This window comes from Rattus norvegicus, chromosome 5 (assembly GCF_021556685.1).
Source record: "Rattus norvegicus strain SHRSP/BbbUtx chromosome 5, alternate assembly SHRSP_T2T, whole genome shotgun sequence".
NCBI lineage: Eukaryota > Metazoa > Chordata > Mammalia > Rodentia > Muridae > Rattus > Rattus norvegicus.
The window spans coordinates 113,853,585-113,925,673 of record NC_141538.1 but is presented as its reverse complement, the minus strand read 5'-3'; the positions used below and the strand labels follow the sequence as shown (position 1 = coordinate 113,925,673).

Genomic DNA, 72,089 nt, shown 5'->3' with positions numbered 1-72,089 from the left:
CTACATGGCTGCAGAACTCTCTCATTAGTGGATAGATGCATCAGGATTTTGCAAAGAATAGCTAATCCTCCTAAGGATTAGTTATTCTGCCTATTTCTTTTTCATTTGTTAGTTTATTTATTTACATTTCAATTGTTATCCTCCTGCGCAGTTTCCCCTCCACAAGCCCCCTATTCAGTCCTCCCTCCCCTGCCTTTATAAGGGTGCTCAGTCACCCACCCAGTCCCTCCTTCCTCAGCGGCCTAGCGATCCCCTATTTTCTTAAGAAAGTCTTAGTTGAGCTAGTCTTCTATGAAAGGTATACCAGCCAGCTGATGGAACCAGTGGTCTGGAGTTTTAGGTCTCCACCAAAAGCCAACTTCTTGTGACCTGAAAGAACTTCCTCCTTTCTTTCCTTCTTCTTTCATTCTTTCTCTAATACTTTCTCCCTTGTTGTAAGCCAGGACTAAGGGGAAGGAAAGTTTATTAGGCATATATTTCTTTTGGTAAAGCAATTCAAAGAAACTCTTCTCTACAGGAGAACATGAACATAATAAGATAGTAACTCCGTTGCTTACAGTACTCATTTCCTGACATTGTGAAGGGAAAATTTGTTAAGGCTTTGCCACATGAATCATTAACAATATTGTTTTGTTTCATAAATTTAAAATCTACACATACTTGTCATTTACGAAGAAAATATCCAAGTTACATAACAGAATCCCTGCTAAGAATTATAATCAAATTAAAACCAGGAATCTAAGATTCTCTGTTTTGTCTTATGCAGTCAGTTTTGAAGGTCATAAGGCACTTTTTAACTGCACAGGTTGAACTGTCCTAGACATCAAACATTTGTTTAAATAGAGTATGAATCATTGTGGATGGGTGGCTTGTATCTGCAAGCATTTGACTGTTTGGTAACTTACACCTGAATGTTTTCCAACTCTGTACCATAGATGCTGCCACACATTGAAATATCTTACTGTTGCATTCAGATTTAAAGAAACCAGGCAAAAAGTCTCTGATCCGTCAGAGTCCTTCCTTCTGTTTATAACAGTCATTCGGTTGTCACAGCAGCAAAAGGCAGTCTGACAAATGTCATGACATCACAGTGTTCATGTAGGCTCATTGTCTTGTCTTACATTTGAATTTTACGTATTTGTTATGCTTATTGTTCATATATAGACTTCTCATCTTAATTTTAAAGGATGTATACATTATTTTGGAGTTAGAAAAAGTCGAAAGTATTTATGCAGTGAAGATAAATTAGTTGTTACTAGCAAAGTGGAGTCTTACATATTTAAGAGAAAGAAAAATATATTAAGACACTTTAGAGTTTTTGACTTTCAGGCTTTAGTAAGATGTGTTAATAATTAAAAGCATTAAATATTTTTCTTTGGATCATTGTTTCAAGGCCAGAAGGATATGTTGATCTTTGCTAAAAATAAAATGAAATTAAACGCTGTGTCTTCAATCTAAAAAATTTGCTTGGAATGGAATTGGGTCTTAAAAGATATGATAGAATTTTCTCTGTCTGTCTCTGTCTCTCTGTCTCTGTCTCTCTCTCTCTCTCTGTGTGTGTGTGTGTGTGTGTGTGTGCGTGCGTGCGTGTGTGCGTGTGTACATGCTTAATAAGTGTAGAGAGTAGTGGATTTCCTTGAGTCTTCCTCATGTGTTTTTAGTTTTGGCTATTAAGCTTCTACTCACCCCTTCCCCCTTACTCTTCTATCTCTACCTAAATTTTTAATTTTTTTTGTTTCTCCTATCCTAACATTCATTGTATTTGTATTTGACTGTTTTCTGTAATTGAATTTTTTCCCTTGGATTGGAAGGGTATAGGCTTTATATGTTCCTTTTGGTTATATCTTCTGCCAGCATCTCATTTACTCATCCCCCACCCTTGGCTGTGCTTGAAACTTTCTGTTTCCAGAAGCCACCCCTGTACTTTTATTTTACTTGCATTTTACTATTCTGCTTCTCTTAAATTGTCTACCATAATAGCCTGTTTCTGCTTTCCTGAATTCTATACATAGCCAGATTAAAAACCCAAAGTTTTGAAGTTAAGATTTATGTATGAGAAAGAGAATATGGCATTTGTCTTTATGGTTCTGGTGACATCATTTAAAGTAATATTTTCTAGTTCCATAAATTCATCTGCAAATCTCATGGTTTTATTTTTCTTTGTAAAGAAGCAATATTCTATTGTTTATATGAAATACATTTTTATTCATTCACCAGCACCTAGGCATCTGGTTTATTACATCTTTTTTGTAATTGTGGATTAATCATCAGGGAATGTGGTTGTGCAAGTATCTATGCTGTAGGTAAAGAATCCTTTGGATCAATGACCAAGCGTGATGTAATGCACATATGGCCATTCATTTTAGTTTCTTAAGTAGCCTGGAGATTGATGTTCACAATAACTTTACAGGTTTATCCTCTCACCAATGTATGTTAATTTTCTTCTTTTCTACATCTCCAGCAGCATTTTTGTCATTTTAATTCTGATATTGACCATTCTGACAGGAAGAATTAAAGTGGTTTCATTTGCATTTTCCTGATAGCAAAGGACACTGAAGCCCAGCCATTTGTATTTATTGTTTTATGAGCTTCTTCTTCAGTTTTGTAGTCCATTTTTATATTGTGGTGTTTATTTTATTGATGGTTAATATTTTTTTCTATGTTCTGTGAGACTGACACTTTTCCCTTGCATGACTAACTGCAGCTCTTTATAAATTTTAGACACTAATCTACTCTCAGGCAAAGCTTTTGTTCCATTCCATGGGCTGCCTCCTTACTTGACTGTTTCCTCTGCTACACAGAATGTTTTTAGTTTCAAAATACCCCATTTGTAGATTTATGACCTTCCACCCAGCACTTAGAGAGTCATGTTCACACAGTCTGTGCCGAGGCATACTCCCCACCTCACACTCTAGTAGTTTCACAGGATCAGGTTTTGTTTGGTCCCTTGATCCATTTATAGAAAGAGGGTCCAGTTTAATATTTATCATGTACAAATTGAGATTTCCCAGCAACATTAATTGAGGTTGCTGTCTTTTTTAAGAGTATGTTTTGGCTTTGGACTACATATCAAAAATCAGAAATCTATGTGTATGTGGACTAATGTTTCAGCTCTCTATTCTATTCCATCTATCTAGGTATATCTTTTTGTTGTGGGAGTATCAAGCTGTATTTAATACTATAACTCTGTAGTATAATTTGAAATCATTCAACATTGATTTGGCTATCTTTTGGATGTGTGTGTGTGCTGCCATAGAAATTTTGAGCTTGTATTTTCTATTTGTAAAGAAAGTTATTAGAATCTTTATCCTGTGGAACATCTTCCCACCTTCTAGTGTATTCATTAATTTCTTTATTATCTTAAAGTTTTCATTGTACAGCTCTTTTGCTTCTTTAGTTGGACATGAAATGGTTATTCCTATTTTACATGTTATTATTAAGATTGAGTTTGCTTTTCTCAATGTTCAGTTTGTCATTGGTACATACAAGACTAATGTTGTGTGTGTGTGTGTGTGTGTGTGTGTGTGTGTGTGTGTGCACATGTGTGTTAATTTCATATCCTGCCATTTAAATGAAAGTGTCTATCAGCTTCCATTCTTGTCCTCTGGCTAAAAACAAGTATGGTTTCTTATTTTATTCCTCTTCTGTGAAGTAAGAGCTGTTTGGACTCTAATATGTAGTACAGATAAGTCAAATCATTAAGCGTGGAGGAGACAAGGACTTCATTCTGAAGTAATTGATAGCTTAGGTTATGAACACGTGAGATTCAACACACGGTTTCCAAAGTTTCATTGCTTAAGCCCCCAAAAATGAAGATGGCAACCAAATTTGTATTACTTTATAGGTCAACAGTGCCCAGAAGGGATCTATCATGGATAGGCCTAGACACTGATTTAGAGATGACAAAATTACAGTTATATTATATCTCTTGGTTCTGATCAACATGGCTTGACCAAACTCTCATTCTTCTTTTAACATTTTGGCTTGATTTAGTTTTTCTACAAATTATATCTATTATGGAGAAAGAAGAAACTTGAAATTCATAAGAGTCCTCCTGATATTTTTGTAGCCAACATATGTTAGGAGTGTTAGGAACATGAAAATTTTAAATGTTTCCAATTAAATAAGTTATCCACATTTTTTACAAATTCTTCACAGTGAGAGATATATATATCTTAGTTTGCCCATTCATTTACACATAAAAATAACATGAACTTCGTTCACATTTTATACTTTCTTTGAATTATCTATAATTGATGACCATTACTACGGGACTTGTACATTTGGAGGTGTCATATTTTTAAGTTTTTCACATTGTGTAAATTCTTTTTTCCTGTGGTCTGTGGATTGCATCTTGGATAATTCTAGCTTTTTGGCTAATATCCACTTATCAATGAGTGCATACCATGTGTGTTTTTCTGTGATTGGGTTACCTCACTCAGGATGATATTTTCTAATTCATTCCATTTGCCTATGAATTTCACAAAGTCATTGTTTTGATAGCTGAGTAGTACTCCATTGTGTAGATGTACCACATTTTGGAATCCATTTTTCTTTTGAGGACATCTGGGTTCTTTTCAGCTTCTGGCTATTATAAATAAGGCTGCTATGAACATAGTGGAGCACGTGTCCTTGTTATATGGGGCATCTTTTCGGTGTGTAGCCATCTGTTGTACAGCTGGATCCACAGGCATTACTATGGCCAATTTTACAGATTGATAACCAGAGTGGTTGTATTAGCTTGCAATCCCACGAACAATGGAGGTGTGTTCATTTTTCTCCACATCCTCAACAGCATCTGCTGTCATCTTAGTTTTTGATCTTAGGCATTCTGACTGGTGTGAGGTGGGATCTCAGAGTTGTTTTGAATTGCATTTCTCTGATACCTAAGGATGTTGAACATTTCTTTAGGTGCTTCTCCTCCATTTGATAGTCCTCAGTTCAGAATTCTTTGTTTAGGTCTGTGCCACCTCTTTTTTTTTTTTTTTTTTTATTATTAACTTGAGTATTTCTTATTTACATTTCGAATGTTATTCCCTTTCCCGGTTTCCGGGCAAACATCCTCCTAATCCCCCCTCCCCTTCCTTATGGGTGTTCCCCTCCCCACCCTCCCCCCATTGCCGCCCTCCCCCCAAAAGCACGTTCACTGGGGGTTCAGTCTTAGCAGGACCAAGGGCTTCCCCTTCCACTGGTGATCTTACTAGGATATTCATTGCTACCTATGAGGTCAGAGTCCAGGGTCAGTCCATGTATAGTCTTTAGGTAGTGGCTTAGTCCCTGGAAACTCTAGTTGCTTGGCATTGTTGTTCATAAGGGATCACGAGCCCCTTCAAGCTCTTCCAGTTCTTTCTCTGATTCCTTCAACGGGGGTCCTGTTCTCACTTAAGTGGTTTACTCTGGCATTCGCCTCTGTATTTGCTGTATTCTGGCTGTGTCTCTCAGGAGAGATCTACATCCGGCTCCTGTCGGCCTGCACTTCTTTGCTTCATCCATATTGTCTAATTGGGTGGCTGTCTATGTATGGGCCACATGTGGGGCAGGTTCTGAATGGGTGTTCCTTCTGTCTCTGTTTTAATCTTTGCCTCTCTATTCCCTGCCAAGGATATTCTTGTTCCCCCTTTTAAAGAAGGAGTGAAGCATTCACAATTTGATCATCCGTCTTGAGTTTCATGTGTTCTAGGCATCTAGGGTAATTCAAGCATTTGGGCTAATAGCCACTTATCAATGAGTGCATATCATGTGTGTTTTTCTGTGATTGGGTTACCTCACTCAGGATGATATTTTCCAGTTCCAACCATTTCCATACGAATTTCATAAAGGCATTGTTTTTGATAGCTGAGTAATATTCCATTGTGTAGATGTACCACATTTTCTGTATCCATTCCTCTGTTGAAGGTCATCTGGGTTCTTTCCAGCTTTGGCTATTATAAATAAGGCTGCTATGAACATAGTGGAGCATGTGTCTTTTTTATATGTTGGGGCATCTTTTGGGTATATGCCCAAGAGAGGTATAGCTGGATCCTCAGGTAGTTCAATGTCCAATTTTCTAAGGAACCTCTAGACTGATTTCCAGAATGGTTTTACCAGTCTGCAATCACACCAACAATGGAGGAGTGTTCCTCTTTCTCCGCATCCTCGCCAGCATTTGTTGCCACCTGAGTTTTTGATCTTAGCCATTCTCACTAGTGTGAGGTGAAATCTCAGGGTTGTTTTGATTTGCATTTCCCTTATGAATAAAGATGTTGAATATTTCTTTAGGTGTTTCTCAGCCATTCGGCATTCCTCAGCTGTGAATTCTTTGTTTAGTTCTGAACCCCATTTTTTATTAGGGTTATTTGTCTCCCTGCGGTCTAACTTCTTGAGTTCTTTGTATATTTTGGATATAAGGCCTCTATCTGTTGTAGGATTGGTAAAGATCTTTTCCCAATCTGTTGGTTGCCGTTTTGTCCTAACCACAGTGTCCTTTGCCTTACAGAAGCTTTGCAGTTTTATGAGATCCCATTTGTCAATTATTGATCTTAGAGAATAAGCCATTGGTGTTTTGTTCAGGAAATTTTTTCCAGTGCCCATGTGTTCGAGATGCTGCCGTAGTTTTTCTTCTATTAGTTTGAGTGTATCTGGTTTGATGTGGAGGTCCTTGATCCACTTGGACTTAAGCTTTTGTACCACATCTTTTAATATGATTATTTGATCCTCTGGAGGCTAACTTCTAGTGTTCTTTGTATATTTTAGCTATTAGCCCTCTATCAGATGTCGAATTGTTAAAGATGTTTTCTCAATCTGTTGGTTGCTGTTTTGTCTTATTGACAATGTCCTATGCCTTTCAGAAACTTTTCAATTTTATGAGGTCCCATTTGTCAATTGTTGATCTTAGAACATAAGCCCTTAGTGTTTTCTTCAGGAAATTTTCCCCAGTGACTATGTGTTCAAGGCTCTTCCCCACTTTGTCTTATATTAGTGTCAGTGTATGTGGTTTTATTTATTTATTTATTTATTTATTTATTTATTTATTTATTTATTTATTGGATCTTTTTTTTGGAGCTGGGGACTGATCCCAGGGCCCTGCTCTTTCTAGGCAAGCGCTCTACCACTGAGCTAAATCCCCAACCCCTGTATCTGGTTTTATGTGTAGATCTGTAATTAACTTGGACTTCAGCTTTGTACAAAGAGATAAAAATAGGTAAATTTGCATTTTTCTACATTATGGTCTCCAGTTGAACTAGCACTATTTGTTGAAATTGCTGTCTTTTTCCAATTGGATGGTTTTAGCTCTTTTGTCAAAGATCAAGTGACCGTAGATGTGTGAGTTCATTTTTGGCTTTTCCATTCTATTCCATTAATCTACCTATCTGTCACCACACCAATACCATACAGTTTTTATCATTATTGGTCTGTAATATTGCTTGAGGTCACAGATGGTGATTCCACCAGAAGTTCTTGTATTGTTGAGGATATTTTTTGCTCTCCTGGGCTTTTTGTTATTCCAGATGAATTTGCAAATTGCTTTTTCTAACTCTATGAAGAATTGAGTTGGAATTTTGATGGGGATTGCATTGGATCTGTAGATTGTTTTTTGCAAGTTTGCCATTTTAACTTATTATTCCTGCAAATCCATGAGCATAGGAGATCTTTCCATCTTCTGAGATCTTCCCTGATTTTCTTTCGTCAGAGACTGGAAGTTCTTGTCATACAGATCTTTCACTTGCTTGGTCAGAGTCACACCGAGGTATTTCATATTATTTGTGACTACTGTGAAGGGTGTTATTTCCCTAATATCTTTCTCAGTCTGTTTATGCTTGAGTAATAGAAGGCTGCTCATTTGAGTTCATTTTTTATCCAGTCAGTTTGCTGAAGTTGTTTATTAGGTTGAGCCGCTCTGTTGAATTTTTTGGGGTCACTTAAGTATATTATCATACCATCTGCAAATAGTGATATTTTGACTTCATCCTTGCCAATTTGTATTTGCTTTTGTTTTCTAATTGATCTGACTAGGACTTCAAGTACTATATTGAGTACATAGGGAGAGAGTTGGAAGCCTTGTCTAGCCCCTGATTTTAGTGGAATTGCTTCAAGTTTCTCTACATTTAGTTTAATGTTAGCTACTGGTTTGCTGTATATGGCTTTTACTATGTTTAGGTATGGGCCTTGAATTCCTTTTCTTTCCAGAACTTTTATCATGAAGGGGTGTTGAATTTTGTCAAATGATTTCTAAGCATCTAATGAGATGATCGTGTGGTTTGTTTTTTTTTTTTTTCATCTTTATTAACTTGAGTATTTCTTATTTACATTTCGATTGTTATTCCCTTTCCCAGTTCCAACATCCCTCTAACCCCTCCTCCTCACCTTCTATATGGGTGTTCCCCTCCCCATCCTCCCCCCATTACCACCCTCCCCCCAACAATCCTGTTCACTGGGGGTTCAGTCTTGGCAGGACCAAGGGCTTCCCCTTCCACTGGTGCTCCTACTAGGCTATTCATTGTTACCTATGTGGTTGGAGCCCAGGGTCAGTCCATGTATAGTCTTTGGGTAGTGGTGGTTTTTTTTTTTTTTTTTGAGTTTGTTAATACAGTTGATTACGTTGATGGATTTCTGTATATTGAACAATCCCTGTATCCCTGCATGAAGCTTCTTTTATCATGGTGAATGATCATTTTGATATGTTCTTGAATTCTGTTTGTGAGAATTTTATTGAGTATATTTGCATTGATATTCATGCAGTAAATTGGTCTCAACTTCTTTCTTTGTAGGGTCTTTGTGTGGTTTAGATATAAGCATAATTTTGGCTTCAAAGAATGAATTGGATCATGTTCCTTCTGTTTCTAGTTTGTGGAATAGTTTGAAGAATATTGGTATTATATCTTCTTTGAAGGTCTGATAGAATGCTGCACTAAACCTATCTGGTCCTGGGAGACCTTTAATGACTGCTTCTGTTTCTTTAGGGGTTATGGGACTGTTTATATAGTTTATCTCTTCCTTAACTTTGGTACCTGGTATTTGTCTAGAAAACTGTCCATTTCATCAAGATTTTCCAGTTTTGTTGAATACAGGCTTTTGTAGTAGGATCTGATGATTTTTTAATTTCCTCAGATTCTGTTGTTATGTCTCCCTTTTCATTTCTGATTTTGTTAATTTGGACACACTCTGTGTCCTCTGGTTAGTCTAGCTAAGGGTTTATCTATCTTGTTGATTTTCTCAAAGAACCAGCTCCTGGTTTTGTTGATTCTTTGTATAGTTCTTTTTGTTTCTACTTGGTTGATTTCAGTCCTGAGTTTGATTATTTCCTACCTTCTCCTCCTCTTGAATATATTTGTTTCTTTTTTGTTCTAGAGCTTTTAGGTACGCTGTCAAGCTGCTAGTATATGCTTTCTCCAGTTTCCTTTTGGAGGCTCTCAGAGCTATGAGATTTCCTCTTAGCACAGCTTTCACTGTGTCCCATAAGTTTGGGTGCCTTCATTTTCATTAAATTCTAAAATGTCTTTAATTTCTTCCTTCACCAGTTTATCATTGAGTAGAATATTGTTCAACTTGTTATTTAAGCTTTCTGTTGTTTTTGTTGTTATTGAAGACCAGCCTTAATCTATGTTGATCTGATAGGATGCATGGGATTATTTCAATATTCTTGTATCTGTTGAGGCCTGTCTTGTGACCAACTGTATGGTCAATTTTGGAGAAGGTACCATGAGGTGCTGAGAAAAAGTATATTCTTTTGTTTTAGGATGAAATTTTCTGTAAATATCTGTTAAGTCCCTTTGGTTCATAACTTCTGTTAGTTTCTCTATGTCTCTGTTTACATTCTGTTTTCATGATCTGTACATTGCTGAAAGTGGGGAGGTAATGTCTCCCACTATTGCTGTGTGAGGTGCAATGTGTGCTTTGAGCTTTAGTAAAGTTTCTTTTATGAATGTAGGGACCTTTGCATTTGGAGCATAGATGTTCAGAATTGAGGGTTCATCTCGGCAGGCTTTTCCTTTGATAAGTATGAAGTGTCCTTCCTTAATTTTTTTTGATAACTTTTGTTTAAAAGTCGATCTTATTCAATATTCAAATGGCTCCTCCAACTTGTTTCCTGGGACCATTTACTTGGACTAATTTTATCCAGCCTTTTACTCTGAGGTAGTTTCTTTCTTTGTCAGTGATTTGTCTTCCCTGTATGCAGCAAAATACTGGGTCCAGTTTATGTATCCAGTCTGTTATTCTAGGTCTTTTTACTGGGGAATTGAGTCCATTGATGTTAAGTGACATTAAGGAATAGTGATTCTTGTTCCCTGTTATTTTTGTTGTTATAGATGGAATCATGCTTATGACTATCTCCTTTTGGTTTGTTGCAAGCTTTTTCTAGGGTCAAGTTTCCTTCCTTATGTTGATGTTTTCCATCTATTATCCTTTGTAGGGCTGAATTTATGGAAAGATATTGTGTAAAAATATTTTTGTCATGGAATATCTTGATTTTTCCATCTATAGTAATTGAGAGGGTTGCCAAATATAGTAACCCATGCTCGTATTTATGATCTCTTAGGGTCTGTATGACATCTTTCCAGGATCCTGTCACTTTCATAGACTCTGTTGAAAAGTCTGGTGTTATTCTGATAGGTCTGCCTTTATACATTACTTGACCTTTCTCCCTCACCACTTTTAATATTCTTTCTTTGTTTTGTGCATTTGGTGTTTTGACTATTATGTGACCAGAGGTAACTCTTTTTTTTTTTTTTCATCTTTACTAACTTGGATATTTTTTATTTACATTTCAATTGTTATTCCCTTTCCCGATTTCTGGGACAACATCCCCCTAATCCTTCCCCCTCCCTTCTATATAGGTGTTCCCCTCCCCATCCTTCTCCCATTACCGCCCTCCCCCCAACAATCACGTTCGCTGGGGATTCAGTCTTGGCAGGACCAAGGGCTTCCCCTTCCACTGGTGTTCTTACTAGGCTATTCATTGCTACCTATGAGGGTGGAGCCCAGGGTCAGTCCATGTATAGTCTTTGGGTAGTGGCTTAGTCCCTGGAAGCTCTGGTTGGTTGGCACTGTTGTTCATATGGGGTCTCAAGCCCCCTTCAAGCTCTTTCAGTCCTTTCTCTGATTCCTTCAACAGGGGTCCCGTTCTCAGTTCAGTGGTTTAATGATGGCATTTGCCTATGTATTTGCTGTATTCTGTCTGTGTCTCTCAGGAGAGATCTACATCCGGTTCTTTGTTTCATCCATCTTGTCTAATGGGCCACATGTGGAGCAGGCTCTGAATGGGTGTTTCTTCTGTCTCTGTTCTAAACTTTGCTTCCCTATTCCCTCCCAAGGGTATTCTTGTTCTGCTTTTAAAGAAGGAGTGAAGCATTCACATTTTGATCATCCGTCTTGAGTTTCATGTATTCTATGCATCTAGGGTAATTCGAGAATTTGGGCTAATATCCACTTATCAATGAGTGCATACCATGTGTGTTTTTCTGTGATTGGGTTACCTCACTCAGGATAATATTTTCCAGTTCCATCCATTTGCCTATGAATTTCATAAAGTCATTGTTTTTGATAGCTGAGTAATATTCCATTGTGTAGATGTACCACATTTTCTGTATTCATTCCTCTGTTGAAGGTCATCTGGGTTCTTTCCAGCTCCTGGCTATTATAAATAAGGCTGCGATGAACATAGTGGAGCACGTGTCTTTGGTATATGTTGGGGCATCTTTTGGGCATATGCCCAAGAGAGGTATAGCTGGGTCCTCAGGTAGTTCAATGTCCAATTTTCTGAGGAACCTCCAGACTGATTTCCAGAATGGTTGTACCAGTCTACAATCCCACCAACAATGGAGAGGTAACTCTTTATTGGGATTTGTGCATCTGGAAGAAGGTGTTAGTTGAGTTTTGATTTGTTTTGTTTCATTTGTTTGTTTTCATTCAAGTCACCTACCTTCTCATAGCAATCTAATTTACATCTTTTGTTCATTGGTATTTTGGGACCCAGTCTCTATCCAGTTCTTCTGTTTCTCTGCTAAATCTGGTGCCTTCATCAATTTAAACTAAGAACCTAGAACAAATTTCCTGGCAGTGTAAACTGGTTCCTTTGCCTGGATAATACAATGGAAGAGTCAGTGAGGCTACCAGAAAGTTTTAGGGATGTAGGTTATATGTGAGAGCTGGAGAGTCTCTGGTGGTGTTCATGCCCCTATCTGGCCACAAACAAGGATACATGTGGACAGCAGTGCTATTCCTGGCAGGCAACTGAAGGATTTGAGTTAATATAAGTTGAAGGTGATGGGCAAGAAGAGAACTGGGGCCTACCTTGGTCTGTGTCACATGTTACTTCTCATTTCATTAGATGTCTAGATCAAATACTAAGTAAAACTAACCAAGTTCCTATTCTCTTCTTTTTTTTTTTTTTTTTATTAACTTGAGTATTTCTTATATACATTTCGAGTGTTATTCCCTTTCCCGGTTTCCGGGCAAACATCCCCCTTCCCCCTCCCCTTCCTTATGGGTGTTCCCCTACCAACCCTCCCCCCATTGCCGCCCTCCCCCCATAGACTAGTTCACTGGGGGTTCAGTCTTAGCAGGACCCAGGGCTTCCCCTTCCACTGGTGCTCTTACTAGGATATTCATTGCTACCTATGGGGTCAGAGTCCAGGGTCAGTCCATGTATAGTCTTTAGGTAGTGGCTTAGTCCCTGGAAGCTCTGATTGCTTGGCATTGTTGTACTTTTGGGGTCTCGAGCCCCTTCAAGCTCTTCCAGTTCTTTCTCTGATTCCTTCAATAGGGGACCTATTCTCAGTTCAGTGGTTTGCTGCTGGCATTCGCCTCTGTATTTGCTGTATTCTGGCTGTGTCTCTCAGGAGAGATCTACATCCGGCTCCTGTCGGTCTGCACTTCTTTGCTTCATCCATCTTGTCTAATTGGGTGGCTGTATATGTATGGGCCACATGTGGGGCAGGCTCTGAGTGGGTGTTCCTTCTGTCTCTGTTTTAATCTTTGCCTCTCCCTTCCCTGCCAAGGGTATTCTTTTTCCTCATTTAAAGAAGGAGTGAAGCATTCACATTTTGATCATCCGTCTTGAGTTTCGTTTCTTCTAGGGATCTAGGGTAATTCAAGCATTTGGGCTAATAGCCACTTATCAATGAGTGCATACCATGTATGTCTTTCTGTGATTGGGTTAGCTCACTCAGGATGATATTTTCCAGTTCCAACCATTTGCCTACGAATTTCATAAACTCGTTGTTTTTGATAGCTGAGTAATATTCCATTGTGTAGATGTACCACATTTTCTGTATCCATTCCTCTGTTGAAGGGCATCTGGGTTCTTTCCAGTTTCTGGCTATTATAAATAATGCTGCGATGAACATAGTGGAGCACGTGTCTCTTTTATATGTTGAGGCATCTTTTGGGTATATGCCCAAGAGAGGTATAGCTGGATCCTCAGGCAGTTCAATGTCCAATTTTCTGAGGAACCTCCAGACTGATTTCCAGAATGGTTTTACCAGTCTGCAATCCCACCAACAATGGAGGAGTGTTCCTCTTTCTCCACATCCTCGCCAGCATCTGCTGTCACCTGAGTTTTTGATCTTAGCCATTCTCACTGGTGTGAGCTGAAATCTCAGGGTTGTTTTGATTTGCATTTCCCTTATGACTAAAGATGTTGAACATTTCTTTAGGTGTTTCTCAGCCATTCGGCATTCCTCAGCTGTGAATTCTTTGTTTAGCTCTGAACCCCATTTTTTAATAGGGTTATTTGTTTCCCTGCGGTCTAACTTCTTGAGTTCTTTGTATATTTTGGATATAAGGCCTCTATCTGTTGTAGGATTGGTAAAGATCTTTTCCCAATCTGTTGGTTGCCGTTTTGTCCTAACCACAGTGTCCTTTGCCTTACAGAAGCTTTGCAGTTTTATGAGATCCCATTTGTCGATTCTTGATCTTAGAGCATAAGCCATTGGTGTTTTGTTCAGGAAATTTTTTCCAGTGCCCATGTGTTCCAGATGCTTCCCTAGTTTTTCTGCTATTAGTTTGAGTGTGTCTGGTTTGATGTGGAGGTCCTTGATCCACTTGGACTTAAACTTTGTACAGGGTGATAAGCATGGATCGATCTGCATTCTTTTACATGTTGCCCTCCAGTTGAACCAGCACCATTTGCTGAAAATGCTATCTTTTTTCCATTGGATGGTTTTGGCTCCTTTGTCAAAAATCAAGTGACCATAGGTGTGTGGGTTCATTTCTGGGTCTTCAATTCTATTCCATTGGTCTATCTGTCTGTCTCTGTACCAATACCATGCAGTTTTTATCACTATTGCTCTGTAATACTGCTTGAGTTCAGGGATAGTGATTCCCCCTGAAGTCCTTTTATTGTTGAGGATAGCTTTAGCTATCCTGGGTTTTTTGTTATTCCAGATGAATTTGCAAATTGTTCTGTCTAACTCTTTGAAGAATTGGATTGGTATTTTGATGGGGATTGCATTGAATCTGTAGATTGCTTTTGGTAAAATGGCCATTTTTACTATATTAATCCTGCCAATCCATGAGCATGGGAGATCTTTCCATCTTCTGAGGTCTTCTTCAATTTCTTTCCTCAGTGTCTTGAAGTTCTTATTGTACAGATCTTTTACTTGCTTGCTTAAAGTCACACCGAGGTACTTTATATTCTTTGGGTCTATTATGAAGGGTGTCGTTTCCCTAATTTCTTTCTCGGCTTGTTTCTCTTTTGTATAGAGGAAGGCAACTGATTTATTTGAGTTAATTTTATACCCAGCCACTTTGCTGAAGTTGTTTATCAGCTTTAGTAGTTCTCTGGTGGAACTTTTGGGATCACTTAAATATACTATCATGTCATCTGCAAATAGTGATATTTTGACCTCTTCTTTTCTGATCTGTATCCCCTTGATCTCCTTTTGTTGTCTGATTGCTCTGGCTAGAACTTCAAGAACTATATTGAATAAGTAGGGAGAGAGTGGGCAGCCTTGTCTATTCCCTGATTTTAGTGGGATTGCTTCAAGTTTCTCTCCATTTAGTTTAATGTTAGCAACTGGTTTGCTGTATATGGCTTTTACTATGTTTAGGTATGGGCCTTGATTCCTATTCTTTCCAGGACTTTTATCATGAAGGGGTGTTGAATTTTGTCGAATGCTTTCTCAGCATCTAATGAAATGATCATGTGGTTCTGTTCTTTCAGTTTGTTTATATAATGGATCACGTTGATGGTTTTCCGTATATTAAACCATCCCTCCATGCCTGGGATGAAGCCTACTTGATCATGGTGGATGATTGTTTTGATGTGCTCTTGAATTCGGTTTGCCAGAATTTTATTGAGTATTTTTGCGTCGATATTCATAAGGGAAATTGGTCTGAAGTTCTCTTTCTTTGTTGTGTCTTTGTGTGGTTTAGGTATAAGAGTAATTGTGGCTTCGTAGAAGGAATTCGGTAGGGCTCCATCTGTTTCAATTTTGTGGAATAGTTTGGATAATATTGGTATGAGGTCTTCTATGAAGGTTTGATAGAATTCTGCACTAAACCCGTCTGGACCTGGGCTCTTTTTGGTTGGGAGACCTTTAATGACTGCTTCTATTTCCTTAGGAGTTATGGGGTTGTTTAACTGGTTTATCTGTTCCTGATTTAACTTCGATACCTGGTATCTGTCTAGGAAATTGTCCATTTCCTGAAGATTTTCAATTTTTGTTGAATATAGGTTTTTATAGTAAGATCTGATGATTTTTTGAATTTCCTCTGAATCTGTAGTTATGTCTCCCTTTTCATTTCTGATTTTGTTAATTTGGACGCACTCTCTGTGTCCTCTCGTTAGTCTGGCTAAGGGTTTATCTGTCTTGTTGATTTTCTCAAAGAACCAACTTTTGGTTCTGTTGATTCTTTCTATGGTCCTTTTTGTTTCTACTTGGTTGATTTCAGCTCTGAGTTTGATTATTTCCTGCCTTCTACTCCTCCTGGGTGTATTTGCTTCTTTTTGTTCTAGAGCTTTTAGGTGTGCTGTCAAGCTGCTGACATATGCTCTTTCCTGTTTCTTTCTGCAGGTACTCAGCGCTATGAGTTTTCCTCTTAGCACAGCTTTCATTGTGTCCCATAAGTTTGAGTATGTTGTATCTTCATTTTCATTAAATTCTAAAAAGTTTTTAATTTCTTTCTTTATTTCTTCCTTGACCAGGTTATCATTGAGTAGAGCATTGTTCAATTTCCACGTATATGTGGGCATTCTTCCCTTATTGTTATTGAAGACCAGTTTTAGGCCGTGGTGGTCTGATAGCACGCATGGGATTATTTCTATCTTTCTGTACCTGTTGAGGCCCGTTTTTTGACCAATTATATGGTCAATTTTGGAGAAAGTACCATGAGGAGCTGAGAAGAAGGTATATCCTTTTGCTTTAGGGTAGAATGTTCTATAAATATCCGTTAAGTCCATTTGGCTCATGACTTCTCTTAGTCTGTCGACATCACTGTTTAATTTCTGTTTCCATGATCTGTCCATTGATGAGAGTGGGGTGTTGAAATCTCCCACTATTATTGTGTGAGGTGCAATGTGTGTTTTGAGCTTTAGTAAGGTTTCTTTTACGTATGTAGGTGCCCTTGTATTTGGGGCATAGATATTTAGGATTGAGAGTTCATCTTGGTGGATTTTTCCTTTGATGAATATGAAGTGTCCTTCCTTATCTTTTTTGATGACTTTTAGTTGGAAATTGATTTTATTTGATATTAGAATGGCTACTCCAGCTTGCTTCTTCTGACCATTTGCTTGGAAAATTGTTTTCCAGCCTTTCACTCTGAGGTAGTGTCTGTCTTTGTCTCTGAGGTGTGTTTCCTGTAGGCAGCAGAATGCAGGGTCCTCGTTGCGTATCCAGTTTGTTAATCTATGTCTTTTTATTGGGGAGTTGAGGCCATTGATATTGAGAGATATTAAGGAATAGTGATTATTGTTTCCCTTTATATTCATATTTGGATGTGAGGTTATGTTTGTGTGCTTTCATTCTCTTTGTTTTGTTGCCAAGACGATTAGTTTCCTGCTTCTTCTAGGGTATAGCTTGCCTCCTTATGTTGGGCTTTACCATTTATTATCCTTTGTAGTGCTGGATTTGTAGAAAGATATTGTGTAAATTTGGTTTTGTCATGGAATATCTTGGTTTCTCCATCAATGTTAATTGAGAGTTTTGCTGGATACAGTAACCTGGGCTGGCATTTGTGTTCTCTTAGGGTCTGTATGACATCAGTCCAGGATCTTCTGGCCTTCATAGTTTCTGGCGAGAAGTCTGGTGTGATTCTGATAGGTCTCCCTTTATATGTTACTTGACCTTTTTCCCTTACTGCTTTTAATATTCTTTCTTTATTTTGTGCGTTTGGTGTTTTGACAATTATGTGACGGGAGGTGTTTCTTTTCTGGTCCAATCTATTTGGAGTTCTGTAGGCTTCTTGTATGTCTATGGGTATCTCTTTTTTTAGGTTAGGGAAGTTTTCTTCTATGATTTTGTTGAAGATATTTACTGGTCCTTTGAGCTGGGAGTCTTCACTCTCTTCTATACCTAGTATCCTTAGGTTTGATCTTCTCATTGAGTCCTGGATTTCCTGTATGTTTTGGACCAGTAGCTTTTTCCGCTTTACATTATCTTTGACAGTCGAGTCAATGATTTCTATGGAATCTTCTGCTCCTGAGATTCTCTCTTCCATCTCTTGTATTCTGTTGGTGAAGCTTGTATCTACAGCTCCTTGTCTCTTCTTTTGGTTTTCTATATCCAGGGTTGTTTCCATGTGTTCTTTCTTGATTGCTTCTATTTCCATTTTTAATTCCTTCAACTGTTTGATTGTGTTTTCCTGGAATTCGTTCAGGGATTTTTGCGATTCCTCTCTGTAGGCTTCTACTTGTTTATTCATGTTTTCCTGTGTTTCCCTAAGTGTGTTCATGTCTTTCTTGAAGTCCTCCAGCATCATGATCAAATATGATTTTGAAACTAGATCTTGCTTTTCTGGTGTGTTTGGATATTCCATGTTTGTTTTGGTGGGAGAATTGGGCTCCGATGATGGCATGTAGTCTTGTTTTCTGTTGCTTGGGTTCCTGCGCTTGCCTCTCGCCATCAGATTATCTCTAGTGTTACTTTGTTCTGCTATTTCTGACAGTGGCTAGACTGTCCTATAAGCCTGTGTGTCAGGAGTGCTGTAGACCTGTTTTCCTCTCTTTCAGTCAGTTATGGGGACAGAGTGTTCTGCTTTCGGGCGTGTAGTTTTTCCTCTCTACAGGTCTTCAGCTGTTCCTGTGGGCCTGTGTCTTGAGTTCACCAGGCAGCTTTCTTGCAGCAGAAAATTTGGTCTTACCTGTGGTCCCGAGGCTCAAGTTCGCTCGTGGGGTGCTGCCCAGGGGCTCTCTGCAGCGGCAGCAACCAGGAAGACCTGTGCCGCCCCTTCCGGGAGCTTCAGTGCACCAGGGTTCCAGATGGTCTTTGGCTTTTTCCTCTGGCGTCCGAGATGTGTGTGCAGGGAGCAGTCTCTTCTGGTTTCCCAGGCTTGTCTGCCTCTCTGAAGGTTTAGCTCTCCCTCCCACGCGATTTGGGTGCAGAGAACTGTTTATCCGGTCTGTTTCTATCAGGTTCCGGTGGTGTCTCAGGCAGGTGTCCTGCCGCTCCTGGGCCCTCCCCAACGGGAGCCCAGATGCCTTATACAGTTTCCTCTTGGGCCAGGGATGTGGGCAGGGGTGAGCAGTGTTGGTGGTCTCCTCCGCTCTGCAGCCTCAGGAGTGCCCACCTGACCAGGCGGTTGGGTCTCTCTCTCACCGGGTCTGGGAGCAGAGAGCTGCTGCGGGCCGGGATCTGCGGGTGTGGGACTACCGGTAAACACAGAACGTGCCTGGTCCTAGAGAAATTCTGCTTCCGTGTGTCCCAAGCTCACCAGGCAGCTTTCTTGCAGCAGAAAATTTGGTCTTACCTGTGGTCCCGAGGCTCAGGTTCGCTCGTGGGGTGCTGCCCACGGGCTCTCTGCAGCAGCAGCAATCAGGAAGACCTGTGCAGCCCCTTCCGGGAGCTTCAGTGCACCAGGGTTCCAGATGGTCTTTGGCTTTTTCCTCTGGCGTCCGAGATGTGTGTGCAGGGAGCAGTCTCTTCTGGTTTCCCAGGCTTGTCTGCCTCTCTGAAGGTTTAGCTCTCCCTCCCACGGGATTTGGGTGCAGAGAACTGTTTATCCGGTCTGTTTCTTTCAGGTTCCGGCGGTGTCTCAGGCGCAGGGGTCCTGCAGCTCCTGGGCCCTCCCCCACGGGAGCCCAGAGGCCTTATACAGTTTCCTCTTGGGCCAGGGATGTGGGCAGGGGTGAGCAGTGTTGGTGGTCTCTTCCGCTCTGCAGCCTCAGGAGTGCCCACCTGACCAGGCGGTTGGGTCTCTCTCTCACCGGGTCTGGGAGCAGAGAGCTGCTGCGGGCCGGGATCCGCGGGTGTGGGACTTCCGGTAAACACAGAATGTGCCCGGTCCTAGAGAAATTCTGCTTCCGTGTGTCCCAAGCTCACCAGGCAGCTTTCTTGCAGCAGAAATTTTGGTCTTACCTGTGGTCCCGAGGCTCAGGTTCGCTCGTGGGGTGCTGCCCAGGGGCTCTCTGCAGCGGCAGCCCCTATTCTCTTCTTAAAAGAATATATTTTATTTATTATTTGAAAATTTATAGATATATATGATTTATCCTGATTCTATCCACCTCAAACTCCACATTTTCCTTCAGATAGCCTTCACTACATCCCTCTCCTACGGGCTCTGTATATGAAGAAGTTATAGATAAGTACATTTATAATACTGGGTCCTAGTTTTTAATGAAAATTTAATCTTATCATTTTCCCTACATGGATTTGCTTTGTGACTTGCATCTAAGCTTTGGGAAATGTCATGTTGAGGAACCACTCACAAATATTTAATAATATTTGTGTTATTATTGGTATAACAGTAAGTATGCTAAAATTATAGACAGCTCAAAAACACCTATTGCTTTAAATATTTTGAACAACAAAATATTTGCTTTAATATCCCACTTTAAGTAGCAATCAGATATAATTATTATGAATTTACACCAAAACGTAGGTCCCTACATTAAGAAATTAAAATTAAAGTCATTTTGAAACGCAGTGCTAAATATGTAGAAATATTATCAAGTAATTTGTCTATGTATACATTGAAATAACAGAATTTTAAAAAGTTCTTGGCACATAAATATCGAAGTATCTTTTAAATATTCTCAGTCTCACATGAATTAAAACATATTTTATGGCTATTTTGGCATTTGGTGGCAATTTCAAGTTCTCATGCAGTTTGCTTCCCTACCTTATTAAAAGATGAGATTCTTTACAAAGAAGAAACTTACTCTAAAACACCAGTGAATGGCATAATTATGCAATTAGAATTCTGACCTTGACGTCTTAAAAGGTATTTTATTAATCTGCTGCTTTCTCTCCTTTTCACAGACAACCTCCAAAATCCAGTTCAGTTTCACATGTAGCAATATTAGATTATTGCTATTGCAATGCAAAAATCATTTAAAAATCCTTAATAACTTTAAAATGAATCTATTTAGCCTTATTATCTTCAAATTGTATCAGTAGCACTTAAAACCTTATGTATGACATTGTTATGATTTGAATACACACATCTCTCTATGTGTACTCAACTGCTGTACTACCTGTATGTAGTATTTTTCACAGACATACAAAGTATAATGTATAAACTAGATACTGTAAGTGATTGATAATATTAATGCAGACCCTTTCTGCTAGTATTGTTGGTAGGTTTAAAAATTATTTCTGGATATTTTCATTTAATATCTTCATACTATAATTGAGAACATGTAGCTGGAATCATGAACAAAACCATGAGGAGAATAAAGCACATAACAGTCAAGATCATATCAAGCTGCTTTGTGTTTCTTCTTCTTAAAGTATAAACCGTTATAGAAGAAGGGGGGATGGGATAGGGGATTTATGGCCAGGAAACCGAGAAAAGGAATAACATTTGAAATGTAAATTAAAAATATATATGGTAAAAGAAAAATGTGCCAAAAATACAAAATAAAATCATTAGAAGAGTCCTAATTTCCATTTACTACTTTCAATCTTCCATCTCATTTATTGATTGGAAATAGAATGTTTCCTGGTGTCCTTGTGTTAATACTTGGTTTCCTAGCCTTGATGCTACTGGGAATCTTTAAGGTGTTGAGTGTAGAGGGAGGGCTTCCAGTTAGTAGAAACATGCCATCAAAGTGTTTCATTGGACCCTAGCCTATTCCTGTTCATGTTTGTTCAGACACATAGCAGCATGATCAAGTTAGCTGATTGTATCCTCTGAAGCTTTGACTAAGAAGGAAATGTTCATCTTTATAGTATAGGAATAGAAGCTAATACACTATCACCCAGTACTTTATTGTTGTTGACTTACTGTTTCCAAAAATGAAAGCTCACATCAATGTTTCTTTGGTTTGTTGTATAGCCAGAATTCTCAGAGTTCATTTTAAATCACTTCTTTATGATGTTGTGATGTTGTCTCATATTCTGAAACTATTATTTAAAATAATGACTATTATTTAAAGTAATGACATTTATATAGTATATACTGGGCAATGAGATTTAGAGATGGGCAAAGTATGAAGCACATACTGAACAAAGCTTTAGTGGAGTATATATTGAGCACCTTTCCAACCAGGTAGCCTGGATAAGTACTTGTACATCTCTTCATACCAGTTATAAGGCATTGTTTATGTGACTGGTTTGGACTGAGTACAAGTTAGCAAAGGAGCAGTGACATGGACTGGCTCATTTTCTTAAGAAAGAGCTATTAGTAAACATTCTTCGAGAGACATGTGAATGACAGGGTACACCCTCAAGCACGCTCCAGTGCTAGGCAAATTTTTTTGTCTCTGAAGACAGAATTCCAGGACAAACATAACATCCTAAGTGATATCGCTGCAGGTTGCTGGAGAAGGGCCTTGTGCAGATTCTTCAAAGTGGCTCTAATGGCATTTCTGCAAGGGTTCCTCTACGCATCTTTGCCAGATGAGAGGTTCACCAGTGGGTCCTCTCCAGAATGAGTCTGGTCATGCTTCCTTTGAGGGCTATATAGTTTAGGTTAGTGGGTTAATTAACAAGCATTTAATAAACACCTACTGTGTGTGGAGCACTCTATGTGCAATTCTGTTCTGTACCTACACAAAACCAACTCATAGCTTGGCTCAACTCTCCCTGCTTTTGTTTCTGCTACTGATTCTTAGTGTCAGGTTTTCCAAAAATGATAATAATTTGTACCATACATGCTTATAGTTTAATATTTTGTAATTATTTAATCTCATATTGAGCTTCAAGTATACAGTTAAATTTTTCAGCACAATTATAAGCACATGATTCTTTTTTTCTGTGGCTTTTAAGTATTCTTGAAGAAGACTTGGTGATTGACTTATTTCTTCTGGACATGCATTTCTTAGACTATCGTTTCCAAGAGTATTTCTTCTTTACAGATTTTGAGAAAAGGCGATTAGTGATTAACATAGTCAAATCAATTTATAAAACACTACCCACTAATTTCATCCTCATAAACTATACTCATAAAATATATACAATTTGACGATAAAACCTTTAAGTTTTGCATAGTGAAGAAAAGGTTAATTAAATATTTCCTATAATTAGGCAACTCTGGCAAACACAATCAGATATATTCCACAGGAATTATAACAGAATTTATTTAATTAACAGGAAATCAAAGGTTACAATTTAAATTTAAATTGTTTTCATTTTTGAAAGCATAGAAAATCACATGGCTATTTCATCTTGTCTTATAGTTGTGCTTAGAAATCAAAACTCTTTCCTTTTCTCTTTAATGAGTATTATTTTGCATCCCTTAAAACTAGCATTCTACAAAATAGTGACATTGGTAATAATATACTAAAGCTAGTGTTACAGCTGAGAGTATTTTTGTGTTTGGAACATCCTGGAACACGGCCAGCAACTCTGTATTAAGTATTTGGTTAAATGGTCTGGCCTTAGAGCTCACACCTGTGATCAATCAGCACTTGGAAGCCGGAGACAAGAGAATTGCTACAAGTTCAAAACCAGTATGGACTACTTAGTGAGATCCTGTCTCAAAAATACAAAATCAAAAACCAAAAGCCTTAGACATAATGAGCTAAAGTTGGTACAATGGCCATCTTCCTGTTGTTAGGTAATTCCCTGATCAGATCATCTCTGTGGGTCTTAGGCAGAGCTAGACTATCTTTGGGATACTCTTTCTAAAATTACATCTCTAGTGTCAAATCCTGGCGACACACTGTACCAGTCAATTCTTGTAAGCAGACTCGAACTGCAAGTAATTCATGACACTGTTTACTCCCTGTCCCACCATGATACATTATGGGAAATACTATACTTTAAAAGTCTAAAAGGAAAAGTCATTCCAATGGAAGGATATCTTTATTTTCTTTTTTTACCTGTTTCTGTGCTGGTAAAGTTGTCAAAAAATGTTTATAGGGTTTAGTAAAATAAGCAGGAAGCAAGGACTTTGCCAAATGGAGATAATAGAGTTCCTGAATGGCTGATGTATGACTGCTGGCGGAAAAATCTGATTTAATACATTTAGCATAAATGGTTCTCTACCATGCTGTTCTAGCTGCTGTGTTTCTAATATTTATAATTTTTCACTTCTTACCTTAGAATAGTCATAGACATTAAAATTTTGCAGTAATACAAGTTGGATATTTATCCTGTAGCTTTCACTATTGAAAATGCTTTGCATAAATATAACTATGCAAATCAGGAAATTGATACAGTATTGTTATTTAATCTGCATTATGTTATTAGAATTTTTCAAATATTTCCAATTGTGTCTTTTTTCTGATCTTGGATCAGACCTGACTTCAGACCTCACATTGCTTTAGTAGTCAGCTGTTTAATTATCTTCCAGTATAGCGTAGCTTTTCAGTTTTTGTTCACGTTGCATGACTATGATATATGTGAACAAAACATCTACATATCTATTATCTGACTGTTACTAAGGCTTGTCTTCTACACATGAATTCAACACATGTCCTCCTTTCTTATCCTCCAAATTCTGGGATTACAGAAATGTGTTGCCATGTCCAATGTATTGAGCATGTAGCATGACCCTGATTTGCATGTCTTCCCAGCTTGTTTGAGACAGGATCTCTTATTTTCCTTCCCCCCCACCCCCGTATTTGTTAGGCTAGTCTTCAGGCTTACCAAGATTCTCTTTTCCCAGTGCCTATCTCTCCACAGGAGTACTAAAATTACTGATGAGAGTTATCTTGCATGGGGTTTGAGCACGGGCACTTGTGCAGTCAATGCCCAGCCCCATCATGTCCCTAAATTTAAACATATTAGATTGAAGTTACATAAGAGTGAGGCAAAGGGTGGCCAGGCTCTCTGAGCTGAAATTTCCTTTCAGGGAGAATTAAGCTTATGCACTTTCCCAGGCTTGGGGAGTTCAGAAAGTTAAAGGGTTCATTGCCCTGATCTATTTGAATAGTACCTCCACCTGCTAGGGAGAGGAGACCCTGGGCCCTGGTCAGATGATGGTGTATGGGGAGCTTCAGGAATGCAGCCTTCCTGAGACACAAGCCATGCTGAGTTCGGCTTTTTAATAAAGTAACTGCTTTCTTGAGTCAAGCATAACTCTGTCATTTATGCTCTTGCACATAATTTCAATGAACTTTATGCTTTACTAAACAAGAACTAAGAAAAATTTTGGTCTGCTGTTGATAGACACTTTGGGATAAACAGAAATTTGTTCATGCTTCCCCAGAAGTGATAAACAGTAGAATACCTGCCAGTGATCCTCTGCCTTTCTCAGTGCACTGTCTCCTTTCACAGTGCACTGCCTGTGACCTACCTCACACATGTTAACTTGATATTAACCTGAAACTTAGTTTTCCTTGTTTGGTCACTGTAAAAATCAATTTTCCTTTTAAATTTTGTTTGTATTAATTATATATTTGGTTTGATATCAACTTTTGTTTGACCTTATGAGCTAAAATGTCACTGCAATTGTAAGTTAAGTATTTTTCTTAATTTAACCTATTTTCAACTGTTGGGAGCCTTTAAATTTTAAACTTTTTCTCTTTTTTTTTGTGACCATACTTTCTGTCATTTCATAGCTGTCTGAGTTCATATTGCACTGTCCAAACAATTCCTTATCTCTGGAATCAACAGTTTTCGAGGACCTATTTTTATTTAATTGAAGAATTGTAGCCAGGAATTAAGATCCAGTTGTTTCTCATCCTCATTGATTTTTAGTGAAGAGAACTAGGCAGCATATGTGTGCACAGTGACACATACCTATGCACATCTGCATATATTTGTCTATGCACACGTTTATAATTAAAGCCATGACTTCCAACTAATACTAGGAATGTCCACTCAGCATCATAGAGATCATTTGAGACTTCCCGTCGACTTGTTTCTGAGTCCTCTCTGAAACTTGTGTCATTTCTGACATCTACTTCAAGATGCTTTTACACACAGTTGTTCCACAATTGCTACTCCACGGGACAACAAGAAAGAAATACAAAGACTGGAATTCATGACATGAATATAATTCCTTTTTTTTACAGTTGTTATTACATTTTTTAATAAAGTTGCTTAATTGAGATAGGTTTCTCTGACACTTCCAACATGTTAAATTATGCTTGATAGTTCTAGGCTTACTTGCTTGTGTATTATTTGGTAGCCAATCTGTTTATGGGTTTGCTTGGGTTTATCTATTTATTTTGTAGGTAATACTTGGATAAAATCTTAAAGTGTAAAGAGTGTATTTATGTGTATGACTATGGATGTACATATATTATTTAGTTTATTATTTATTCGTGTGCATGTGTGTATGTGTGTGTGCACGTGTTACTGCATACATAGGGCATTGGATCACTCTGAATATTTTAAGGCCATTCATTGTATTATATGAGTGCTGGAATCAAAACTCTGGTTCTTCTAACCTCTGAGCCATTTTTCCAAACCTCTCTCCTCTTTTATTATAAGCGCTCCCTCCCATTTCTCCACTGAATATTCAACATCTCCACAGGTTACTCATTTTATTCTTCAAATTTCACCATCTTAATTAAATTTTGAATAATTAAATAGTTTCATAAGCTCTTATAAATCCCTTTTAATATGGAATGTTATATATACATGTTTATTTATACACTGCTTTTGAAAAATATATCATGAAAATCACTGTATAGCAACTAATATTTTCTTCGCTCATTTTCCCAGCCCTGCATGCAGTACAATACTAAAAATCTGCAGTTAAATGAATAGGAATGATTTTGTTTGTTGACTGTGGTGACCACCAACATTGCAGTCTAAATAAAATGCCATAGGACTTGCTGCCTGAACTTTTATCTCTGTCCTTCCTATGAGAAGCAGGCAAGCATAAACATCTCTGACTTGGACTCACCCTATCACCTCTTCCCCACTGCTTTTTACTTGATTTAGCTCTTGCTTCATTTTGTGATCTCATGTTTGAAACTCATCCATGGGTTTCTGGTTTCCCTATCCTGTGACTCTGGGTATTAATCATAACATCAGTACCAGCTTATCAGCAACATGACACCGCGTCTCTGAGTTGGTCAGTTTCAGAGACTAAGAGATCATTTAAATGATTTATTTTCAAGCTTTTCTGAGTTAATCCCATGATTATCTTGATTCAGAGGAAAAGTCCCATCATAGTGTCTTACTTTCACACTAGGCCTTGTCTAGCCGGAACTGATGTGGGTAGATCTGTTGCATGTAAGTCTCTATAGCACTGACATACCATAAACAAGATAACCAGTACAGTGTCCAGTGTGAAGAATAAAGCCAGGGCTTAAAATTTAGCTTACTATGATTTTTACAGTACTTCCCGATAACTGTTCACTTAGGGTGGCATTCAAGCAGCTCTCTGATGAAATTCATCTATTTATAGTAAGTGCTTCCCTCACTTCACAGAAACCTGCTGAGATGGAAAGGATTCTGAAAATAAATGAAACAGACTATTTTTGACAACTATGAAAGGAGAGATTCAGCAAATGTTGATGGGCTGAAATTCTTTATGCTTTAAAAGGGAGTGAAAGATATATTCCATATGTATGCATATATATGCATCTTGAAACTTTTTGCTTCTGAAAGTTATCTTATTTTAACCAATACAGTGATTAACAACTAGAGCAGTTGTCAGGGAGACTAAATTATCTGAGAGGAAAGGTTTCTAGTCACCCAAACAATTCCAAACACAACAAATAAAATGTTATGGGATCTTCACTTTCTTTTTCTATTGTCACACATAGTAGTTTAGACTCTGGAATTTGGGATGTATGAAAATCAAAGGGCAGTTATTAGTAGATATAAGCAGGAAATATTTGCAATGAAAAAGAGCCATTAACAACATATAGAGGGAATTAAATAGTATGCAGATAACAGGATTATGCTCCATTGCATCTATCAGTATAGGTAGGAAGTGATCTGAAAATGACAGCATGGAAATGAAGGTTCTACAATGAAACAGAGCACACAAGTGGTCAAGGCCAAAGAGTTCCTATTTTCAGATCCAGTTCATATCTGCTTGGACTAGGAAAGCACGCATACATATTTGCTTCTCTAAAAATACACTGTGTATATTTACTTTCCACAGATGTCTGATGAATCACTGTGCACTGTGTTTGGGATAGGTGAAAAACATCTAATAGATTGCAACTAAAATATTCCATTTAAAAATAGCATACACAAAGCAACCTGGACTACTGATAGAAACCTTATCTAACTTATAACACAGAAGCAAAACAAAGAAAAATTCAAGTAAATAAAGGATAATAAAATAAATATCACAGAGGTCAAATTTCTTGATACACTGACTTTAAGGTAAGCATTGCCTCATTCTTGACTAGGTTATTTAAGATCATCCGACTTTCCCCTTCTAGTTCTCTTTCAAGATTTTGGAAATATATGCTAGTTTGGATGTATACCATCCTTTTTTTTTTTCCATGTGTGGACTCTCAAGTTGCTGGGGACTCATCCTATTTTCAGTAGAGACTGAGATAGATGGTCCTTGGAGACCAGGAATTTTGCCATGGACAGGAAGACTCTGACTAGTGATAGAAATCATATGCACAGAGAATCTGATCAGATACCCAATGGTGAGCAAATATCTCATGATACTTCCAAAGGATGGACATTTGACCGACAGTTCAGCATTTCAAATCACATGCAAGGCAGTGTGTTCTACTTGTGTTGTTGGGCATTCTTAACTTTTAGAATCTCCTCAATTTTAGTTAGCATGTCTCTTCCCTGATTTCATTTGTTCATTCTAATAGTTTGGGTCTTGAGAGATGGCTCAGCAGTTAAGACTGATCGTTGCTACTGAAGCTAAGTGTGTCCAAAGCTTCTGTGTCAGGATGTTTCTGTAATGGTGGCTCCGGATTTGCAACCAGGAACTGTGATACTTAGAGCCTTGTTCTTAGTCTTTAAAACTGCTGGGGCTGGGGATTTAGCTCAGTGGTAGAGCGCTTGCCTAGGAAGCGCAAGGCCCTGGGTTCGGTCCCCAACTCCGAAAAAAAAAGAACCAAAAAAAAAAAAAAAACACTGCTTTGTTTGAAGTCTTTTGTTTCTCCATGTGCTCTTGAAGTTTTTATTTTATTCTTTATCTATTTCTATAAAGAATTAAGTTGGCATTTTTTTATCAGGATTGCATTGATGTAGAAATTTTTCTGATATGGAATGGTAAGTTTTGAAATACTACTACTACAAATTCATGAGTAAATGGGAAGTCTTTGAACCCTCCTCTAGTGTCCTCAATTTTTTTCTTCAGGGTTTCATTGCAGAGGTCTTTTACTTTCTTAACTCAGTTTTTTTCCAAGCTACCATTCACTTATTCATTCATTCATCACACCCCACACACACCCTCTCTGCCTCCGTGGATGGTACATGGGACGGTTACTAACTTTCGTATTTGTAAAGCTTTCAAACCATCCATCCCAGGCCCAGCCTTTCTCCTTATGCCTCCGACTTGTAGATAACATTAACATCTCAGCTAGTGCTCTACCACCATGACTGTCTGATGTTATGTGCCTCACCATAATGGTCACGGACTTACCCTCTGAAACTATAAGCAAGCATCGAATTAAATTTAACTATTCTTCAATGGCCAGGACATATCTTCCTAGAAAGAGAAATGTAGCTATGACGGTATGTTAATTTTTTGCTGAAACCACTTATCTCCTTCGGAGTTCCCTTTAGGTTCTCTCAGGTATCCAATCATGACCTTTGCAAATAAGGGTTGGTTAACTTCTTCCTTTCCTATTTGTTGCCCTTTTTAGTCCCTTCTCTTCTTCTATTGTTCTAGCTAGGTTTTGAAGTACTATTTAAATAGGAGTGTGGGGGGGGTAGGAATTTTTTTTTTATCTTAATGGTAATCTTTAGAGGTTTTTCTGCATAGACTATGATGCTGGCTATAGGCTTGTCACAAATACCCCTTATTATGTTGAGTTATGTTCTATCCATCCCTAGTATCCCCTGAGTTTTTGTCAGGAAGGGTCGTCCCTCCATGATCAACTGAAGAATAATTTACATTAGTTTTTACTAGTTACTAAATTATTAAATTATTACTAGTTACATAGTGTGTGTCTGTGTGTGTGTACACAGTGTGTGTGTGTGTGTGTGTGTGTGTACAGTGTGTGTGTGTGGGGGGGGTTCAGGTATGCAAATTTAAACTTTGGGGTCATGAATGCGCCATGGCTTATATGTGTAGTCAGAAGACAACCTGAGTGTCAGGCAAATATTTACCAAGATCCCCTAACTTCCAAGACAATACTATTCATTTTTCCTCATATTTCTAATTGCTTACCACTTTACCACATCTTAATCAAAGAGATTTAAGTACCAATTTTTCACTTTCTTTAAAATTTTCGAATAAAATGGTTAAACAAAGGGGAAAAGAACTCAGTGAAAATAGGCATTCATATACTCAAAGTGTACTTTTTAAACAACCATACCAACCAAGCAGCAAAATAAATTCATATCGCTAAAATTGTCTAATAAAATATACTTTACATTTTGTTACTAGTTTATAGTATGTACAACTGTTTGTATAGCTGGTAAAATGTTTTAAACTTGGTGATTACTGTACATTAGTAGATTTTAAATTAAATATTTTTCTTGACTAAATTAGAATTTTTAAAAAATCAAGAGGTATAATATATGGAAGGCAAAGCATTTTTTGTTAAATTTTTGTTTAGTTATATGCTCACTTTATCAGCTTTGTACACATCTTGGTATTTCAGAAACAGTGAATGACAAATGTGTTTAGAATGTACTATGTACATACTATGTATTACTCACTGTTGTACATAACTGACTCATTTGGGGATATTAAAGAAAACTTGTGAATATGGGTCATGAAAACATAAAAAGGAAAATATAAGCTGTAACTCAATGGGCTCTGGTTTATGTTTAGTATCCAGGGTGAAGGCAGACTATCACCAATGCTTCCTATGAGACTCTACTTAGAGCACATCAGTATGACCATCAAGGGGTTAACCAGATTCAAAGTATTTCTCAGTACTGTTCACTACCACCATTTAACCCTGGTTTGAAATGTCATTCTACTCTATTCAGTGTAAACACTATGAAGACAGAGACTATGTTCCTTTTGAAGACTAAATCAGTTTTATTGGTGTGGGAAAACTTGGGTGTTTCTATTGCATTCACTACATTTCTTTCCATAAGTTATGACTAAAAAGAGAGGAACCAAATAGAAGTTCTTGATTAACACATGTGAGTGTTGATGAACATGATGAAAATCTCCATTAACAAGAAAGACATGGTTCTTTGTCTTATTTTTGTCTTAAATGTAACAATCATTGCCACACATAATGTCTAGAGCACAACACAAATTTAAGAGCTAGAGGATAAATAATGCCTAATGTAAAACTGAAGAGAAACTTGCCAAGGTCACAGAGTGACTTTTTCATAAATTCATGTGATCCAAGACTGCTGGAATTTTTGGTGTCTTATTTGAGCTCCCAGAAGAACCACTAGAGGGTATGTGGATAATGGTAGGGCAAATCTTAATATTGTCAGAACAAACAAAAACCGTTTTGAATAAAAATTGAATAAACATCAGTGAATAAAAAGACATTTTTATGTTCAAAAGGGAAAACACTTAAGTTGATATGATCCATCTCTGATCGCTCTAACATTATTTTCTTCAAAGTATTTAAATTTCCATATCAATTTGGGGTTGCTGTTGGAATTGTTTATTGGATATTTTATTTATTTATATTTAAAATGTTATTACTTTTACTGGTTTCCCCTCTGGAAAGCCCCTATCCCTTCCTCCCTACCCCTGCTTCTGTACGGGTGCTCCTCTAGCCACCCACTCATTCCTGCCTCCCCGCCCTAGCATTCCCCTATACTGGGGCATCAAGTCTTCACAGGACAAAGGGCCTCTCTTCCAATAGATGTCCTACAAGACCATCCTCTGCTACATTTGCAGCTGGAGCCATGGGTCCCTCCATGTATAGTCTTTGGTTAGTGGTCTAGCCCTGGGAGCTCTGACCCTGAGATTTGACCTCACACTAGTGAGAATGGCTAAGACTAAAAACTCAGGTAACAGCAGATACTGGCGAGGATGTGGAGAAAGAGGAACACTCCTCTATTGTTGTTGGGATTGCAAGCTGGTACAACCACTATGGAAATCAGTCTGGAGGTTTTCCAGAAATTTATACCACTCCTTGGCAAATACATAAAAGATGCTCCAATATATAACAAGGATACATGTTCCACTATGTTCACAGAAACCTTATTTATAATAGTCAGAGGCTGGAAAGAACCCAGATGTCCTTTCACAGAGGAATGGATACAAGAAATGTGGTACATTTACACAATGGAGTACTATTCAGCTATTAAAAGCAATGACTTCATGAAATTCTTAGGCTATTATACTTGCTAATCCAGACGTAACAACACTCTTAAATTAAAAGTTTCAGTTTATTGGGAATAGAATTGCATAGAAATTGCACAATAAGTTCAAAAATATTTTTAAAAGGCATCAAGGAAGTGATCATATCTAAATTAAAAAAGGAGAATTAATTGTCTATTTACTTGGAGAACATATAACTTTTGTCAAATCCATGCATGGATGAACCCTAAAGCACTGTAAATTATAAGAAACTTTATTTTTGACATTCAGCATTAGGCCACCCACAGAATATTCTGAAACCATAATAAGATTAATGGTTATAGATACTTATCTAAAATTTTCATCCTAGTAAAAGTTATGAGGAACATGCCTTTAATCTGAGCACTCAGAGGCACTCAGATCTCTGAGTTTGAGGCCAGCTTGGTCTACAAAAAGAATTCCAGAATAGTAAAACAGCCAGGACTATACAGAGAAACCCTGTCTTGGAAAACAAAAACAAAAACAAACAAGCAAACAAACAAGCAAAACAAATTATGGGAATGGAATACAATGAATATTCCTATAACCAGAGACACAACTGGGAAAGAATTTGTACTTCTAATAAGGTTGTTATTTCTCTAACACACCTTTATCTACCAAAATTCAAATTATTTCACTTAACTCATCTGCCTCCTTTTTAAAATTGTTGTAGGATTGGTTTTTAATGGGAATTGTCACTCTTGCTAACCAGACAGCTTCCAGTTGAACAACAGGGATCTAGGCTAGCAATTATATTCCATTTCTATGATCTACAAAGCAACATTTGTAACAAGATACTAGAATTGGACTTAAAGACAGTATAGGTTACTGAGTTATCAAGGACCAGAGCTTTGTGGCCAGGAAGAGGAAATATTGCCACTGGATGGATTCCAGCTCCACCATGCTTGACCAGGTAGGTCTGTAAGACTCAGATGGCTGCCCCAAGTGCCCTCAGCATCGTTGATAGCCATGAGAAAGCCTTTATTCCTTTCACCCACTTCAGCTGAAGCAGCAATCTGTTTACACTAAAGAGGAAAGAACAAGTAGAAATGACAACCACTGAATTGTCAGAAAATACATTTAAAAATGAGCAAACAAATAAACCAAGAGGCACATTCCGTGTTGCAAGAATACAAAAGACATTTGCAGTCTGCAACACTCCATATTTACTCTCTCATTCCTGTCAGCATAAAAAGGACTGTCCCGGTGTCATTCTGCAGACTTCAATTATTTTATTTTTTTCAATATGCACAGTCTTTTCCCTTAAGTCATATTTTGATACATAGCTCTGTTCTGACACCCTTTGTCTTATCCCCAGACAGACACCTTTTGCTGTGAGGTTACTGAGAAAAAAATGTTTTTCAAGTCAAAAACCTGTTAAAACGGATAGTGTTCCTTCTGGCTTTTCCCATGAAACCTCTAACTCTCCAAGCAACAACAGGCACTGCTGGCAGACCTAATCTGAGACGTTTAAGAGGATTTTAGAAAAGATTTAGCTTTTGGTGGTGTTTGTTGATATCTTTAGTTTTTCAAACAGAAGATTTCAGAGCTTCATGCTTTGACAATAGGGTTCATGACTGGGACAAGGCTGTCTGGTCTTTCTCCTTGGAACACCACTAACGTTACATTATGGAGTTTGTCAGTTATGGTATATCTCTCCAAAATAAGCATGCCAATGCAAGTAAAAGGGTAACTGTTTCATGGATTTATAAAAACTAACTCAAATTACTTGGAATAAAAAGGTATTATTTCTATTATTACTACATATCACAAATTAAACGAATTAAAGGAGATGCTGGGGAGATAACTTAGAATAAAATGTGCTGGCCAAAGAAATTTCAAGTCCAAAATTCCAGTCTTATGAGTTCCCCCCCATAAAACAAGTACCACAGTGGCCTGCATATGGTTGCCTGGTTTGATAGATGGAGACAGGCAAACTGTAGGTCAAGTTGCCTACACTTACTGATTCCATGATCTCTCAGCTCAGTGAGAGGCCCTGCAGCAGGAAAGTAGAGAGTGATGGAGGAAGATGCCTACATCTACTTTTACCCTCCACGTGCACACCCATCCCCCCCCACACACACATAGGGGCTATATACATATGAACACATATACAAACTCAGTGCCACACACATGTGCCATATACATCTGAAAATACATAGACATATGCCTGAATACCACTTACACATGCAAAAATAGATATATGTAGTAAGGATTATTTTTAAATGCATACATTATTTTTCAGTGATTGCATAGTATTCATCTATGTACAATATTTCATTCATTAAAAACTCTGACATCTAAAGAAAATTTTTCATAGGAGATAATTCGAGAGATTAATACTTTTTATCAGTTATGTGAAAGTAATATCCCAGAAAGCTAGTTCTCTGACTATAGCTGTGATAGTGGACATCTATATTCAAGGACTATAATTAGCAGTACACAAACTGTGCTGCCTTGAAAGACCAGGCTCATCTCTGTTTTGAGCATTGCTTACAGAAGACACTGAAATTAGTAGGCCCACTGTTTCAATAATTAGATAAAGACTGAATCATAAGTGTCTCTTTAGAATATCTAAGCCCTGCCACAGAACAGTATTTTTAGCAAAAATATACCAGAGAAAAACTAAAATCTAATATTCTGTAGTGCTAGCTTCTAATTCCTTTTCTATTCTGTGTGAATCCATTTCTGATTTATAATTTAGGTGTTTTCCCCATTTGGTTTTCTCATTTGAGTAACATGCCTATCTACCGTATCTCACTTTTTTATTTTCTTCCACTCAATCTCATGTAAATACCATTTTTTAAACAAGGATATTCACTGATGAATTCTTCCCCATGACTTCCTGAAAACAACCAAATTGTGCATGACCTCAGGAACTTCACTTCATTTGCCAGTGTTGAGACTGAGGAAGTAACACCCTAACAACGATCTTTAGACATGTTGAGGGGCCTTAGAATATACTTCAGAACAAATGCCATTTGAATTGTACCTTTTTCTCCTTTCCATCTAGGGTGAGGCTATTTGGAATGTTCTTTATCAACGTGATTCAGAATAGCAAAAGAGAAACAAAATTCCATCCATTCTTTTTAGTAAAGTCTCATTAACCAGAGAGACTAAATTGGTATCACAGAAAGATGGGAGTCTGTCAATACACCTGGACACATTTGTTACATACCATTGCCTTTTCTTTCCTATAGAGAATCATTTACAAAACATTAGTTTTAGAGTTCAATGTATTTTGTCCTATGCCATTATATGTTCTCCAAGCCTGCCAAATTCTCTTAGTATTCATTTGCCATCCCTGTCTTTAACCTTTCTTACCTCGACTCCTGGTTTAGACAAGGAGGTACGTATACATTTCAAAATCAAATAGAACTAAGGGGTAACTATACTCCTGCAATTCTCCTCCTTCTGCACATTAATTTTATGTCTTTTCTACTTTGTATGCCTTAGTTAATTTTCTGATGGCTAAAAAGAAATGTGTATTTGTTCTCACACCACTTTCTTTGAATTTCAGGTTTTTGTTTTAAAATGTACTCTTGCTATATTTATCAAATATTTCCCTTAACTATTGCTTCAGGTTTAATACTGTGGAGAATCCAGTGATGATGTATGATGAAGGGCGCAGTTAAAATATAGTCAATGTTTTTTATTTGTTCTTGGATGCTATGGTTTTCTAACTGGAGAAAATGGGATTTTAGTTCTCCAAACCCAACCTCCTTCAAAACAGTAGGTATTAGCTTTTTAAGTTAAAGTTTAAAAGCATTAACCTCTTCAAAGTGAAATGCCACTAGAAATCACAATATATTTCATTAATGTTATTTCATTAACTGCAGTACTATTTATTCTATTTCAATTAAATATCTCAAGAAACACATTTATTCCCTATGCCCTGATGAAAAACAAAACAAAACCGGAAACATTTAAACATGAAGCCTTTTGGAAAAAAAATTGAATAAAAATTCATTTGCCTTTTTTGTAACAGTAGAATTGTCTATTATTATTCTAATTATCTCATTCGAAAATACCATATTTTTACTGTAATCATCTAATTAACAATTGATTAATCTCTGTTCAACAATGATTAGTCCAACTCAGACTTAAAAAGATGATAATAATAAAAATATCAAAGTGCAAACTGATCTGCTATATTAATTATACTCACATGTTTTTAGCTCAGCAAACATATCAGAATTTATACCCTTGTCATTAACACCCACAAATCAATCAGCAATATACTTAGGATTAATTAACCCAGTATAAGCAGAAACAAAATTACTAAATTATGCCAGAAATGAAAAACATCATTAGCATACTTCCTTCCACAAGGATTCCCATGTTGTTCATTCACATTGTAGCGACTATCACACTATTAATCATCTTTATTGAACCTCTGAACTCCAGTAGCCATCTCAGTTAAAGTATAGAGCAGGAAATTCAAAAATAGATGAATATTAAGACACAGACTAAAATCAAACAAGACTTATAGTCCAGGATATAAAATGAAAAGAGTTTGGATTTTCTTAATCATATAATAGAAAACCTTGGAGGACTTTATATGGGTAAGTTGAATGTTATACATTTATGTTTGCAAAGCTAGCTCTGTGAATCATAGTTATGAAAGGAGTAAGACTGGGAACAGCAAAATAGTTCCTGCATAAACCAGGTGACAGGTAATACTGTTTTGAATTAATCTGATATAAAGAAAGATGCTGAGAAAAATTAAAAATACTTAAAGGAAAGAAATTAATTGCATGAGGCAGATATGTGAAATAAAAGAATGGGAAGAAATAAAATGCAATAAACAAGTGGCTTCCTTAGCCACATGGTGGGACTGCTTGTTGAAATGGAGACTTCTGGAGAGTTAACTAACCTTTTAAAAGATGCATATGTAATCCCAAGGAGTTTGTGTTTTCCTGATGGCTAAGGATGTTGAACATTTCCTTAAGTGTTTCTCAACTATTTGAGCTTCCTCTAGTGAGAATTCTGCTTATACCTGTACCCAATTTTTAAATTGAATTATTTTTTGATAGTTAGTTTCTTGAGTCCTTTATAGATTTTATGTATTAGTCTTTTATCAGATGGGAGTTGGTTAAAAAAAAAAAAAACTTTCCTATTCTCTAGGCTGCCACTTTGTCCATCCCATCTGCAGACACCAAATCCTGACACAATTCCTGATGCCAAAAAAACACTTGCTTACAGGAGCTTGGTATGGGTGACCCCTAAGAGGTTCTGCCATCAATTCACTAATTCAGATAAAGATACTCACAGCCAACCATCAGACTAAGCCCAGGAACCCCAATGGAAGAGTTAGGGAAAAAACTGAAGGAGATGAAGGGGGTTGCAACCACACAGGAAGAACAGTATCAACTAACTGGACCACCTAGAGTTCCCAGTGACTAAACTACCATCTAAAGAGTATACCTGGAGAAAGCCATATATATAGAGATGAGGATAGCCTTATCTGACATCAATGGGAAGGGAGGCCCTTAGTCCTGTGGAGGCCTGAAGTCCCAGTTTAGAGGGATCCTAGAGAGGTGAGGCAGGAGTGGGTAAGTGGTCGGAGGAACACTCATAGAGGTAAAGGAGAGTGGGGAGGAGGGGATGGAATCCTGGGTTCGTGGAAGGGTAACTAGGAAAGGGGATATCATTTGAAATATTCATGAATAAAATGCTTAATGAAAGAAGAGGTCCCACATATTAATTGTTAATCTTAGAGCCTGTGCGATCACTGTTCTGTTTAGAAAGACTTCTGCTCAAATGTGTTAAAGTATCTTTTATTCACCTGAAGTAATCATCTTCTCTGAGACTTAGTCCCCCATCTGCTAACATAGGCCTAGTCTTGGAAGCTTCTAGTCTCCATACAATCTAATCTAGGTCTAGAATATTTTCAGCTTCTGAGACTTGCTATTGAATAAATTCACCCTTCCTATCTCTTTCTAAACTATGGCTGCTGGATGGTCAACTCAACTGTTTTTGGCTCAAACTCTTCTCCATGCTGACTGATTCAATCTGTCTGCTCTATGCTTCTCCTGAATTGCTCTGCTTGGCCTCGTACGAACTTTGGCAATTATGTTTTAACCTTCTAGCTCCTTATCATTCTCTGGCTTATTTTGTCTCCACTTGTGTCTAGTTTGTTCTCTCTGCAACCTGGCTCTGTACAACTGTCCCAGTAAAACTGCCTCCTCTCCTCTGCACTGTCCCTTAAGTAGCTTCCCTTTCCTTGCTCTTCTCATGAGAGTTGTGCATCTCCTATTCTGTCAAATCTTTGATTTCTCATTTTGTCTGCAATTCAACTAGACAATATTTTCAAACATGTAGTGAAATTTTCCCCTAGTTGATTAAATAATAAATCATAAATATAGCCAATCACTGGGTGAGGAAGAGGCAAGACTTCCAGGTCTGAGAGAGAAAGAGAGAAAGGAGGAGGAGGGTACTTCTTTGGATAGCAGGAGCGAGGCAGACAAGAAGTAGGCCGGGGGCTGAGTTCTGCTGGAGGAATCCACCAGGATCTGCCACTGGGAAGATTTCTAACATAGAATAGTTGGTGACTTTAGGATGCTAGATTCGGTGCCTAGTGATTATGTTATCTGATGATTCTAAACTAAGATTGTCTAGTGTTTTCCATTTCTCGAAATGGGAAAGGTGAGGTAGAGTGTGGGTTTGTGAGAGTGTGGCCCCAGTCAGCCATGGAAATTTGAAATTGCTGAGTGGGTTTGGCAGCAGTTAGCCATGGGGGTTAGATGACTGGGATTTGAGAGGGTTCCACAGCAGACTGGGTGGACGCCGCATGAGGTTAGCCATGGAGTGGGGAGACAAGACCTCAGGCCAGTGCCTAGACTGTGATAGAATGGATTGATATTTTAATATTACAGTCAACACATGGGTGCTTTCCTCTACAAATTAACTTTACCTTCATTGTTTGGGATTAAAGGTGTGTATTAAGGGCATGTCTGTATTCCAGCCAGAGGAATAAAAGGTGTGTGCTAAGGGCTGAGCCCCACCACAACTAGAAAGAGTTTGTTTTGTTTTCAGTAAATAACACAATATCATGGTTCTCAGTGTGATCAAATATACTGCCAACAGATGTTTTCAAGGTGATTCCCAGCTTTCTCTTCTATGAGGTTCAATGTATCTGGATTTATGCTGAGGTCTTTTTTATCCACTATTCTTGAGTATTGTGCAGGGTGATAAGTATGGATCTTTTGCATTTTTCAACATGCAGATATCATATGTCAGAATGTCTAAGATCAATAATATAAGGGACATCTCAGGATAGCAAGGACGTGGTGCAGGAGGAACACTCCTATATTGCTGGTGGGAATGTAAACTTGTATAGCCATTAGGGAAATCAGTATGGCAGTTCCTCAGAAAGTTGGGACTCAATCTACCTTAAGACCTAACTATACCACTCTTGGGCATCTACCCAAATGATGCTCCAACCTATCATAAGGACACTTGCTCAACTGTGGCTTTATTCATAAAAATACACCAACTAGGGGTTGGGGATTTAGCTCAGTGGTAGAGCGCTTGCCTAGCAAGCACAAGGCCCTGGGTTCGGTCCTCAGTTCAGGAAAAAAAAAAAAATCCACCAACTGGAAACAATCTAGATGTCCCTCAACAGAAGAATGGATAAAGAAAGTGTGGTCATTTTGTACAATGGAGTATCTCTCAGCTATTAAAATGACTGACATTATGAAAGGCAAATGAATGGAATGAGAAAAAAAAAGTTTTCCTGCATGAGGTAACTCAGACCAAGAAAGATAAATACTGTATGTATTCACTTGTAAGTGAATGTTAGTCATTCAGTAAAGGATAACCAAGCTACAATCTGTAGATGCAGAGATTTTAGGTAAAGAGGAAGGATATAGTGGGTGGAGGCACATGGATCTCTGTGGGAGTGAGTAAACAGAAGAGATTTTTATGGATAGACTGAGAGCAGGTGGGGATAGCACCAGGGAGAGCAGGTGTGTTGGGGGAGAAGATGGGGTAGAGAGATTACAGGAAGTGACAGATAAAATTGGGGCACATTTAGGGGGTGGTCTGGAAATCTAGGGCTGTGGAAATGTCCTGGAATATATGAAGGTGATCCTAATGAGGATTCATAGCAAAGGGGAGGATATGGAGTTTCAACTGGTCATCTCTTTGTAGTCAAGCAAGGCTTCCCGTGGCAGAAATTGATTGCATTCAGTTGTGCTGTTGACCAAGTGAGGGTCCCATGTAAATTCCCAAACAACCCAGGCTATTGCTAAGACATAGGGTTGCTCTCTATAAACTGATAGAATTCCAATGCCAAGGACAATACTCACTTAATTCAATAAACATAGAGCAATAAAGCTGGTGCCTACATAGAGCCCCTTCACCCCTACATTCTAGTCTCTTTCATATGCAAATGTATTCTGCAGGCTACTGAAAGAGAAATTCGGACACAAACTCAGCAACAAAACCTTTGGCCAACAATCTGCCCTGCTTGAAAAGTATGCTAGGGCAACTGTGGCACAGAACTTTTGGGAGTAGCCAAGTAATGTCTGATTTGGCTTAAGGCTCACTCCACAAGAGGAAACCCATGACTGATACTGATTGAATGACCAAGAACAAAAGACTAGATAGCCTGGAAAAAGTGTATTAATAAGATGGTCCTTAATGATATTCTGCTATACTCAGGGAAATACCCTTTCTAGTCATTATCAGAAAAGTTTCATCCACAGCAGATGGGAACAGATGTAAACACATAACTAGATATTCAAATGGGAAGCCTCAATCGAATCCCTCCTGCCAGAGCTCAGAGAATTCCCCAGAAAAAGAGGTAGACAGATTTTAAGAACAAGAGGATATAGGAGACACCAGGAGAGAAAGGTCTTGTGAATCAATTAAGCAACACGTATATAAGCTCTCAGAGACTGAAGCAGCTAGCACAAGATCTGCACTGGTTTGTACCAGGTCCTCAATGCATATAAATCCTAGCTCAATACTTTTATTGGACTCCTGACTGTGAGAATGAGAAGGTCTTTAGTTTTATGCCTGTTCTTAAGGATTCTTCTCTTTTTGTTGGCTTGCCATGTCCAACTTTGATATAATAACTTTCCCTTCATCTTATGATATTTTATGTTGTAATGTTTGGTTGTTATGTCATAGAAGCCTGAATTTTTGTAATGAGATACTGAAATGGAGTGGATCTGGAGGGAAGGGAGGTAGAGAAGAACCCTAGGGAGTACAGGGAGGACCCCTGAAATAAGGTCAACAGGCTGGAACAAAGAACTCTTACTTACACCAGGCTACCAAAAAAAGGGGTGGGGAGGAATGTAGGAAGAATGTAGCCAAGCAGGCCCAGCCACAATTCTGGCATATGTACCTATGTACCACTGATATTTCACCCTGAGCCAACCGAGAATCTGCCAGCACTGATACTGGATCAGGTGATAAGCGAGCCACTGAGAAAAAGACGCATCATATTGGCTACTTGAGAATTAATGATATGCTGGGAACAGGATATAAAGGTTTGCCCAGTTCTTTTAATAAAGGAGTCTGCTTTTTCCACTTCCCTGACTCCCGAAGTCTGTGTCCTTGTACTCTGCACCTTCTTAACCCAAAGGTCTTGGTTGGGTTGCAAGCAACATCTATAATCAGTATTGACTGTATGAGAAAAATCTATTTTCAATTAAAAAACATGGAAAAATAGGTTTAAAGATTTATTTATTTATTTATTATATACACTGTAGCTGTCTTCGGACACATGAGAAGAGGGCATCAGATCTCATTATAGATAGTTGTGAGCCACCAGGTGGTTGCTGGGAATTGAACTAAGGACCTCAGGAAGATAGTCAGTGCTCTTAACCACTGAGCCATCTCTCCCTCCCGGAAAAAATAAATTTAATATGGTTAGTATTGGAAAACAAGCGAGATAAGAAAGCACATTAAATAAAAATTGTCATTCATGAAGCTTTGAATTTAGACTGGAATTTTGGGATTGAGATATAAATTTTGGATCAATATAGATCATATTAGTCATTACAGTAAATGATATAACCACCTGATCTCTTACAGCCACAATAGCAAGTGATGCGTTCTGTTTCAGTTCTAAAAATGTTCTAACCCTTCATGTATTTTAATTGTTACTATTTTATAGATGACCATGAAAGCAAAATGAGTTACCTCCATTATATAAAACGAATGTATTCTCATAACAATGGAATAGAAGGAATGGATTGTGTGTTGATGTTCCTTGACAAACCCCAAAGGCTATATTGTCTATACACCCTATCAAAATGCAACCCAATCAGTCCTTACATCTCCTTTCCTCACTATTATGTACCTGGGCTCTGGTCAGTCCCTAACTGATAGTTGGGTTTCCTTGAACACTGCCAGAGTAAATTTATAGCCTTCACTAAGATAGGAATTTTGCTTGAAACACTGTAGAACTTTTCCTTATCTCAGAATACATGCTAATAGAAAAGACAGATGCTGTACGTTTTTTTTGTAAAAGATAATAACCGAGCAAAAAGCTCATGTATTGTATATAATTCCATCTGTTGGGAGTGAGGCCTGGTGCCTGGATAAATCTAAAGGTTAAGTGTTAGTGGAAGATGACTCCACAAATTGACAATACCCTCATGAGAGTAGCTACCACTTCTGGAGTTTGACTAACCTATAAAGTATTATAACTGCCTTTATTATTCCCTAAAGGACCATATTGCCCAGTTTCAGTCATTCCATGGGAAAAGGAGAACAGGGTTTAACACCAAAGCCAGAGCTGTGAGGACAGTAGCACAGTCTGAGCTGAGAAAGAGTGTGTAAAGAAGGCCACAAAGACACAGAGTGCAGGCTTGCATGTGACATCTGGCATCTAAGATCCAATACTAAAAATTTGCACTACCACCTGTTATTTTCTTTTCTTTGAACTTAACTTTTAGTTTATCATGTTACTCCCCCTCAAAGCTAAAAACAGTAACAAAAGCAACAAGAAGAGCCACAGTGAAGATTGGAAGGGGATAAACTTAATTTCCTTATACTGGCTCTTCATGGGCTCTTTGCATGAGGCAGGCATGAAGCATGTTACTACACTGAAGATGAGAATCCATGACAGGAATGATGATTTAGTCCAGAACTCATGCTTCCCTCCTCTTGAGTGGAAGAAAAATCACTGAGAGTAACAAAAAGGACTAAGAGATCATTTAAATTATTTATTTTCCTACTTTTCTGAGTTAATCTCATGATTATCCTGATTCTAAGCATGAGGATTTCCCAGCATCCCTTTTATTATTTTGATGAGTCACTCTGGAACTTAGACTGAGGCAGAATCACCAACATGAGTGATAGAGTGTTCTACTATCTTCTTTCTCTGTTGCTATGATAAAACATCAAAGCAATTTTGTAGAAGAAAGGGTTTATTTCAGTTTACATTTCCAGTTCACAGTTTATCACTGAAGAAAGTCAGAACAGGAACTGAGACAAGATAAAAATATGAAGTACAAACTATGCAAGAATGTTGCTTGATGCCCTGTTCTCTTGCTCTTCCAGACGGCTTCTGTAATATAGCTTAGGACCACCTGGTACTGCCACAGTGGGCTGAGCTCTGACCCATCAAATAAAATACCCACAGCTCAATCAGTTCAAGTCAATTCCTTAATTGAGGTTACCTATTCCATATTTTCTGTTGCTCTGATAAGACACCAGTACAAAGACAATTTATAGAAGAAAATGGTTATTTGGGCTTATGGTTCCAGAGTAGTAAGAGTACATCATGGTAGGGAATCATGGCAGCCAATGGCATGCAGAACAGTAGGAGCAGGAACCTGAGATCTCAAATCTTCAAGTGCAGACATGACATGGAGAACACGCTAGAACTAAAGAGGGGCTTTGATCTCCCAAATCCATTTCCCCAAGAAATACTTCTGTCAGCAAGGCAATACCCCTTTTAATTTTCCCAAGAAGTGTCATTCTAACTAGCAACCAAATAGTCAAATGCTTGATCCTATGGTGGTAATTCTCATTTAAACAACCATACCATGTGACTATATTAGGTCAAATAACACCAAATACTAGCCCAGACAAGTATAGAATAGGATGGATTTCTATCCCTATGCTCAGAAGAAAACTGTTCAGTTGCATGAAACTGTATATAGAGTAAAATGCTGAAAATGTCTCTTGTAGGTTTTTCACTATCAATTTCAACATAGTTCCTGAAGCTGAAGCAACAATTTGAGTGGGGAGTAGGGCATGTGACTAATCTCATTGCTGCCTACAGGATCTCTCTGTGCTAACAACTACCACCCCCACATGCCACAGCTACATGTGACTCGGGCACCTTGGGATTGTGGCCAGTGTAAGCTAGGAACTAATCTGAAGATTGCATTTAAAATACACATGTGGCTAATGAATACTACAGTTTTAGATACTTTGAGGAACGATGCAAATTTCCAGAAATACAGCATGAAAAAGTGGAACAATGGTCTTGTGGGTCTGTTATCCTGTGCAGATAACTTCTGCTCTAGGCCCCACTATTGTATGCTAGCCTGCATCACACTTACCTTCTTTTATTAGTCTGGCTAGTGTTTTATATCATGCTTGAAGAAGGGTATTTCCTTCAGTATAGAAAATGTCCTAATTAAGACAGATAAGTCACACTGCTTTTGTTCATGTCACAATTTTCCCTCTAGCTAGAACTAAATGATGCTGGTGAAAGGCAATGCTGGTGTTTGATGGCTTTTAATATTTTTGCCCGTATCAAAAGACTAAATAAATGCAATCAATATTTACAATTCCTAACTCTCCAGTAATTATTCCAATAAAGAGGTCTTCACACTCCCGAGCATCGATACTTGCTCTTCATAACCGTAATAAATCTGCTTTTGGAAAATGAACCAAGCTCAGCCCAGGCTTCAGGGAGAATATTAGCAAACATGAAGCTCAGAATGTGATTAACCAAACTCTTCAGCACACTGGGCTTACAGAATATGGATTTTAAAACCCAAACATTTGGGCTGGGGATTTAGCTCAGTGGTAGAGCGCTTACCTAGGAAGCGCAAGGCCCTGGGTTCGGTCCCCAGCTCTGAAAAAAAGAACCAAAAAAAAAAAAAAAAAAAAAAAAAAAAAAAAAAAACCCAAACATTTAATGAGAACTATCAAGAAATAAGAATCATATCACCATTGGGACAGCATCTTATATTTGGGGTAGCTCCTTAGTCAAGAAACTCAAATGAGAGTTTTAAATAGCATTGACTATTCATAAGAAATCATTCTACAAATGTCTACCGCATAAAATAAAACCAAACCACAGGATAATAATATCCTGGAGTTATTAAAAACCTCCTGCTAGCTGCTTCTATGTTTAAGATATGCATGCCTTCAAAAAACAAACAAACAAACAAACAAACAAACAAACAGAAGATCCTATTTTTATTCTCAGATGAAAAGTGAGTGAACCATGGCTTTAGGAGACTACTCTAGGCAACAGAACTAGGATGGATGTGACATAATCAAATCTGAATGTGTCTCAATACAGACTCTTTATTATTATTATAGTTTTAACGTATATGTAAAACGCTCATATGTAAAATAAAATTAATACATATTAATACCAGTGATTAGTGGAGCTTATTACTAAGAATTAGAGCAGTCGCTTTCCTACTTCAGTCTGGATAAGGCCAAAATACAAGAGAATTTCTGGGCAAACTTCTATTACCAAAATCTGTTAAAATGACTATCAGTTTTACCTAATAATTTATTTTTCTTGAGATAGGGTCTTGATTCTCCTTTCTCAGCCTCCTGAATTTTTGAAGAGAGTGTAGAACTAACATCTTAGTTATTTGAAAGTGGAAGCAAGAAGATTAGGAGTTAAAGACCAGCCTTAGCTCCTCACAGAGAATTCAAGGGCAGTGTGTGAACTACATAAAGTTTTGTCCCTTACAGACACCCTAACCCTAGGGTAAAAAAGAAAAAGACAAGACATTATCCAGGATAATAAAGAATAAATGAATGTTGTCCGTGCCACAGTCACCTAAGAACTAGTTTTCTCTCTGTGCTTCTCATACTTCCAACCTATCCTTACCTTCACACAATGAAGTAGTTCACTAAAACCAGGAGTTCACTTGTTTTTGAAGATCCATTTACACGAGAAATATTTACCATATAAGACACAATAAGGAATTTCAGTGTCAGGTTAAAACCTATTGTTTAGAGGTATTATTTCACCAATATTATTTTCTTTTTTCTGTTTTGTTGAAGTATGAATGGTAAATAACATTTGCATATACTGATGGTCTATAACAATGGTGTTTTGATATGTGTATATATTGAAATAATGATACTGTATTAGAATTCTCTAGAGCAATAGAACTTTTAGAATGAATTGTAAAAATGGATTTCTTAGATTGGCTTATAGGATAGGGCTGATGATTCCACAGTGGTCATCAGTGCTGTCTTTGTTAGGGTTTCTACTGCTGTGATGAAAGATCATGATCAACTTTGGAGGAAAGGGTTTATGTCAGCTTTCAGTTCTATTACTCAATCCGTCACATAAGGAAGTCACAGAAGGGACTCAGACAGGGCCACAAGCTCTTGCCATCTATTACCTTGCTCCTATGCTGTGGTAAGTCTGTTGTCTTATAGCACCCAGAGCACCAGCTCAGCAGGGTGAGGAGAATTACCCACAGTGATCTGGTTCCTCCTGTCAATCATCAATCAAGAAAATGCACTACAGGACTGCCCACTGGCCAAACTAGTAGGCATTTCCACAAATGAGGCTCCTTCTTCCCAAATGACTCTGGCTTGTGTAAGGTGACATAAACTAACCAATAAAAGCATGCTGCAGATGCAGAGAACATGAGAACTGCTCAGTCTATGAGCATGGGTGGCTCAGTAACCCTAACCTTGCACTGGAGGCCTGAAGGATTCCTGCAGCATGCATGGCCTCCAGTCTATGTGAAGCTAAAGAATCTAGGGCCCAGTATCATAAGGAAAATCAGTCACAGAAACAGCAGCAGCAGTAGCAACACAACAGTAAGAATAAAGGGATAAATACACTCACCAGCAAGAAGGAAAGGCAGGTAGGTAAGCAGCATTTCCTTTTCCTTGGACCTCTTTATATCTGTCCTTCAGAGAGAATGTGGCACACATTCTGGATAATTCTACCTCATTACTCCTTCTTGGAAAAGCTCTCACAGATCTGTCTGTGCAAAGGCAACTCTCTAAGTTGATTCTAGATCCTGTTGAGCTGACATTCAAGATTATCCATCATAGAGCCCAAATTAGGAGTATAACCATCATGTCTGTTCTCTAAAGTTACAGAATGTATCATGAAATGACTAAGATTTAGGAGTAGTGGGATATAAATTTCATATTAGCAGGTCCTTTATGATGCAAATAACCAAGATACAACAGAAACATCAGCAGCTCTAGATGCTATAAACTGTACTTAAATTGAATGGTTTATGCAGCAGGGATCATGTTTCATAGGTCTGGCTGATTCAGTCCCTGGGTGAAGATCATCTTTCAGAGATGGTCACCGGTTCTCTGTTTTAGGAGGAGGAGTTGGAGTTGGAAGCAAGGGCTCTCGATAGGGCACTATTCTAATCAAGATTAGATTGTTAGTTTGAATTATATAACAAAGTCAATAACTGTAGTTCGAAATTTGCTTTGAGAAAAAATAAATAGGTCAAGTGTAGGCCAAATAAAAACTTCACACCAATGCTGACATACCTTTTCTCAACTGCAAGATTTATGAAAGTACTTTTGAGGCATTATAGACTAACAGATACAATGATGGTAATTTCATCAGTTAATTCATTTTACCAACTGAGGAGAATACTCTTAAACACAAAAAGTAGGTTGTTGAATAAGATTGGCCATGGGGAATAAGGGAAGGACAACTAGGTAAGTATGATAAGTCCTCTTTATAGGAATTAGATGTGATAGAATTCCTTGAGTAGAATAACAAAGCCAACTGTTCTAAGTGATTTACTGCATTTTTTTTTTTTAACAATTCCAAACCTCATTTAGGAGTGTTGTAGAAATAATCCTTGAAATTAAGAAAGAAAAGAAAAGCAGATAAAAGAAAAAAAGAGAAAAAAGAAAAGGTTGGACTGGAGAGATGGCTCAGCAGTTCAGAGCATTGACTGCTCTTCCAGAGGTCCCGAGTTCAATTCCCAGCAACCACATGGTGGCTCACAACCATTTGTAATGGGAACTGTTACCCTCTTCTGGTGTGTCTGAAACAGTGTATTTACATACATTAAGTAAATACATAAATAAATAAATAAATAAATAATCAATCTGTTTTAAAAAGGTTGAAGTAGTTCCCTGGAGGTCACCACAGCTTGCTGGCCAACACATGTGCTATACAACAGTCACAGTACTAGTGAAATTCTGTCCCTTTAACCATCCCTCAGGCCAGCCCTCCCTGCCCTGCTGCTTAGCAATCTTCTTTCTTATTAAGCACAGCTGAAGAGCATGAAGCATGTATTGTCAGGAAAAGAATGAGCTGTATTCTTAGAGACTTTCAAATGATGCTACTCTTCACAAACATCTGTCCATGTAACAAGCAGTCTTATTTATTTCCCTAAGAGTGCTTGTAGCCTATATTTTCTTATTTATTTCCCTACGAGTGCTTGTAGCCTATATTTCCTCCTTCTAACCTCAACTGCAGCACTGCATATTTTAACTTTACTAAGTTCCATAATCATTTTCTGTGATTATCTTATTAATTTTAATTTTTACCTAAATAATAGTATTATATCTACTATTGTGATGTTTTTCTGTGTAGAACACTGTAAATTATATGGACATAATTTACAATTGTATAATTATGAGGATAATGCACTAGCTACATTTTCAATAAACAAATGCAATATTAATTTCCAGGTCATACAATTATTGACATATTATTCTAAATAAATCTAAATGCAAGTACACACCAACAATTCTGGCTGTGACCATTTGACTCAGTCTGCTATCCCCCAACTTCAATTTAGAACTTACATTTTTCTCAATTCTTGTTGAGGAATACTGATGCACTCATTAGCCATACATAGGTGAATGTTCTTAATAAGGCAACCTTCAAGTTCTGAGAGATAGCTCAGCAGTTAAGAGCACTTGCTGTTCTTTTAGAGGTTCTATTCCCAACACTCAAACAGCTCCTCACAACCTACTGACATTTGTACCAGAGGATCCTATACTCTTTTGTCTTATGGCCTCTGAGGGGACCAGGCACGCTTATGGTACAAAGACATGCAGACAAACTACCCACACATTAAATAATGAATAAGGTATAAAAGAAGGCATTCATGGTTACTACTCATCTTTTCGTTCAACTGCTTTGTTTTCCTTCTCTACCTTCCCTCTTCTCTCATTTGAAAAAACAAAGTCTCTCTCTCTCTCTCTCTCTCTCTCTCTCTCTCTCTCCCCCCCCCTCACACACACACACACACACACACACACACACACACACACACACACACACACAATTTGCTGTATCAAATATACTGGCAATATAAACTGAGATCCTCTCTCATCAGTTATATCTGCTTAGTAGGACACTTAGCATTACTTTATTACCAAGACAGAAGCATTCAGAAGTTGAGTGGGGTCTAAAGCAGAGCACAAAAGCCTACCTTCCCATTCAACTAGGGCCAATGTTCTTTAGCAAAACATTAAAAGACAATGAAAACATTTGATTGTAAGACACTATTCAAGAGAAAGCACAACTTGAATCCTGAAAAGAGCAAAATACTATAGTTTTATAAATGAATAAAAGAATGTTAATAAAATGGGTTAGTGCCTAATTTACAGCATATAGGTGGTGACTGGTGTCACATTACACTTTTATTATGAGGTATGCAGTTACTCAAGTCTCTTTATTAAAGAGTTGTCACATCTAAACCCCAGAGCAAATCATCTTTCCCAGAACACTAGTATTTCATACTACACTGTCTGGACATGCTAACAACATAGTCCAGGTTCTGTAGTTTAGAGAAGTCAGGCTCTGTCTACAATGTTTACTGCCTAAAATTTACATTTAAATTACAGCCTTTTCTTAAATTAAGTTCACTTAAATTTTGAAACATCTTTGTTACTGATTTCATGAAATGACTGTTCTAGAGCTCAGGTAAATTTGTGGTATTTTAGCTGGAAAAATTAAAGGACGATAACAGTGTTTTTCTTTTCTTTTCTTTTTTCTCTCTCTCTTTTTTTTTTTTTTTTCGGAGCTGGGGACCGAACCCAGGGCCTTGTGCTTGCTAGGCCAGCGCTCTACCACTGAGCCAAATCCCCAACCCATGAGTGTTTTTCTAGCTACTTAGTGGAACCATAGTTCTCCTAGGCAGTACCTGTTCACTTCCTTGGTCTGGTGGTTTTGGAGATCACATGGTACCTAAAAATTAAACAGAACCTTGTTTGAAACACAGATTCTTATTACCATGTATTTCCCAAAGATTCTGACTTCAGTGTCTAAGTCTTAGTTTACTTTGCAATAATTCATGGCCTTTGTAGGTTGAGATCATTAGGAAAAGCAGTAGTTATGTGCTTTGTATAAAGGTATGTATCCAATTGTCTTCAGATAGTTTGGAAACTTCTGAATATTCTGTATCTCAAATATATGAAATAAAACTGTAGTTTAAAATTCTAAGGACTGCCCTGAGACAAGGCCCAGTATAACCTTACTATCATTAAGTTCCAACACAAGGGATGTTCAGAAACAGGGATTTGCCTCAAGTATTTGGAGTGCTACCTGTTGGAGTCAGAGAGCCCTCAGGGCAGGTGCTCAGACCAATACCATTTGGTGTTTCTTACACAAGGGCGTGGTTAAGCAGATAGGTTTCAAATCCTATAAATGAATGCAACGTGCTCCACAGCAGTCTCAAAACTCATTTTGTTTCAAGACTGCCATGTAAGTCGCAAAGTAAGCACTGGCGGCTGTGCTGGGGAGCAGGGCAAGGCTGGAGTGTTCCCGCAGTGCCAAGGCCCTCAGGGAAGTGGTGGCAGCACCCAGCAGAGGACAAGGCTTTCCTGGCACGGGCAGAGCGCTCCCCAGGGGCGTCGTGTGTTAGCAGACCAGCCGATTGCAGGCCCAGGGGGGCCGCTCAGCCACGAGAGACAAGGACACGCCTCAGCTCTGGCCAACTCCCGGCCTCCCCTGGCCTCCCGCCAGAACCGCCCGCCACCTTTCTTCCTCCGCCCGCGACTGAGCGCCCAGCCGGGCCCAAGTCCGCCCGCGCCCGGCGCGCGGCCCTCGGCCTACGGAGCTGGCGGAGCGACCAGACCGGACCCGATGTGGCGCATGCGTGGTTGCGCCACCCGGCGCGGTTGCTGCGGCGGGGAAGGCGGCGGGAGCCGCGGAGAGACGGGCCGTCCAGGCCGGGCCCAGGAGGGCTGCGGTGGTGGCGTGGGTTGGCGAGGCCGCGCGGGCGGGGCCCGGCGACAGCTGGAGGAGCGCTTCGCTGACCTGGCTGCCAGCCACCTGGAGGCCTTGCGCGCGCGGGACGAGCGGGACCGGCAGAACGCGCGGCTACGCGAGGAGAACGCCCGCCTGAGGCTGGAGAACCGGCGGCTGAAGCGCGAGAACCGCAGCCTCTTCCGCCAGGCTCTGCGGCTGCCGGGCGACAGCGGTGAACGGGAGGCCGCAGTCGAAACCCTCAGCCCGGACGAGCCCGCCACCAACCGCAGGGCGAGAGGCGAAGGCCGTGAGGACGAGCCGGGCAGCCCCAGGGCGCTGCGGGCCCGACTAGAGAAGCTGGAGGTCATGTACCGCCGGGCCCTGCTGCAGTTGCACCTAGAGCAACAGGGCGCGCGCCCTCCAGGAGTCATCGAGGAGCCATCGCTCCAAGAAACTGCCACCGGCCTGCGCGCCCATGACCCGGACGTTCCGGGGCCCTGGCTCTAGCCAGCGGGCGCGAAGGGAGGTGGAGCTTGCGCGCGCCCCGCCCCCGTAGTGCTCCGCGCCCCGCCCCTCAGCTCGGGGAAGCTTAAGACCTGCACTCCAGCCCCACCCTAGGGCACTTCCGGGAGCCAAATCCGTTGGCCTGAAGGATAAAGAGTTTCCAAGTTCCCACTTGTGCAAAACAACTGCCGAGTGCCCTGCTGGTGTGTTGAGAGGGGCCTAGCAAATCTAAGACCTGCTTTAAAGCAGCAAGAACTGGGTGCCTGGTTGCACCTCTTAAATTCTTGAAAGTTTGCAAAGTGTTGTGAGGACCAGTTTTTGTCCCCCTCTGACATTAATTCTTTGAAGGATGAATAGTGTATTTGAGTTGGTAATGCCTGTTCATTCTCCTGTCCACAAAACTCTCTGCTGTTATTTCTTATATGACCCATCTTTTAAGAATGTTTTATAAATTGCTATTTCTTGGATATCCCATGAGGTACTACCTTTTTATAAAGAAGAAAATATTTATAATTGCCTGTCACTCCAATCCCCATATGTTTAATATATTCGGGTGTGTTGGCCTCCAGAGATTCTTTTCTTTTTTCTTTTTTTTTTTTTTTAGAGTATCTTTTGACAGGTGATGATTTGAATTGATAAATAAAACTGGTGCATTAAAATCTAAAATTTCCATGGCTATTATTTTTGAGTAATAGTTTTGAAACTTCATAGATTCCCCTAAGTGTATATATGCATATGTGTTACATATTTTAATACCTGTCTTTATCTTTTGTATTCTTTTGGATTATTCACACAAGATCTTTACAAATCTCAAGATACTTTGAAGATTGCTTTATTATTACTACATTTTAGATTAACGTTAATGCTTATTTAATTAGTTCATGGTTATTTTGCCTGATTTTTAACAACGTTCAGGAAATTACTTGTATATTATACAAAAGTTCCCAGTGAACTATGCCTTAGTTTTGTTTTTGCTATCAGAAAACAAAGAATAACAGCACATGCTCCAAGCTTGCTTGCTTATTTATTTATTTATTTATTTATTTATTTATTTGAGACTGGGTAATGCTTAGTGTCCCAGTGTGACCCGAAACTCTGCACTCCATCCTCTGCCTACTGAGTGCTAGGACTATGGACCTCTACCACCATCAACATGTCTTGTTCTATGGTCCTTTTGCCTACTAATCAGTAAAGCAAATGCAATGTACCTGATAAAACTTGTGGTAGCAAAAAGTTGTGCCATCTTTCCATACCCACCATAAGGGTCATTGACTACACACATTTCTATAGCAAAAGTCAGGCCAATCATAGAAATGTATAGTTAGAATTTTACATGCCGGGGAAACTTTTGAAACCATCACTGACTAAATATGTCACCCTATAGAAGTGAGTGAATGATAGTTGTAGTCTAATAGACTGAGAGTAAAACCTAGGGAAGACCCTTACTTTCTTTTTGACGTCTCTGTGTGGCATTCTTTTCCCTGGGCACAGATCTTGATTCCTTTCAAAAGTGTTAGGTCAACTATCAAGTTAGACCAGCAGTTTCCTTTATGACTGTCTCAAATCAGAAAGCATGTTATATTTAAAGTATTTATACATTTTAAAGTTGTCTTTTGAGGAAGGTTTCTGTAATTTGTCTTAGAAAAGGGAAAATTATGAATTTTATGGCTTGCTTATGGGAGGAGACAACTCGTGAAAGACTCATAGTAGGTGAAAAAGATTCTTTGAAAGTGTTCAGGATAGGTACACTGGACTTTGGAGTGTTGTTTCTGGGCCCCTGTACATCATAGGTTCAAAGCATTTAAATGTTTGGGGTAGGGGGTGGCAAATGAATAGAGATGTAAAGAAATGAAATGTATACTGCATACAGCAACTTCCCCAAAGCCTAAATACTACATTTCAAATACGACAAAACAAGACCCAAGGAAAACTAGTGCTATTCCTTGTTAAAAAGAATTTGAGAACCCATCCTATATTGCCTATAGCTAATCGATATTCCATTGTGAATACTGAAGTCTTCCTCTGTAGCTAATTATTTCAGAATTTGCTGAAAAAAAGGGGGAGGTATATGAAAATTAATACTATCCCTATTCATTTCATGGTTTTAAAGGGAAATGAGGCATTTATAGAAGCCATTAGAATTTTTAAAAAAAGATGAAGAGATTATATGTCCTACAGGTATTTCACTGTAGCTTTAATTTCTTTTTATTTAATTAATTTAGCTTTAGTTATTTTCCCTAGGATTTATTTTTCTCATTAGTGATATGAACAAAAGATCTACCACAAAATGCTGTAAAACATTTATTGAGATATTAAAAAACAAAGTGCCTGCTTCAAAGTAAGTGCTCAATCAGAAAGAATGGCATTTTTAGCATAAAAGTAGCAAGTCCATATATATTGGGGAATACCATTGCTTTATTGTGTGCGATTTTACTGTGAATAAATAGCCAATTTGTCAGATATACTGGTGGGAAAGTTGTAATGCAGTACAGACACAGATTTACTTTTGTACACATTGCATAAAAGATGTTAAAAATTCTCAAACCAATATATCCTATAAAATGGAATTAAACTAAATCACATTTCTACTTTAATGACTTCCCCTGTTGACCATGGATAAAGTACATTGCAGCATGAAAGATGACTTGTTATAACAAAACATGTAGTCATTTAAAGAGTGGATAAAGTCAATATTACAAAAATTACCAGGAGCCTCGTTTAATCCCCATGAAACTAAAAATGCAGCATATACTACTTTATTAAAGGAACACTTCATTGTCATAATTTCACATTAGTTATACAATGAAAGGAGATTTATAGCTTATTGATATAAGCATAAAATGTATGTTGAGAATAATTAGTTTTTAATAAGATTTTCATACCTATTCGATAACTTAAAAAATAATTTTTCAAAAGTCTTTTAACAGCAAAAACAACTTATTGAAATCAAAAACTTGCAACATCATTGAAAGTATAGAAAATAGAATACAAATATTTTAAAGATTAACTTGACCTTTATTCATACATATTCATTTTTTATGAACTTGCATGCGTGCGCACGCACACACACACACACACACACACAGACACACACACACACACACACACACACACAACCTGAATTATTATAATGAATGAAAGAATGTAGCCATAAAATTTAGAAAGAACATTCTTGTAATTATGAACTACTTTGACAGTTGTGTATGTCATTAAGATGCAATTTTAGGAGCTTATAGTTGCTAAACATTAATCTGCTTCATATGCATACCTAAATATTTCCAAGTCTAGCATGGCCCTGGTGGGAACAGAGTGACATGGTTCCTGCCCCTGGCACAGGGCCCTGGTGCGAACCTCCATCCATGTCAGTGACTGCTCTGGGCACGGGTGTAAGACTGGTTTGTATAATATTGTACATTTTTTCACATTCCTCTGAGAAATGTCCTCTCTGTTAAGGGTAATGACTTCATGATATTCTGAGACAGCTTGAGTCTAGAAGGCAAAGGTATGGCTAGTGTTTCAGCAAAATGGTAAATTCTAGGACCTTCAAGATAGCACTTAAGGCTATAGGAAAGAGCTCTAAATACATGAGTTCAATATATACATACTTCCTCAACTGTGCAAGATATAACTATGCAATAGGAATTATGAGGGGCTTCATGAATCTAAAAGACCAAAGGCAGTGTCATGGTTTGAATATGTTTGCCCCAAGGAGTGACACTATTTGGAGGTGTGGCCATGTTGGAGGAGGTGTGTCACTGTGAGCATGGGCTTTAAGACCTTCACCCTAGCTGCCTGAAAGTCAGTCTTCCACTGGCAGTGTTCAGATAAAGATATTGAACTCTCAGCTCTGCCTGAGCCATGCCTGCCTGGATGCTGTCATGCACCTGCCTTGATGATAATTGACTGAACCTCTGAACATGTACAAAAGCTCCAATTAAATGTTGTCCCTTGTAACACATGCATTGGTCATGGTGTCTGTTCATATCAGTAAAGCCCTAACTAAGACAGGCAGCTATACTATAATCCAGCTTGTCAGAAAGACACAAAGGTAAAGAATCCAGAGTTTAAGGTCAGCCTAGGACATAGCAAGGTTAAACACTGGTGTGGTAGAAATGCTAATTTCAGGGCAGGGTCCCCACCCAACTAGCTTATCATCTGTGCTTAACAAAGGCAGACTAATCTCTGAATTCTTTTGCAATGTAAAGAAAAGATATGTGCTTGACAGTCTCTTAACAATCAAAGAGCTGCAGTCCCAGGATGAAGATTCATAAGATAATCTAGAGGAAACTTGGAGCAAATTACTGGATTGCTTTGTAAAATAAAAGACTGGACCCAGGTTCTTAAGGAGATGAGCTATCCAGAGAATTCTTTAGGATAAAAAGAACTGCTAGGAGACCTCACAGAAACAGAGACAAACACACAGAGAGAGGCACACATACAGAGACAGATAGACACACACACAAAGAAAACAGGACACAGACAGAGAGAGCTCATTGAATAACAAGTAAGCAGAATATAGACAAATATCCAGAGATATTGCAGAACATAGAGATAAGCAGACTGGGAAAGCTGTGTCAAACAGGACACGGGTTTTCAGTTTGTATCCATAATTAGATTTCAAGTTATTCTCTTCGCTGATCCTAGACACCTCTTCTCTGAGAAAAGCTGGTCCTTAGCAAGTGTTTAACTTGAGGGGAAAACAGTTTGTGTTCATTCTCTTTTGTATATACTTGAATTTCACTGCTGTAGTTTTTAGCGTAATACATGAGAAACTTGTGACATACTGTATTGTAGTTAAACACCACACACACACACACACACACACACACACACAGAGAGAGAGAGAGAGAGAGAGAGAGAGAGAGAGAGAGAGAGAGGGTGGGGGTGGAGGGCACATGTAGTTTGTGATTGATTAACTTGGGTTTAACACACACATCACTCTTTTAATTCAAACTTTTTCTAGAATATTATGATATCATGAAATAGGTTGCATACAATTGTTGGGTTGTTTTTGGTTCTTTTTTCATTTTTTACTGGTTACTTTATTTATTTACATTTTACTTGTTATCCTCTTTCCTGGTTTCCCCTTCAAAACCCCCATTCCATACCCCTTCCGCTGAGTCTATGAGGATGCTCATCCAACAAACCCACTCCCGCCACTTTGCTTTACCATTCCTCGACACTGGGACATTAAGCCTTCAAGGACAAAGGGCCTCCATATGCAGCTGGAGCCATGGGTCCCTCCATGTATACTCTTCGGTTGATGGTTTAGTCCTTGGGAGCTCTGGGGGGGTCTGGTTGGTTGATACTGTTGTTCTTTTCATGGGGTTGCAAACCCCTTCAGCTCCTTTAGTCCTCCCCCTAACTCCTCCATTCAGGTCCCTGTGCTCAGTCCAATGCTCAGTCATGAGCATCCATGTCTGTATTAGTCCGGCTGTGGCTGAGCCTTTCAGCAGTAGACAGTTCTATCAGGCTCCTGTCAGCAAGTACTTTTTAGCATCAGCGATAGTGTCTGGGTTTTGGTGTCTGCATATGAGATGGACCCCCAGGTGGTACAGTCAGTGGATGGCCTTTGCTTCAGTCTCTGCTCCACTCTGTCCCTGCATTTCCTTTAGACATGAGCAATTCTGGGTTAAAACTTTTTTTTTAATTTAATTTATTTAATGTCTATGAATATACTGTAGCTGTCTTCAGACACACCAGAAGAGGGCATCAGATCCCATTACAGATGGTTGCAAGACACCATGTGGTTGCTGGGAATTGAACTCAGGACCCCTGGAAGAGCAGTCAGTGCTTTTAACCGCTGAGCCATCTCTCCAGTCCGGGCTACAACTTTTGAGATGGGTGGGTGATACTCTCCCTCAACTGGGGGTCATGCCTAACCTCTGATATGGTTTCCATCGATATGTTCTCTCTCCCCTTTGTTGGGCATTTCAGCTAATCTCACACCTGTTGGGTCCAGGGAGCCTCTTGCTTTCCTGGCATCTGGGAGTTTCTGGTGGCTAACCCCAGTTCCCTATCCCCCATTGTTACATACCACTGTTCAATTTCCTGACCCTCTGTATATCTCCCCAGTCTTCTTCTTTTCCTTTCTCCCTACTCTTTTCCCCCCAAGTCTCTCCCACCTCTTCCTCCTATAATACTTTGTTCCCCCTTCTAAGTAGGACTGAAGTATCCACACTTTGATATTCCTTCTTCTTCAGCTTCATATACTCTGTTGGTTGTATCATGGGCATTCTGAGATTTTTGCCTAATACTCACATTATTTTGTGACTGGATTACTGGACTCAGGATGATATTTTCTAGTTCTATCCATTCGCCTGATAATTTCATGAAGTTGTTGTTGTTTTTTTGAAGTCATTGTTTTTAATAGTTGAATAGTAATCCATTATGTAAATGTACCACACTTCCTGTATTCATTCCTCTCTTGAGGAACATCTGGGTTGTTTCCATCTTCTGGCTATTATAAATAAGGCTGCTATGAACATAGTGGAACATATGTCCTTATTATATGTTAGAGCATCTTTTGGGTATTGGCCCAGGAGTGGTATAGCTGGGTCCTCAGGTTACTGTCTGTTTATATCCAGTTTTCTGAGGAACCTCCAGACTGATTTTCCAGAGTGGTTATACCAGCTCGCAATCTCACCAGCAATGGAGGAGTATTCATCTTTCAGAATCAATGCAATCCCCATCAAAATTCCAACTCAATTTTTAATAGAGTTAGAAAGAGAAATTCTCAAATTCATTTGGTATAACAAAAACCAACCAACCAACCAACCAACCAAACAAACAAACAAAAAATAAAATGAAAACCAAAAACCAAAAACACCCAGGATAGCGAAAACTATTCTCAACAATAGAAGAACTTCTAGGGGAATCAGCTTCCCTGACCTCAAGATGTGTTACAGAGCAATAGTGATAAAAACTTCATGGTATTGGTATAGAGATGGACAGACAGGTTAATGGAATAGAATTATAGAATTAAACCCATAAACCTATGAGCACTTGATATTTGACAAAGAAGTTAAAACCATCTGTCTTAGTTAGGGTCTTATTACTATGAACAGACACCATGACAAATGAAGTTTTATAAGGGAAAACATTTAATTGGGGTTGGCTTACAGGTTCAGAGGTTCAGACCATTATCATCAAGGCAGGAGCGTGGCAGCATCCAGGCAGGCATGGCACAGGAGGAGCTGAGATCTACATCTTCACCAGAAGGAAACCAGGAACAGTCTGAGCATCCTCAGGCAGCTAGAAGGAGGGTCTCCAAGTCAACACCCAACAGTGACACACTTCCTCCAACAAGGCCACACATTCTAATAGTACCACTCCTGGGGCCAAGCATATGCAAACCATCACACCATCCACTGGAAAAAAGACAGCATTTTTGACAAATGGTGCTGGTTCAACTGGAGGTCAGCATGTAGAAGAATGCAAATCAATCCATTCTTATCTCCTTGTACAAAGCTCAAATCCAAAAGGATTAAAGACCTCCATATAAAACCAGATACACTGAAACTAATAGAAGAGAAAGTAGGAAAGAACCATGGCCACAGGGGAAATTTTCCTGAACAGAATAGCAATGGCTTATGCTTTAAGATCAAGAATCAACAAATGGGACCTCATAAAATTGAAAAGCTTCTGTTAGGCAAAGAACACTGTCAATAGGACAAACTGGCAACCAATAGATTAAGGAAAGGTCTTTACCAATCCTACATCTGATTGAGGTCTTATATCCAATATATACAAAGAACTCAAGAAGTTAGACTCCAAAGAATCAAATAACACTATTAAAAATGGAATATAGAGATAAACAAAGAATTCTCAACTGAGGAATATCGAATGGCTAAGAAGCACCTAAAGAAATGTTCAGCATCCTTAGTCATCAGGGAATCAGGGAAATGCAAATCAAAATTACCCTGAGATTCCACCTCACACCAGGCCTAATGACTAAGATCAAAAACTCAGGTGACAGCAAATGCTGGCAAGGATGTAGCTTCATATACTCTTTATATATGAGTAAATTATTAATGAAGCTTGACAGAACCTTTTAGCTCCAAATATTTAAATGATTGCATTCCAATATTGAAGAACAATTTCTAGGTATATTTTAAGTATGTCTTAAATTCTCTACATATTATGCTGTCAAACATCACCTGTATTCTCTTCTTTTAAATATGTAAGTGTCTAAAGGTGCTTCAATATGCCATATGACAAGACAGTATGTTGTAAAAATATTAACTCAGCCTTCTCAGTATTATTCTGTTAATTATAATTTCTCTATATTTAATTGATTTGTTTATATTTAAGTTTACTTTCTTCCGTGATAAAATATCTAGGAACAGTTTCACCTTTCAGTAAAATACTATTAACACGCTATATTTATATTTATTAAAATAATGTTGGGTGAAATAATGTCTAAGTAGTTAAAAGCATTTTCTGATACTACAGAGGAACTCAGAGCATAAATAAAGAGTTAAATAAGACTGACTCATAAGAAAAAGGAAATAGTATTACAAGACAATATTATGCATAACTTTTCCTTCATACTCACATGGTAAAAAATGGTGAATACTGATTGTTCCATCCCCTTTGATCCAACTATTACCACTCCTGAAGGTTTCATTTAGAAGAATGAGATGCTCTTCAAAGGTCTCATTTCCTAATAATACTAAAAGAATGAGATTAGTGTCTCAAAATATGACCTTGGGGAATGAGGGATTCAGTATATGCATTGGCCAATGTGGAGTTAAAACTACATGATGAAATATCTGATTTCATTTTACACACAATCCTGTGAACACACAAAGGGCAAGAATTTTTACAGTGCTGGGTAGTTTTATTTTAACTTGTTGCAAGCTAAAGACATCTGAGAGGAGGGAACCCCAATTAAGAAAATGTTTCCATAATATCCAACTCTTGGTCACTTTACTAATTAGTAATTTATGTGACAAGGTCCAGTCCATTGTGGGTGTTACCATTCTTGACCTGGTGGTCCTGAGTTCGCTTTGAAAGCAGGCTGAGTCATCTATGGATGCAAGACAGTAAACAGAACCTATCCATGGATTCTGCATCAGCTCCTGCTTTCATGTTCCTGTCCTGACTTCCTCAGGGATGGAATACAATGTGAAAGAATAAGCTTCCTCACCAATATTGAAAATGTGTGTAAAAAGAGTTTATGTCTTAGGGTTTCTATTGCTGACAGACATATAGCCTCTTTTAAAGAAATTTCAATAGTTTTTTGTTGTTATTGTTTAATTTCATTATTCAATTACTTTAAAAGAACACTAAGTAATTGTGAATAGCAAGTAATTCATTTCTCATTTAATATTAATTATTATACTTTCCCTATCAAATATATTGTGACTGTCTTTAGTTACTCAATTCTGAGGTCTTTATATTAGTTACTATTTTATCTACCCCTTAAAATATTTTGTTTTTCATAAAATAGCAAAGAAATATCATTAAAAGTGTTTTGCATGCTTAGCAATGGGGAAGTGGTAGTGCAAATATAAGACACTTTGAGATTTCATCTTAATCCAGTCAAGTGACTAAGATTAAGAAAATAACTGACAAAAAATACTGGGAAAGATACAAGGAAAAGGAAACCCTTGCTCACTGTTGAGGTATTGTAAACCAATCCTACCATTCCACCATTGTGGAAATGTGTACTGAGAATTCTCCAAAAAGTTAAAAATAGATTTAACATATGTCCCAGCTGTCCCAAATGGCTCAAAACCCTACTCTGTTGATATTTGTTCATCCATGTTTATTGCTACTTCATTTTCATTATTTAGAACGTTGAAACAACCTATATGTCCATCAATTGATGGATAATGAAAATGTGGAACATATATACAACAAAATTCTACTCAACTATCTAGAAAATTAAATCATGAAATTTTTAGGTAATTGAATGAAACTATATTATACATAATATACAGAGTTATTTTCTAGATTGAAGTAACTTAGACTCAGAAAGACAAACTACATGTTTGCTCTTATTTGTGAGTTCTAGATGCCAATTTGAGTAACCATGATATCTTAGGATTTTACTTCTGTGAACAGACACTATGGCCAAGACAACATTTAATTGTGGCGGGCTTACAGGTTCAGATGTTCAATCAATTATCATCAAGGAATGAGCATAGCAAAATCCAGGTGGACATGATACAGGAGAAACAGAGAATTCTACATCTTCATTTGAAATCTGCTAGGAGAAGACTAGCTTCCAGGCAGCTAGGATAAGGGACTTAAAGCACACATCCACAGGGACACAACAAGGTCACACATCCTACTAGTGCCACTCCCTGGGCCAAACATACTCAAACCATCACACATGGAAATCTGGAAAGTAAAAGGGACTATGGTAATGATACATAGGAATGTCTAAAGAGATGAGTATAGTAAGACATGGTGCTTTAAACACATAATAATGTAATACGGGGTGATTTTTAAACGGAGAGGGCAATGTTGACAGAGAAAGGGAGAAATAATATCACTAATGATGATTGAAAAAGCCATAAGGAATATTTAATTAAAAATACATGTATAAGATAGATAAGTGTAGGTGAACACATCTGTAATTTAGATGAAGTCGTGGATTTAGGGTGATAATAATCCACCACGAGTGCTATGGACTATGAAAAAAAATCTTAGTGCCAAGAATGAGAAATCTCCCCTCATCTATAAGTCAAAGAATTAGAAGAGACTCCTGAAACAACACAGGATATTGTAATTGCCCTTGGTTGCCTCCTAAAACTTTAAGTCAAAACCATATTGTTCAAGACATAGTTTTCAAACCAGGAATTGAATCAGAAAAAACTTATCTAGAAGTCTCTTCATGTACACCAACTCTCAGAGTATCTGAAGTTGTTATACAAGCTATGAAATGAGAAAAAACAATCTATTGTTTTACCTAGCTATAAAGCCTGTGAACTACAGTAATGACTACCATGTCATAATAGCTCCAAAGGTACAGTAGTGGAACTTAAAATTTGGAGAACCAACAGCTGTCTCATTGATATTAAATATTGCTCAAGTAGAGAAATCATGTTTGGTTCTGTCAACTAAGAACTACCTCTGGCATTTGAGTTTGTGGGCCTTAGTGGAGACCCTACTATGGCTATTTTCCTAAATTACCATGCATTTTTACCTGTATTATAAATACCCTTCTATCCACAGATAAGTATCACTCACATCTCTCATCAAAATAACTTTTTGAGCAGGCAGAGGTTACTGTAGAAAGCCACAACTGCTGAAAATGCTGAGAACTACTGATATAGGGTTCCCAATTGACACATCTACAACACAACTCCTCTCCTGACACACCAGGAACATTGGAAAGTGGGAACTAGAAGATTTGAAGGGATGGAGGACCCTCAAAATATGGTTGCTTGAACAAGATCTTCACAATGACACTAGTTGACATGGCAGTATTGATGGTGGTGATCTCACAAAGCCCTACCAGATGGAGAGCTATGGGTCACTAAAAGCTGCATAAAGACAATCAACTTTAGGGATTAGTCCAAAAATAGGTTGACCAATCCCAAGTAGTCATCCCTAAACATATACATATATTAAAAATGTAAAACGAAATTAAGAGGTTGTATTTATAGAACATTGGTGTACGAGTGTATAGGCAATAATAATAAGAGAAGAGATGATGAAATTGGAAGAGTGGGGATGTGAAAGCAGTAGAAACCAAGAGAAAGAAATATGAAAATAATGTATATAGAATAATTATTCATAGATTGCTCAAAGGACATTAAATTTGAAATAGTTTAGAGTTTTAATTGGGCTTTAAAGATAAAATGTTTTCCTTTCGTTTTTGGCAAACTAGTTTAGACAATAATGTAGTTATTTATGCTACTTCAAATTTTGGTAAAGATTGCATGTGAGATGTTAGGGATAAAAAGATAGATTCTATTGCAGGGCTAAAGTAGACATTTGAGAATTCATCTGATTTATGGAATGTCTCAGGTAGAGAAAGATACACATTGATGTTGGACAGAAAGGCATTCACTGCATTTTTCTGAATCTATAAGGAAGATTAAGTTCCTATTGTTCTAGGAAGCTATCATGTGCTTTTATGAACAAAAATACTACCGAAGAAAAACATACTATAAGGAGCTGAGAAGATGTCTCAGTGAACAAGAGTGTATATGGTATGAGAGTTTGGATTCCCACCAGGTAAGTGTAAATATCACTTTTATTTTATCAGATGAAGTGATAAGGTAAGACTAATATCCAAACTTTGCAAATACACAACTTGGGCTGTGCCCAGAGAACTTATATCTAACTATCCCAACTCTTAGACATGGAAGCTTCCAGTCTTCCTACAATGTAATCTTCAGAAAGCCTCGATCTTGAAGACTAACCTAGGCCTAAAATATTCCGGCCTCTGTGGGAGAGGATGAGTCTAATCCTATAGACACTTGATGCCCCAGGATGACACCTTCTCAGAGGAGAAGGAGATGGGAGGAGGAACCCTGTGAAGGGGAACAGGAAGGTATATTCTCTTGTTTTAGGGTGAAACGTTCTGAATATGTCTGTTAAATCAATTTGACTCATAACCTGTAAATAGTTTCCCTCTGTTGAGAAGTCTGGTGTAATTCTGAGAGTCTTTATATGTTACTTGGCCTTTTCCTTTTACAACTTTTTTTCTTTCTTTGTCCTCTGAATTTAGTGTTTTGATTATTATGTGATGAGAGGATTTTTTTTTCTGGTCCAATCTACTTGTTCTATAGGCTTCTTGTACATGTATAACTATCTCTTTCTCTAGATTGGGGAAGCTTTCTTCTATTGCAGACATTCTTCGGTCCTTTGAGCTTGGAATCGTCATTCTCTTCTATTCCTGTGGTTCTTAGATCTGGTCTTTTCATTGTGTCTTGGATTTTCTGGATGTTTTGTGTTAGGAGGTTTTTGTGTTTTGAATTTTCTTTGATTGTTTTGTCAATATCTTCTAGGGTATCATCCGTGCCTGAACTTCTCTCTTCTATCGCTTGTATTCTGTCGGTGATGCTTTCATCTGTAGTTCCTGACCTCTTTCCTAGGTATTCCATTTCCAGGGTTGCCTCCATTTGTGTTTTCTTTATTGTTTTTACTTCCATTTTTAGATCTTTGACCACTTTCTTTAATCACTTCATCTGTTTGATTGTGTTTTTCTGTATTTCTTAAAGGGATTTATTTGTTTCCTCCTTAAGGGTTTTCACCTGTTTACCTGTATTTTTCTGTATTACTTTCAGTGAGTTATTTCTATCTTCCTTAAAGTACTCTATTAATTTCAAAGATAGGATTTTAGGTCAGTATTCTTATTTTCAGCTGCGTTGGTGTATCCTGGGTTTGTTGTGGTGGAATAACTGGGTTCTGATGGTGTCAGAGTATATCGACTTCTGTTGTTTATGTTATTGTGCTTGTCTCTCACCATCTGGTTATCTCTAGTATTACCTGGCCTGGGTTTCTTTGTCTAACGTCTGCTTCCTATGTCCCTTGGCTATAGCAGACCTATCGGAAGGCCCTCAGACCATGGGATCTTCAGAGTAGTAGACAAGCTGATGATCTGCCTAGGCAAAAGGCATATACAGGATAGTAGGCAGAGTTCACACAGTTGTGAGTGTGAGGTAAAGATGGGGACAGAACCTGCTGTCCTCTACTAGCTTCCCAGCTGTTGTGGTTGTTTGGGTGGGTACCTTACCTGTGGACCTAGCTGTAGCAGACTTCCTGGGTAGTTTTGGGACTATGGGGTCTTCAGAGGAGCAAACACCCCATTTCCTTTTCTTTTAGCATAAAATTATTGACTATTACGATGGTAAATCTTGATTATAAATTTTAAGGGACTTTCATCACCATAGAAGCATATCTCTGGTGATGGCATAAATGTTTATTGAGGAAAGAACCACCCTATGTGTCTGTATCCTTTTACCATGAGCTGACACCTTGTTATAAATGAAAACAGAGAGCCAACAGATCACTCACACTCACTGGTCTCTACTTCTTGAATACAGACAGGATGTGATCAGATATCTAGCTTTTGCTCCTGTGCTTTGCCTACTGTGATGGACTGTAAACCCAATCCATAAACCAGAATAAATCCTTCCTTAACTTTTCTCTTTTCAGATACTTTCTTGTTGTAATTAGAAGAAATGTAGCTAGTACAGAGAATGGACTTGTGTTTTCGATAACTGTTAGGTAATCTGTGTAGTCTTTTGTTAATGGTTCTGGAAGATGTACAAGAGTTTAGACTTGTGGGCAAGGAAATCCTTGGGATACTGTAAACTGACTCTAATGGGAGTTTCTGGTAAGAGTGCAGAAGAAAAGAAACCAAGATAAACGTGGCCACATTATATGTGCTATTATAGAGAACAATGACTACCAGGGAAATCAGCTACAGAATATTCTTGTTATATTCCTGTATAGAATCTACCTGTGGTCTTTCTATGTCATAAGTGAAGTTGAGTGTAAAAAGGATCTACAAAGTCACTTTGTTGAGGAAATTATAACACAAGATAGAGTTTCTGGTCAGTTATTTCTTTTCCCAGAAGGTAGGAAATACAACATATTTAATTGGCCTATGGTGGGGCAGTGGTCACATTTGAACTGATTAAGGTTGCCATAGCCCATGCTTTGACACTGAAGCCCCCAATGTGACAATCCCTGTGAAAACTTTAGGCTTCTCTTCTCAACACTAAATGAAGATCAGACTTGCTTTTGAATCCATGAAGCAAGAGAGATCAATACTATAATACATATGTATTCAGAAGTGTAAGAGAGAGAATGGACACAGGAGACAAAGGTATATAGCTGTGAGGCATTGAATATTTTCTTTTTATGCCATGAATCTGAATTTCAAAAGAATAATTTGCAAGAATTAATTTTATTGAGAAAGATATTCGTTTAGCAAAAATATGAAAATTTCTAGTTAAAGGGAGTTGGTAGATCCAATTATTTTGCATTTTTGAAGAAATTCAATATGTGCACCAATAATATATTAAAAAACATCGTGAAAGAGAGTGGATTCAGAAAGGTTTTTGATTATAGCTTTCTGCTTGAGTACATAATCAACTTCACAGTCAGATATTTTCAAGCCTGAGAATTATTAGTATTACTGATGTGCCTTATTAAAAGCATAAAAGTGCTTTAATCCTTCTCAGAAGGTGTTATGAAGCACATAGATTTAGTAATATAGCCTTTGGGATTTTCAAGTTAATTTTCTAGTCCTCTTATGCTTGATAGATACAAACGTGTTCTAGGGTTTCACTTGAAAAATATGAAGGGAAAAAATGATATATCAAAATATTCTGAGAAATTAACTCTGATCTTCAGAAAGCAGAGGCAAGAGTTATGATCAAACATAGTTTTAATGTTACACAGGTAGCAGATAATTACAGAAAAGGAAGACAAAGTTGGATGTAGATGTGCCAGGGAAGAAACAAACCAGTAGAAACAGAATCCAGACAAACAACTTCCAGAAGGAATGTTTCTAAATTACTTTTCTCTAAATGCAGAGCCTGAAATAAGACCACAGATAGAGATTATACAATGATCAAAGAAACATTAAATTATAAGAGATAAAGAATAACTAATGAATTGGGTAAATACTTCCATGGAAGGGCCAGACAAAAACTAACTGTTTCAGTCTCTTGACTGAAACACTCAAAAATGGAAGATAATCTAGAAAAGCCTATACATTTTGAAGACCCAAAGAGAATATATTGGATGTAAAAAAAATGATCTTTTTTTAGAGACCAGTCTTTATCCCTATCCCAGTCTTCTGCTAGCTGACTGTTCCACATCCCACACTTGCTCTCTGTCCCTCTCTCCAAAAGGATGTCCCCACCCCCCACCCCCAACCCCACCACACTGGGCCTCTCAACTCCTGGGGCCTCAAGTCATTGAGTGTTAGATGCATCTTCCCTCACTGAGTCAAGACCCAGCACTCCTGTGTTGGGAGCCTCATATCAGCTGATGTATGCTGAGTGGTGGGTGGCTCAGTAGCTGAGCAATTTAGGGGGTTCAGATTAGTTGAGACTGCTGGCCTTCCTATAGTGTTATCATACTCTTCAGTTTCTTCAGCTTTCCCATAATTCAACCACAGGGGTCAGCAGTTTCTTTCCATTTGTTGGGTGTAAATGTCTGCATCTGACTCTTTCTTTTTTTTTTTAATTTTTTCTTCCTTCTTTATTAACTTGGGTATTTCTTATTTACATTTTTTTTTATTAACTTGAGTATTTCTTATATACATTTCAAGTGTTATTCCCTTTCCAGGTTTCCGGGCAAACATCCCCCTCCCCCCTCCCCTTCCTTATGGGTGTTCCCCTCCCAACCCTCCCCCATTGCCGCCCTCCCCCCATAGTCTAGTTCACTGGGGGTTCAGTCTTAGCAGGACCCAGGGCTTCCCCCTCCACTGGTGCTCCCACTAGGATATTCATTGCTACCTATGGGGTCAGAGTCCAGGGTCAGTCCATGTATAGTCTTTAGGTAGTGGCTTAGTCCCTGGAAGCTCTGGTTGCTTGACATTGTTGTACTTTTTGGGTCTCGAGCCCCTTCAAGCTCTTCCAGTTCTTTCTCTGATTCCTTCAACGGGGGACCTATTCTCAGTTCAGTGGTTTGCTGCTGGAATTCGCCTCAGTATTTGCTGTATTCTGGCTGTGTCTCTCAGGAGCGATCTACATCTGGCTCCTGTCGGTCTGCACTTCTTTGCTTCATCCATCTTGTCTAATTGGGTGGCTGCATATGTATGGGCCACATGTGGGGCAGGCTCTGAATGGGTGTTCCTTCAGTCTCTGTTTTAATCTTTGCCTCTCCCTTCCCTGCCAAGGGTATTCTTTTTCCTCATTTAAAGAAGGAGTGAAGCATTCACATTTTGATCATCCGTCTTGAGTTTCGTTTGTTCTAGGGATCTAGGGTTATTCAAGCATTTGGGCTAATAGCCACTTATCACTGAGTGCATACCATGTATGTCTTTCTGTGAATGGGTTAGCTCACTCAGGATGATATTTTCCAGTTCCAACCATTTGCCTACGAATTTCATAAACTCGTTGTTTTTGATAGCTGAGTAATATTCCATTGTGTACATGTACCACATTTTCTGTATCCATTCCTCTGTTGAAGGGCATCTGGGTTCTTTCCAGTTTCTGGCTATTATAAATAAGGCTGCGATGAACATAGTGGAGCACGTGTCTCTTTTATATGTTGAGGCATCTTTTGGGTATATGCCCAAGAGAGGTATAGCTGGATCCTCAGGCAGTTCAATGTCCAATTTTCTGAGGAACCTCCAGACTGATTTCCAGAATGGTTTTACCAGTCTGCAATCCCACCAACAATGGAGGAGTGTTCCTCTTTCTCCACATCCTCGCCAGCATCTGCTGTCACCTGAGTTTTTGATCTTAGCCATTCTCACTGGTGTGAGGTGAAATCTCAGGGTTGTTTTGATTTGCATTTCCCTTATGACTAAAGATGTTGAACATTTCTTTAGGTGTTTCTCAGCCATTCGGCATTCCTCAGCTGTGAATTCTTTGTTTAGCTCTGAACCCCATTTTTTAATAGGGTTATCCGTTAAGTCCATTTGGCTCATGACTTCTCTTAGTCTGTCTACGTCTCTGTTTAATTTCTGTTTCCATGATCTGTCCATTGATGAGAGTGGGGTGTTGAAATCTCCCACTATTATTGTGTGAGGTGCAATGTGTGTTTTGAGCTTTAGTAAGGTTTCTTTTACGTATGTAGGTGCCCTTGTATTTGGGGCATAGATATTTAGGATTGAGAGTTCATCTTGGTGGATTTTTCCTTTGATGAATATGAAGTGTCCTTCCTTATCTTTTTTGATGACTTTTAGTTGGAAATTGATTTTATTTGATATTACAATGGCTACTCTGGCTTGCTTCTCCTGACCATTTGCTTGGAAAGTTGTTTTCCAGCCTTTCACTCTGAGGTAGTGTCTGTCTTTGTCTCTGAGGTGTGTTTCCTGTAGGCAGCAGAATGCAGGGTCCTCCTTGCGTATCCAGTTTGTTAATCTATATCTTTTTATTGGGGAGTTGAGGCCATTGATATTGAGAGATATTAAGGAATAGTGATTATTGCTTCCCGTTATATTCATATTTGGATGTGAGGTTATGTTTGTGTGCTTTCATTCTCTTTGTTTTGTTGCCAAGACGATTAGTTTCTTGCTTCTTCTAGGGTATATCTTGCCTCCTTATGTTGGGCTTTACCATTTATTATCCTTTGTAGTGCTGGATTTGTAGAAAGATATTGTGTAAATTTGGTTTTGTCATGGAATATCTTGGTTTCTCCATCAATGTTAATTGAGAGTTTTGCTGGATACAGTAACCTGGGCTGGCATTTGTGTTCTCTTAGGGTCTGTATGACATCAGTCCAGGATCTTCTGGCCTTCATAGTTTCTGGCGAGAAGTCTGGTGTGATTCTGATAAGTCTGCCGTTATATGTTACTTGATCTTTTTCCCTTACTGCTTTTAATATTCTTTCTTTATTTTGTGCATTTGGTGTTTTGACAATTATGTGACGGGAGGTGTTTCTTTTCTGGTCCAATCTATTTGGAGTTCTGTAGGCTTCTTGTATGTCTATGGGTATCTCTTTTTTTGGGTTAGGGAAGTTTTCTTCTATGATTTTGTTGAAGATATTTACTGGTCCTTTGAGCTGGGAGTCTTCACTCTCTTCTATACCTATTATCCTTAGGTTTGATCTTCTCATTGAGTCCTGGATTTCCTGTATGTTTTGGACCAGTAGCTTTTTCCGCTTTACATTATCTTTGACAGTTGAGTCAATGATTTCTATGGAATCTTCTGCTCCTGAGATTCTCTCTTCCATCTCTTGTATTCTGTTGGTGAAGCTTGTATCTACAGCTCCTTGTCTCTTCTTTTGGTTTTCTATATCCAGGGTTGTTTCCATGTGTTCTTTCTTGATTGCTTCTATTTCCATTTTTAATTCCTTCAACTGTTTGATTGTGTTTTCCTGGAATTCTTTCAGGGATTTTTGTGTCTCCTCTCTATGGGCTTCTACTTGTTTATTTTTGTTTTCCTGGAATTCTTTCAGGCATTTTTGTGTCTCCTCTCTATGGGCTTCTACTTGTTTATTTATGTTTTCCTGGAATTCTTTCAGGCATTTTTGCGATTCCTCTCTGTAGGCTTCTACTTGTTCTCTAAGGGAGTTCTTCACGTCTTTCTTGAAGTCCTCCAGCATCATGATCAAAAATGATTTTGAAACTATATCTTGCTTTTCTGGTGTGTTTGGATATTCCATGTTTGCTTTGGTAGGAGAATTGGGCTCCAATGGTGCCATGTAGTCTTGGTTTCTGTTGCTTGGGTTCCTGCGCTTGCCTCTCGCCATCAGATTATCTCTAGTGTTACTTTGTTCTGCTATTTCTGACAGTGGCTAGACTGTCCTATAAGCCTGTGTGTCAGGAGTGCTGTAGACCTGTTTTCCTCTCTTTCAGTCAGTTATGGGGACAGAGTGTTCTGCTTTCGGGCGTGTAGTTTTTCCTCTCTACAGGTCTTCAGCTGTTCCTGTGGGCCTGTGTCTTGAGTTCACCAGGCAGCTTTCTTGCAGCAGAAAATTTGGTCTTACCTGTGGTCCTGAGGCTCAAGTTGCTCGTGGGGTGCTGCCCAGGGGCTCTCTGCAGCGGCAGCAACCAGGAAGACCTGTGCCGCCCCTTCCGGGAGCTTCAGTGCACCAGGGTTCCAGATGGTCTTTGGCTTTTTCCTCTGGTGTCCGAGATGTGTGTGCAGAGAGCAGTCTCTTCTGGTTTCCCAGGCTTGTCTGCCTCTCTGAAGGTTTAGCTCTCCCTCCCACGGGATTTGGGTGCAGAGAACTGTTTATCTGGTCTGTTTCCTTCAGGTTCTGGAGGTGTCTCCTCTTATTTACATTTTAATTGTTATTCCCTTTCCTGGTTTCCAGGCCAACATCCCCCTAACCCCTCCCCCTCCTCTTCTATATGGGTGTTCCCCTCCCCACCCTCCCCCCATTACTGCCCTTCCCCCAACAATCACATTCACTGGGGGTTCAGTCTTGGCAGGACCAAGGGCTTCCTCTTCCAATGGTGCTCTTTCTAGGTTATTCATTGCTACCTATGCAGTTGGTGTCTAGGGTCAGTCCATGTATAGTCTTTGGGTAGTGGCTTAGTCCCTGGAAGCTCTGGTTGGTTGGCATTGTTGTTCATATGGGGTCTCAAGCCCCTTCAAGCTCTTCCAGACCTTTCTATGATTCCTTCAATGGGGATCCTGTTCTCAGTTCAGTGGTTTGCTGCTGGCATTCGCCTATATATTTGCTGTATTCTGGCTGTGTCTCTCAGGAGAGATCTACATCCGGT

The 72,089-nt window shown here is 38.5% G+C and overlaps 1 protein-coding gene and 1 long non-coding RNA gene across 2 annotated transcripts; one reads left to right on the top strand and one right to left on the bottom strand.

Moving 5' to 3' along the window:
• Positions 1–43,262: 43,262 nt before the first annotated feature.
• LOC148005912 (uncharacterized) lies at positions 43,263–47,944 on the bottom strand. The gene is made up of 2 exons (XR_015620971.1): positions 45,003–47,944; positions 43,263–44,876 (listed from the first exon to the last, which is right to left on the bottom strand). It is a non-coding gene; the product is annotated as an uncharacterized LOC148005912 (long non-coding RNA).
• Positions 47,945–51,066: 3,122 nt separating this feature from the next.
• On the top strand, positions 51,067–52,432 carry Tusc1 (tumor suppressor candidate 1). The gene is given in 1 exon segment (NM_001401265.1): positions 51,067–52,432. A coding segment is annotated over 1 exon segment (612 nt). The 5' UTR covers positions 51,067–51,157; the 3' UTR covers positions 51,770–52,432.
• Positions 52,433–72,089: the final 19,657 nt, after the last annotated feature.